Source organism: Trematomus bernacchii, unplaced genomic scaffold, assembly GCF_902827165.1.
Source record: "Trematomus bernacchii unplaced genomic scaffold, fTreBer1.1, whole genome shotgun sequence".
In the NCBI taxonomy this organism is placed as follows: domain Eukaryota; kingdom Metazoa; phylum Chordata; class Actinopteri; order Perciformes; family Nototheniidae; genus Trematomus; species Trematomus bernacchii.
Genome location: NW_022987899.1, coordinates 3053212 through 3125300, shown reverse-complemented (window position 1 = coordinate 3125300; position 72089 = coordinate 3053212). Strand labels below are relative to the sequence as shown.

The 72089-nt window shown below is 37.5% G+C and overlaps 4 protein-coding genes across 8 annotated transcripts in view; all 4 read right to left on the bottom strand.

Annotated features, from left to right (window-relative positions):
• The window catches only part of LOC117469953 (myb/SANT-like DNA-binding domain-containing protein 4), a 3761-nt gene extending 3267 nt beyond the window's left edge, over positions 1-494 (bottom strand). For all 4 annotated transcript variants that reach the window (XM_034114447.1, XM_034114448.1, XM_034114449.1 and 1 more), the window contains exons 1-2: positions 254-494; positions 36-107 (exon numbers count right to left, since the gene is read on the bottom strand). In XM_034114447.1, the coding sequence (XP_033970338.1) occupies positions 36-107; positions 254-491 (310 nt within the window). In that variant the 5' untranslated portion in view covers positions 492-494. The remainder of the gene's footprint in view (positions 1-35; positions 108-253) is intronic.
• Positions 495-4765: 4271 nt separating this feature from the next.
• Positions 4766-8012, bottom strand: LOC117469965. The gene is made up of 7 exons (XM_034114464.1): positions 7757-8012; positions 7538-7609; positions 6103-6186; positions 5817-5900; positions 5294-5425; positions 5071-5180; positions 4766-4774 (listed from the first exon to the last, which is right to left on the bottom strand). Exons 1-7 carry the CDS (start codon positions 7992-7994, stop codon positions 4766-4768), a joined length of 729 nt encoding a protein of 242 aa, XP_033970355.1. The 5' UTR covers positions 7995-8012.
• Positions 8013-15121: 7109 nt separating this feature from the next.
• LOC117469947 (complement C1q-like protein 2) lies at positions 15122-18534 on the bottom strand. Of its 2 annotated transcripts, XM_034114438.1 has the most exons (6): positions 18271-18534; positions 18054-18125; positions 16578-16703; positions 16242-16325; positions 15736-15867; positions 15122-15622 (listed from the first exon to the last, which is right to left on the bottom strand). In XM_034114438.1, exons 1-6 carry the CDS (start codon positions 18506-18508, stop codon positions 15339-15341), a joined length of 936 nt encoding a protein of 311 aa, XP_033970329.1. In that variant the 5' UTR covers positions 18509-18534; the 3' UTR covers positions 15122-15338. The 2 variants fall into 2 exon arrangements, with proteins under 2 accessions (XP_033970329.1, XP_033970330.1); XM_034114439.1 differs by lacking the exon at positions 16578-16703.
• A 17770-nt stretch (positions 18535-36304) lies between these two features.
• On the bottom strand, positions 36305-44158 carry LOC117469964 (complement C1q tumor necrosis factor-related protein 3-like). The gene is made up of 6 exons (XM_034114463.1): positions 44137-44158; positions 42134-42246; positions 41932-41965; positions 41596-41679; positions 36861-36992; positions 36305-36747 (listed from the first exon to the last, which is right to left on the bottom strand). The coding sequence occupies exons 1-6, from the start codon at positions 44156-44158 to the stop codon at positions 36464-36466; spliced, it is 669 nt and encodes a 222-aa protein (XP_033970354.1). The 3' UTR covers positions 36305-36463.
• Between the last annotated feature and the right edge of the window lie 27931 nt (positions 44159-72089).

The window sequence follows — 72089 nt, the reverse complement described above, 5'->3', positions numbered from 1 at the left end:
GTATTGTCTCCAATTTGACATATAATATCGTATACCTTGTTGCTGTAGCTTCAACATGTCCATCTCAGTCTTCTGTAACTCCAGTTCTCTCAGCTGAGCTGCCTGTGCTAAAAAGAAAGGTATAAAAAACGATTCTAAGGTAAAACCCATTCTTCACAAACAACAGCTCTGTAATTTGTGAATGAACAACAAATATGTTATTTTAAAAGTGGTTCCCATATGTCTTCCCTCCCCACCTTACACACTACAGTACCTTCATTCTCTCTCTGAAGGTGCCTCGTCTCCACCCTCTGTTCAGCCAAAGAGGCGCTCATCTCTCTCAGCACAGCGTGGATGTCTTGAGGACAGGTCTGTTGGTGCTCAGACACATTTGTTGGTTCTCCTCCCTGGGATTCAGCATGATGTGGAACAATTTTATTGTCAGACTGAAGCTGAGCCGTAGAGAGAGAGCAGATCAGCAGCAACAGAGGGAAACACATGGTCCTCTCCATTCTCAAAGCAGTCTGTTCAGATGTACTTTAGAGTTTCTGTGGTAATCCCAGCTGTATATAGTGTCTACTCCTGATCAATCATTACTGAAAATATTGACCATAAACATGTGGAAAAAAAACCTTTGAGCATGTTCTCAGGAAAACAACAGTAAAAACACAACACACCCGGGCGCTGTGCAATAGCTGGACTGCTCCTAGTACTATGATGGGTTAAATGCAGAGAACAAATGTCACTGTATGTGCTGTGTGCTCTGCATGTGTGACCATTAAAGAGGGTGTAATCCCTCCCAATATTATTGTTATATTATATTATATATTATTACACAAACATAAATTATCTACAATGACAGTGCCTGTATGATGGAGTTAGGCTCAAACTTAATAATCAGTTTACCAACATTCAAAAAGTATATTCAGTGTTCCTACAGCTTCTTAGGAATCAAGTTCCATGAAATGTCAAGGATTCAACAGAGCATATGACCTCCAATTCAAGGACCCAACACAGCCTCATAAATGTACAAAAATGACCTTCTGATAACATATTGGAGCATCTGGAAAATATCTTTGAAAACACAGCACACAATAGTAAACAAGCTTTTACTTTTGACTTATTGTTGAAACATCATTCTTGATTGTGTGTGTGTGTGTGTGTGGGTGTAGGAAATCTGTGTTTCAATTACAATTTAAAAACTACAATATGAATAGACAAACATTAAAATCACCTAGTGGCAGTTAACAGTGTCAGTAAGTCAATGTAAACAACCTAATTATCATCTGTACTTGTTTAAACATTAATTTCATAGTAAGATAAAGTGATCACACTGAGGTTGATCATTGTCTGAGATAAACAAGTACTTATCAGAAACCAAAGGTATGATTATAAAATACATGTCATTTTAGCAATAAAGGAACCTTCTTATCGTTGCTTCCTCAATAAATCCAGAAGGGTAAGTTTAAAGGTTAGCTATCTTAACTTTAAAAAGCAAACACTTTTATAAATATTAATATAAAATAAAATATGGGACAAAATCCCCCCCAAAAAGAGACGTGTTTTAATACACCTGATTTTGAGTGCATGTAGTTTTCAATTAATATGTGCTTTATTTCAATTTAATAATTTCCGTATGATTTACAAAAGGATTTTAGAATTGTTACAAAAAAGAGGTGTGTCCTACTGATCCAGTCCAAACAGAAAGTGCTGCATTGATTTGGAGGCTTTGGCTGACTTGACATGGAAGCTATAGAAAATAAATGACGCTTTTCAAATCAGAAACTGAACCACTTAGTACTTTGAGCAACGTATCAGGAAAACAACAATAAAAACACAGCACACAAACATAAATGATTTACTTGTTACTTGTTACTTGTTTACAATTACAATGAATGGTATTATTTTATGTTTCAATTAAACAATTACAAAAATATAATGTGGATTAGTAGTTATAGTGGGGGTGGAGTTAGGTAAAAAATAAATCCGTGCAAACTAGATAAAAAGCCAGTCATTTCCACTCACCAAGTCACCTAAACTTTCAAAAACGAAAATGGCAAAGAGACGCATCGATATGGGTTTAATCAGCGAGACGCCTGTGACAGTCGGGAGCGCCAGTCAAGAAACGGATGCAGTATCTGTGCCGGGTTCAGACCCTCTGCCTGAGGCTCTTCATGAAAAATGGAGTCTGGATTTGTGAGACTGTCTCCCCTCACACAACTTTAAAAGCCCCTATGAAGTTGTTGTTAACTAAGGATGTTCTTTTGAAAATGTATGGCTTGTGAACTGGATGTTCTCTTAAGTTGTATGGCTTGTGAACTAATGTTTAATTACTTTAACTACAACAACGTCTCTTTGAAGAGGGTAATAATAATTTAAAGATCTTAATGACCCCTTGATCTTGTCTTTTTATTGTTTAATTACTTTATTAACTATAAGGAAGATTTACTGCTTCCCTAGATGATGTAAATAGTCTAAGTGTCTTGTTAGGGGGACATTACGGAACTCAGGAGTCCGCCCTTGGAGGCTTGGAGAGCGGAGAAAGAGAGGTGTATTTACTGGTGTTGAGCCCTGGATGATGTAAATAGTCCAAGTGCCATGGTAGGGGGACATTACGGAACTCAGGAGTCCGCCCTTTGAGGCGTTGTTAACATTAATGCTTTTTGCTTTTGTTTTTGTTACTAAGATACTTTTTAGATACACTTTTGAAGTGAGCAACACTTTACAACTGGTAGAAAGTTAAGTACTGTGCATGGAATTGGGTTTTCTTTAGAGCTGTTTTCAGTGAGACAATGCAGTTTCTGATCATTTTAAGTTTCAAGTTTCAAGGCTTTATGGCATATGCCCATTAGCTACAGTGTAGATATGTCAATGAAAAACATAGGTCACAGGCTCCTCTAACAGTGCAACAAATATATATATATACACATATATATATATATATATATATATATATATATATATAGAGCACATAAAACAGATAAAATACTGCAATAGAATGTTTTGATATGACAGATTTGTGCGTAATTCTCTCACAAAGGAACTGCAAGATACACGTTTATGTATGGAAAACTTTATAACTTGGTAAAATATTCATTCATTTGTAATGAATTACTTGACTAACATTACTTTTTTTAAATATATGTTTTCAGATGCTTTACTTTGATTTCTTTCATGTTATTTTAACACAACATTACTTTTTTCATATTTTTCAACATATTGTGATATTTGTTTTTCTCTCCTTTTTCCATTATATTTTTGAATATACAGTGATTTTTATCAAAATACAATACACTTTTTGCGATATTTTCAACACAATATCCTGGTACCTTTTTTTACAAAGTAATGATGAACCTGTGAGTTGGATGTAGAAAAGTCAGAATCAATATAGATGTTTTTTATTTTAAAGAAAATTCAGATTTTACATAGTAAAAAACTGTAAATTATAGTGTCCGTCCAAATATTATTTTTTACTTATAGTGAAAACTACCCTTGGATGATGGGTTAGTAGACTAAAAGCTTTAGGAATCCAAAGTACAACATATAATAAGTACCCTGTATCACACACGCACGCACACACACACGCACGCACACACGCACACACACACACACACACACACACACACAAACACACACACACACACACACACACCACACACACACACACACACACACACACACACACACACACACACACACACACACCCATGGTGACTCATTGCTCTGTTGTTTTATATCGGGCGGTTTGTCTTTTACCAATAGGAGAAAGTGGAAATAGCAAAGCATTCAGATGCCATATGCGGAGGATGACATCGGCCTACAGTTACAGCTTTCATTATCAACAATGGATCACCTCACAGTAATACATTAGCACAATACTCTCTCTTCTGCATGTCCCTTCCTCTCCCTTTCTCCTTGTTGTCTTGATATTTTTGTTTCTTTTTATATATATGTTTATGTCTTTATTGTCTTTATCAATTGATTTTGTTGGTGGTAAATACTTTTTTTGTTTTGTAAATATGTTTGTATGCATTGTGAGAAATTATTGTGTGCTGTTTTGTTTTTGTATTATTACTGTGTTTATTAAATAAAATGGTAACACATTATATATATATATATGTGTGAACATTGGGGTTTCTGTTGTTCCATAAAAACAATAATATGTATTTCGATATATTTAAGACACTTCTATTTTATTATTGTTTTATTATTTATTATTATTTCGAACAATAACATGTTCTTTTATTTTCAAACCATCATTGTGAAGAAAATTCCTGAAGGAGTATTGCAGTGATTTGTTTGTGCTTTTATTCAAATGTATGAGAACATGAAAACAATATATTTAACTTTTTTTAGATGCCTGCTGCCTTGAAACTTGGTCGTTCACATTTCATGTACAGGACAAACTCTGTCAATGAGACTTTAATTTGCTGGTCCTGATACAGTTCTTGTGTATGTTGAGATGCAAAGCTATTAGATGGATTTGAAGCAACAAACGTAATTCCCCCCGTCACATTAACAGCACTCAGTTATTCACATTTCTATAAAACAAAGTAAAGAAACACAAAACGATCTGACAGGAAAAGTAAAGTTGTTTCGATGAATGCTGAGCTCTAACCAACATGTAGGTATAGATTCTCCTTGTCATCTTGATCGAGGCAAAAAAAAGAAATTCATGAAAAAAACACAATATTCTCATGAATTATTGCACCTCCTTTATTTTATGTTCAAAATCTGGTACGAGTTTTCTGTTTCTGTTTATCACTGTGTATTTCATGCAAATCCCTCAACAAAACTGAACAAAAAATGCACACATATTTTTGATTAAAAAGTGTATTGTACAGTGTTCATATTAAGGAAAAACAAATTACACCTTTTTCAACAAGGACTGACACAAAATAAAAACGGTTTCTTTTTTCACATGGTGAAAAGTAGATGACCACTAAAGGTGCTATGATGATGTGAATTGTCATATATCATGGAGTTTGCCCACAAACGCAAAAACACAACATCTCCGACCTCCAGAAGCAGCGTGGCACCATTAGAAGATTTTACCGAACCTGAAGTCTGATGTTCATATGCAATACAAACTCTCTCTCCGTTCTTGAACAACACAGCACCTGAAGGAAGTGTCGGATGACCGGGACCGTTTACGTAGAACTCAAAGTGGTAGGCTCCTCTCACTGGTGCAATGAAAAAACCTGTGGGACATTTTTTGTCAGTGAAGGTAACTATCGATTTGTTTGTTGATCATGTATTGTATTCAGCAAAGCCTAAAACCTAAAACTAATTTTAAATTATTGAGTTTGAGTACCTGTGTTTGGGTTGTAGGCATTCCCAATGTTTGAGAAGACGTATCTGAAGACCAGATTAGATTCAGTGTTAAATGGTCCGATTGTTCCTGAGCCTGAAGCCAACAGAGAGGCTGAGATAGCCACCTGTTTGACTGAGAGAGAGAGAAAAAGAGCGAGAGAGAGAGACTCTACTTCATGTGTCTTTCTTTTGTTTCTTTGTTTCTTTTTACATTTGATACTTGCGGTTTTGTAATAATATATTGTTGTAAAATGTTTAATGAATGCATTTTTTTTATCATCATATCACAATTGAATTGTATTATCCATGACGCTTTGGCAATATTGTTCACCTGACATTCATGCCAATAAAGCATATTGAATTGAATTGAGAGAGAGAGAGAGAGAGAGAGAGAGAGAGAGAGAGAGAGAGAGGGAGAGAGAGAGAGAGAGAGAGAGAGAGACATTTTATTTCCCTACTGTGAATTCATGCTTTAAAAATACGTACATATATTACAAATTCAACCTATTATTTAGATGTTTTACCTTCTCCGTCTCTCTTCAGAGCCTCCACCTGGTTTTCTGTGAGATTTGACCTGGCTTTCACAGTGATCGGCTCTGCTGCTTGTACTGTGAACAAAGTGACATCATTACATATTTGTGTCTGACAGAAATAGAGTTTGATAGTTTCAAGTATTTCATCATCACTGTCTTCATCAAGGTTAGCTTTGCCTATGGTACATTTATGTTTAAAAAATACATGTATAATATATTATAATATATGGGTCTGCTCAAACAGGGTTTGACAGCCACGATCTTGTCCACACACTACCTTGAAGTTGTTGCTTTAACTTGTCCCCCTCAGTCTTCTGCTTCTCCAGTTCAGTCTTCTGTAACTCCAGCTTAGCGGTTTGTGCTTTATTAAATAATAAAATAAATGTATAGCTATTTAATGAACAATAAAAAAAAGAAAATTCCTGCACTACTTTCGTTTATTTCACAGCTAAGTTGAATACTCGATTCTGATTGGTCAATTTTGAAATTGCAGAGGTTGTTAATACAAGATAACACACAGCTGCTTAGCGAAAATAATGACCATTGCTAAGGAGAATCAAGGGAGATAAGGAAAGAGCTTTCAAGACAGAGCGTTGGACGTCAGAGAAATCGACAGAAGATGGCAGACAGGAAGTACACACTAACAGGAACACGTTATGGGCTGTTCTGGCATTGTTTAAGGACTTGTTAGTGAAAAAGACAATGTGAATGTACTCGCACAGTAACAGTTAACCCCGATCAGTGCTGCCATTCATCTTAAGTTCAGACACTCCCCAGTTCCAGCCGTTGGTACGCAGTGGAACGGAGCATTTTTACAAGCAACACGATAAGTTTTAAGTCGATACAATTATTCTGAAATTAATATTGTGACTCAAGTCGTTGGTTTGTTGCAATCAAAATCCCTCCGCTTCACATTGGGCTCCATAATCACCCAGTGTTCTTTTTTCATTAACGATCGCCTCGCTGCACATTGTTTAGTTACTATTCAAGCCATGTTAACAGTATGACTCTGGATAGGCAAATGTTGGTTATTCAGTTGCTACAGACATTGTGATGTTACTGCCACCAGAAAGACATTTTGAGTGACAAACTGGGTTTCATTGGGCATGTTGGACACATCAAGTCGACATTGTAGTAAGTCCAATAGCTCGGTTTATAACTCAACTACAAATACTCCCAACAGCATAGGCTGTATGTTGCTGGGGTGCTGATTAGCATATGATAGCAGCATGCTAACATGCCACACTAGTCTTTTGATAACCTCCTTCCTTTAGAAATGAATTGTGTGACATATAAGACAATTAATGGGATTGTCGGACATGTTCTCTGCAACATCAGATTATTGTTGTTTTAAAATAAAAAGGTGAACAAGCATGTATCAATAGTTTTTCAGACTGAAAGTTGTCACATCTGTTAATACATGTATTCTGCAACGTAAAATAGTATAGTGAGACAACTTTATATACAAGAACGGTTTCCATATTTCCCCACCTTGGGCTAAAATAATGTGATACAGTAGCAATGTGAAATACATTTTGCAATGAAGACAATCTTTGACAGTTTAAAGAATTTCAACATCACTGCTTTCATTAGCAACTGAAAACTTGTTCTAGTAAATTAGTAAGATGTCATTAAATCATTAAAAAACGTTTTGAATATATTTAGGACAAATGTATTGTCTCCAATTTGACATATAACTATTCAACGTATACCTTGTTGCTGTAGCTTCAACATGTCCATCTCAGTCTTCTGTAACTCCAGTTCTCTCAGCTGAGCTGCCTGTGCTAAAAAGAAAGGTATACAAAAAGATTCTAAGGTAAAACCCATTCTTCACAAACAACAGCTCTGTAATTTGTGAATGAACAACAAATATGTTATTTTAAAAAGTGGTTCCCATATGTCTTCCCTCCCCACCTTACACACTACAGTACCTTCATTCTCTCTCTGAAGGTGCCTCATCTCCACCCTCTGTTCAGCCAAAGAGGCGCTCATCTCTCTCAGCACAGCGTGGATGTCTTGAGGACAGGTCTGTTGGTGCTCAGACACATTTGTTGGTTCTCCTCCCTGGGATTCAGCATGATGTGGAACAATTTCATTGTCAGACTGAAGCTGAGCCGTAGAGAGAGAGCAGATCAGCAGCAACAGAGGAAAACACATGGTCATCTCCATTCTCAAAGTGGCAGTCTGTTCAGATGTTCTTTAGAGTCTCTGTGGTAATCCCAGCTTTATATAGTGTCTTCTCCTGATCAATCATTACTGACCATATTGACCATAAACATGTGGAAAAAAACCCTTTGAGCATGTTCTCAGGAAAACAACAGTAAAAACACAACACACCTCGGGCGCTGTGCAATAGCTGGACTGCTCCTGGTACTATGATGGGTTAAATGCAGAGAACAAATGTCACTGTGTGTGCTGTGTGCTCTGCATGTGTGACCATTAAAGAGGGTTTCATCCCCCCCAATATTATTGTTATATTATATTATATATTATTACACAAACATAAATGTTCTACAATTACAGTGCCTGTATGATGGAGTTAGGCTCAAACTTAATAATCAGTTTACCAACATTCAAAAAGTATATTCAGTGTTCCTACAGCTTCTTAGGAATCACGTTCCATGAAATGTCAAGGATTCAACAGAGCATATGACCTCCAATTCAAGGACCCAACACAGCCTCATAAATGTACAAAAATGACCTTCTGATAACATATCGGAGCATCTGGAAAATATCTTTGAAAACACAGCACACAATAGTAAACAAGCTTTTACTTTTGACTTATTGTTGAAACGTCATTCTTGATTGTTGATGGTGTGTGTGTGTGTGTGTGTGTGTGTGTGTGTGTGTGTGTGTGTGTGTGTGTGTGTGTGTGTGGGAAATCTGTGATTCAACTACAATTTAAAAACTACAATATGAATAGACAAACATTAAAATCACCTAGTGACAGTGTCAGTAAGTCAAGGTAAACAACATAATTATCATCTGTACTTGTTTAAACATTAATGACATAGTAAGATAAAGTGATCTCACTGAGGTTGTTCATTGTCTGAGATAAACAAGTACTTATCAGAAACCAAAGGTATGATTATAAAATACATGTCATTTTAGCAATAAAGAAAGGTTTTTATCGTTGCTTCCTCAATAAATCCAGAAGGGTAAGTTTAAAGGTTATATAAGAAATAGAAAGGCTTACAGTGATGGCAGACGTTTCTCTAACACAACAAAACAATATGTAGGTTGAGCGACAGAGACATAGACTTATTTACAAGGTTCAAGAACAAATTCAATAACTGAAAGGTTCAACAATGTACAATATATATAAACTCAAACACATTTAATGGCCAATGTGCATTTTCATTAACTCTAAAGCAGGGGTGTCAAACTCAATGTCATCGTGGGCCACATCAGCATTATGGTTGCACTCAAAGGGCCGGTTGTAACTTTAAGACTATATAAAAATACATATATAAATATTGAAAAAAGAATGTATTATATTACATTATTGCCTCTGCATTGGATTATTATCGGATAGGGTAATAACTTCATAATTAACTACGTCTGAAAGCAGAAGTCTAGGGCAAATAATTGCAAGTCTCTTCAGTGAGAATGTCACAAAATGATTTAACCTGTTAAGCACCAAGCCTGTTTTTCATGTTTCAGGCTCGAAAATGACATGCCCAAAACAAATGACTACAACTGAACTTCTAAAAGGGTTATATGAATAATTTATTTTATCAAAGCAAGGTTACATCTGTGAGTTGGATGTAGAAGTGTCAGAATCAATATAGATGTTTTTTATTTTAAAGACAATTCAGATTTTACATAGTAAAAAACTGTAAATTATAGTGTCTGTCCAAATATTCTTTTTTACTTACAGTGAAAACTACCCTTGGATGATGGGTTAGTAGACTAAAAGCTTTATGAATCCAAAGTACAACATATAATAAGTACCCTGTATCAAGATTGATGCAAAACAAGTGACATTTGACCTTTTTAGAGAGGTTTAGCCAAAACCACCCCACCTCTGAGGTGATTTGGGTGAAAATGTTTTTTTTTCCATATCTCTGGCCCCCCTTGGTCGATTTGGATGGTTGACACCTCTTTCTGACCAATAGAGCCAATAGAATTGAAGGGGGAGGCCCCCACACACACGTTGTGAAGAGAAGAGGTGGGGGATTCGCGCATGTAATTTAGCATCAGAGTGGACCTATCTCTAGCTCTGACATTTGGAAATGAAAAAGCAGTTTTATTGCTTATGGATTATCAGAAATCATTTCAAAGAGGACACAGACACATTGGATTAACCTATGGATTAACTGCAGCATCGTTTTTTTATTGTTTTAATGCCATTGAAGACCAGTTTTGACCAAGGTAAGCCATGTTAGCGTTTCTAGCTACCTAGCTCCACATGTTCTGATGTACGCTTTCGTTTATAGCGTCGCAAATGTTTATCACTGAGTGTTGAGGTGGGCACCCCCAGATTCTGTGTCTCCAGGAGATGCTAATCGAGGGGTTGGCTGTGCATCTAGGATAAGTAATAAGGGAGTTATGAGTGAGTTTAGGTGCCGTTTTAGGTTACATTTTTTCGCTCGTGGTTAATTCAGAGGCTGAGTGTTAGCATTGTGTTTTTTTTTTGGAAAAAAAATTAAAAAGATCAGTTAGCTGAGTTTCTTCCCGTTACATGGATATAAAACATTCATAGTTTATTAAATATTAAGATTCCGTAGACGTTGTTTCCTGCAAATGACGCGTTTATCCGCCCGGTACCGGGGGGGCGGTGCGTAACAGGTTAAAAAGAAAAGCCACATTCTGGAAAAACAAAAAAATAGAAGTGACATTTTGAAAAAGAAATCTATATATATAGAAAAAGGCTAATTTTAAGAAAAAAGGCATATTTTGACAAAAAAAGTAAAATTCTGAGAAAAAGTGAAATTCTGAGATGCATTGTAGGACATGTCGTTTATGGGCAACGTGCTTCTGTAAAGTAGCATGTAACCGTATAATAAACATATTATATTCTTTGCAAGCTCTTGTGGGGCCACATAAAATGAAGTCGCGGGCCGGATTTGGCCCCCGGGCCTTGAGTTTGACACCCCTGCTCTAAAGGCATTGATTTTTACCCCCAAAAATTGTTTATTATAACAATTACAATGAATGGTGTGCATTGGTGTGAAGGAAATCTTATAGTATTATTTTATGTTTTAATGAAACAATTACAAAACTATAATGTGGATTATCGAATATTATAAAATGTTTATTAAAATCACCTCATGGCTGGTCAGTGAAAATAGGTCAATGTCAACAAAATAATGATCATCCACTTGTTCAAACATTAATGACAGTGAGATAAAGTGACCTCAATAAGGCAGTCCATCAGGTGATATGATAAAAGACTTACCAGAAACCAAATGAAGATGACTATAAAATGTATTTTCTCCGTTTGCTTCCTCAATAAATCCAGTATAGTTACAAAGTCTGACTTTTAAAGAACAACACAACGTTATAAAACATCTACAAGCAGGAAGTAGCAGAATTATGTGCGCTTTATCAGATTTTTAACACAACATTATTTGTTCTAACTGATATTAACCAGTCTCTCCCAAAACACAAGACAAGTGCTGAGTCAGAAAGTCAGAATATGACAAAGTGCAAAGCTTCTCAGCTGAAAATGGATCAGAGTGACTGTGTTCATAGAGCCTGAGATCTCACCAACATCTGAGACAACTATTAGTGATTATTGTATCTCTCAGAAACAGATAAGACACATCTTTTTGGGTTTCTACTAAGAGTATGATTATTTTATTTTTATAATCAACTTTGTGTGTTTACAAATAGTATTGCAGTGATATGTCTATAGTATTTAAATGTAAGAGAACATGAACAAACATATGTAATATTTATAAATGTGTGTTACTGTGAAGCTTGTCAGTCAGCTTTCATTTACAGGAGAAAAACAATGAGACTTTAATTTGCTGCTACTGATAGATTCCTTTTGGTTGTTGTGCAGCATTGTCGATAAAAAAGCAAAGCTGTAATACAAAATAAATAGATCATATAGCTGAAGAAAATGAGTTTCCCTTTCACATGGGGAAAAGCAGATGACCACTGAAAGTGCTAGAGTGATGTTCATTGTCATGTATTTGATTGTTTTGCCACAAACGCAAAAACACAACATCTCCGACCTCTAGAAGCAGTGTGGCACCATTAGAAGATGACCCAGCACCTGACGGCTGATGTTCATATGCAGCACAAACATTCTCTCCATTCTTGAACAACGCAGCACCTGAACCATGTGAAGGATGACCGAGATCATATACGTAGAACTCAAAGTGGTAGGCTCCTCTCACCGGTGCAATGAAAAAACCTGTGAGACATTTCTTGTCAGTGAAGGTAACTTGAGATTTGTTTGTTGATCATGTATTGTATTCAGCAAAGCCTAAAACCTAAAACTAATTTTAAATTATTGAGTTTGAGTACCTGTGTTTGGGTTGTAGGCATTCCCAATGTTTGAGAAGACGTTTCTGAAGACCAGATTAGTGTGCGTGTTAAATGGTTCGATAGTTCCTGAGCCTGAAGCCAATAGAGAGTCTGAAAAAAGCCACCTGTTTGACTGAGAGATTTTATTTACCTACTGTGAATTCAAGTTTTTAAATGTGCACATATTTGTGAATAAGCCTGTTCAAAACTTAATTAAATAATTTAGATCTATGTTTTACCTTCTCCGTCCCAGCTAGCGGGGAACGTTCTCACAACTTTGGCTAACATTACCTACAGGTTCTAATAAGGTTTTAAAGAAACGTTTTAATCTGATGTTCAAAGAACCTTTTTAGGATGTTTATTTTTTCAAATAATGTTCCTATAAGGTTTAAGGTTAACTAAGACATAACGTTTTAACTGCAACATTCAGAGGATGTTTTGAGGATGTTATTAAGGCCTGAGATGACAGAAAGTGTTTTATAAAACGTTCCTTTAATGTGATATGTTAACAAAGGTGGAAAGTTTTGCCTGCATCATTCTAAGGATGTGTTTTGGACGTTGTTGGGTAACACATTAAAGATGTTCTTTATAAAACGTTCCCTCAATGTTACATGATAACAAATGAAGAACATTTTCAAAGCAACATTCTGAAAATGTTTTCAGGATGTTATTCTTTTTTTTATAAAACGTTCCTGTTATGGCAAATATTAACACGGTCATGGTCAGATTTATTTCTAGAGCGCTTTAAAAAACAAACTTGTTGCATTTGTTTGAAAATAATGTTTTAAAAAAAATCTGATGTCACCATATTTTCCTTTTGAAAAAAACAAACAAGCACGTAATTCATGATAACCTGTAAGCAGATATTGCATGTTTGCGGTGGCATGTGTGAGTTCCCAGCTAGAAATGTTTGTTACCATTCGTTGTTCTAGGAATGTTTTCAGCGGGACGTTTTATTTTGGTTCCCAGAATGTTCTTCTGAAAGGTAGGATAACGTTCTTTAAAAACATTCTTGAAATGTTTGGTGATAGCCTTCTTAAGATGTTTTTGATAACCTTCTTAAGATGTTTTTGATAACCTTCTTAAGATGTTTTTGATAACATTGTTAGAACATTATGCCCTACTGTTCTTAAAAACGTTTTCAGCAGGACGTTTTATTTTGGTTCCCAGAATGTTCTTCTGAAAGGTAGGATAACGTTCTCTAAAAACATTCTTAACATTTTTGGTGATAACTTTCTTAACCTGTTAAGCTCTGAGCCTGTTTTTCAGGTCTCAGGCTCGAAAATGACATTCCCAGAACAAATGACCATATCTTCCCTTCTAAAAGGGTTACATTAATAATCTTTTTTCTCAAAGTAATGATAAACCTGTGAGTTGGATGTAGAAAAGTCAGAATCAATATAGATGTTTTTTATTTGAAAGAAAATTCAGATTTGACATAGTAAAAAACTGTAAATTATAGTGTCCGTCCAAATATTCTTTTTTACTTATAGTGAAAACTACCCTTGGATGATGGGTTAGTAGACTAAAAGCTTTAGGAATCCAAAGTACAACATATAATAAGTACCCTGTATCATACACGCACGCACACACACGCACGCACGCACGCACGCACGCACGCACGCACGCACGCACGCATACACACACACACACACACACACACACACACACACACACACACACACACACACACACACACACACACACGAAGTGAGAGAGAAAGAGAGCCATCCATCAGCAAACAAATAATAAGTGTTTAATGCAGTTTGAGACACTTCAGTTCATTTCCATAGAGGGAAAGCTTTTTAACTTTGGTGACTCATTGCTCTGTTGTTTTATATCGGGCGGTTTGTCTTTTACCAATAGGGGAAAGTGGAAATCACAAAGCATTCAGATGCCATATGTGGAGGATGGCATCGGCCTACAGTTACAGCTTTCATTATCAACAATGGATCACCTCACAGTAATACATTAGCACAATACTCTCTCTTCTGCATGTCCCTTCCTCTCCCTTTCTCCTTGTTGTCTTGACATTTTTGTTTATTTTTATATATATGTTTATGTCTTTATTGTCTTTATCAATTGATTTTGTTGGTGGTAAATACTTGTTTTGTTTTGTAAATATGTTTGTATGGATTGTGAGAAATTATTGTGTGCTGTTTTGTTTTTGTATTATTACTGTGTTTATTAAATAAAATGGTAACACATTATATATATATATATATATATATATGTGTGAACATTGGGGTTTCTGTTGTTCCATAAAAACAATAATATGTATTTCGATATATTTAAGACACTTCTATTTTATTATTGTTTTATTATTTATTATTATTTTGAACAATAACATGTCCTTTTATTTTCAAACCATCATTGTGAAGAAAATTCCTGAAGGAGTATTGCAGTGATTTGTTTGTGCTTTTATTCAAATGTATGAGAACATGAAAACAATATATTTAACTTTTTTTAGATGCCTGCTGCCTTGAAACTTGGTCGTTCATGTTTCATGTACAGGACAAACTCTGTCAATGAGACTTTAATTTGCTGGTCCTGATACAGTTCTTGTGTATGTTGAGATGCAAAGCTATGTTAGATGGATTTGAAGCAACAAACGTAATTCCCCCTGTCACATTAACAGCACTCAGTTATTCACATTTCTATAAAACAAAGTAAAGAAACACAAAAAGATCTGACAGGAAAAGTAAAGTTGTTTCGATGAATGCTGAGCTCTAACCAACATGTAGGTATAGATTCTCCTTGTCATCTTGATCGAGGCAAAAAAAAGAAATTCATGAAAAAACCACAATATTCTCATGAATTATTGCACTTCCTTTATTTTATGTTCAAAATCTGGTACGAGTTTTCTGTTTCTGTTTATCACTGTGTATTTCATGCAAATCCCTCAACAAAACTGAACAAAAAATGCACACATATTTTTGATTAAAAAGTGTATTGTACAGTGTTCATATTAAGGAAAAACAAATTACACCTTTTTCAACAAGTACTGACACACAACAAAAACGGTTTCTTTTTTCACATGGTGAAAAGTAGATGACCACTAAAGGTGCTATGATGATTTCCATTGTCAAATATCTTGGAGTTTGCCCACAAACGCAAAAACACAACATCTCCGACCTCTAGAAGCAGCGTGGCACCATTAGAAGATGTTAACGCACCTGAAGTCTGATGTTCAGATGCAATACAAACTCTCTCTCCATTCTTGAACAACACAGCACCTGAATTATGTGACGGATCACCGTGACCGTATACGTAGAACTCAAAGTGGTAGGCTCCTCTCACCGGTGCAATGAAAAAACCTGTGGGACATTTTTTGTCAGTGAAGGTAACTCTCGATTTGTTTGCTGATCATGTATTGTATTCAGCAAAGCCTAAAACCTAAAACTAATTTTAAATGTTTGAGTTTGAGTACCTGTGTTTGGGTTGTAGGCATTCCCAATGTTTGAGATGACGTATCTGAAGACCAGATTAGATTCAGTGTTAAATGGTCCGATTGTTTCTGTGCCTGAAGCCCACAGAGAGGCTGAGAAAGCCACCTGTTTGACTGAGAGAGAGAGAAAGGTAGAGAGAGAGAGACTCCACTTCATGTGTCTTTCTTTTGTTTCTTTGTTTCTTTTTACATTTGATACTTGCGGTTTTGTAATAATATATTGCTGTAAAATGTTTAATGAATGCATTTTTTTTATCATCATATCACAATTGAATTGTATTATCCATGACGCTTTGGCAATATTGTTCACCTGACATTCATGCCAATAAATGCATATTGAATTGAATTGAATTGAATTTAATTTAATTGAGAGAGAGAGAGAGAGAGAGAGAGAGAGAGAGAGAGACATTTTATTTCCCTTCTTTGAATTCATGCTTTAAAAATACGTACATATATTACAAATTCAACCTATTATTTAGATGTTTTACCTTCTCCGTCTCTCTTCAGAGCCTCCACCTGGTTTTCTGTGACATTTGACCTGGCTTTCACAGTGATCAGCTCTGCTGCTTGTACTGTGACAAAAGTGACATCATTACATATTTGTGTCTGACAGAAATAGAGTTTGATAGTTTCAAGTATTTCATCATCACTGTCTTCATCAAGGTTAGCTTTGCCTATGGTACATTTATGTTTAAAGAAATACATGTATAATATATTATAATATATGTGTCTGCTCAAACAGGGTTTTCTCCTTGCTTAAGATACACTATCATAAATCATTTTCACTATAAATTGTCAGAGCCACGATCTTGTCCACACACTATCTTGAAGTTGTTGCTTTAAATTGTCCCCCTCAGTCTTCTGCTTCTCCAGTTCAGTCTTCTGCTTCTCCAGTTCAGTCTTCTGCTTCTCCAGTTCAGTCTTCTGCTTCTCTAGCTTAGCGGTTTGTGCTTTATTAAATAATAAAATAAATGTATAGCTATTTATTGAATAATAAAAAAAAAAAAAATTCCTTTCGTTTATTTCACAGCTACTGTAAGTTGAATACTCGATTCTGATTGGTCAATTTTGAAATTGCAGAGGTTGTTAATACAAGATAACACACAGCTGCTTAGCAAACATAATGACCGTTGCTAAGGAGAATCAAGGGAGATAAGGAAAGAGCTTTAAAGACAGAGCGTTGGACGTCAGAGAAATCAACAGAAGATGGCAGACAGGAAGAAAACACTAACAGGAACACGTTATGGGCTGTTATGGCATTGTTTAAGGACTTGTTAGTGAAAAAGAAAATTGTGAACGTACTCGCACAGTAAAAGTTAACCCCGATCAGTGCTGCCATTCATCTTAAGTTCAGACACTCCCCAGTTCCAGCCGTTGGTACGCATTGGAACGGAGCATTTTTTACAAGCAATACGATATGTTTTAAGTCGATACAATTATTCTGAAATTAATATTGTGACTCAAGTCGTTGGTTTGTTGCGATCAAAATCCCTCCGCTTCACATTGGGCTCCATGATCACCCAGCGTTCTTTTTTCATTAACGATCGCCTCGCTGCACATTGTTTAGTTACTATTTAAGCTATGTTAACAGTATGACTCTGGATAGGCAAATGTGGGTTATTCAGTTGCTACATACATTGTGATGTTACTGCCACCAGAAAGACATTTTGAGTGACAAACTGGGTTTCATTGGGCATGTTGGACACATCAAGTCGACATTGTAGTAAGTCCAATAGCTCGGTTTATAACTCAACTACAGATACTCCCGACAGCATATGCTGTATGTTGCTGGGGTGCTGATTAGCATATGATAGCAGCATGCTAACATGCCAAACTAGTCTTTTGATAACCTCCTTCCTTTAGAAATGAATTGTGTGACATATAAGACAATTAATGGGATTGTCGGACATGTTCTCTGCAACATCAGATTATTGTTGTTTTAAAATAAAAAGGTGAACAAGCATGTATCAATAGTTTTTCAGACTGAAAGTTGTTACATCTGTTAATACATGTATTCTGCAACGTAAAATAGTATAGTGAAACAACTTCATATACAAGAACGGTTTCCATATTTCCCCACCTTGGGCTAAAATTATGTGATACAGTAGCAATGTGAAATAAATTCTGCAATGAAGACAATCTTTGACAGTTTAAAGAATTTCAACATCACTGCTTTCATTAGCAACTAAAAACTTGTTCTAGTAAATTAGTAACATGTCATTAAATAATTAAAAAAGTTTTGAATATATTTAGGACAAATGTATTGCCTCCAATTTGACATATAACTATTAATTGTATACCTTGTTGCTGTAGCTTCAACATGTCCATCTCAGTCTTCTGTAACTCCAGTTCTCTCAGCTGAGCTGCCTGTGCTAAAAAGAAAGGTATAAAAAACGATTCTAAGGTAAAACCCATTCTTCACAAACAACAGCTCTGTAATTTGTGAATGAACAACAAATATGTTATTTTAAAGTGGTTCCCATATGTCTTCCCTCCCCACCTTACACACTACAGTACCTTCATTCTCTCTCTGAAGGTGCCTCGTCTCCACCCTCTGTTCAGCCAAAGAGGCGCTCATCTCTCTCAGCACAGCATGGATGTCTTGAGGACAGGTCTGTTGGTGCTCAGACACATTTGTTGGTTCTCCTCCCTGGGATTCAGCATGATGTGGAACAATTTTATTGTCAGACTGAAGCTGAGCCGTAGAGAGAGAGCAGATCAGCAGCAACAGAGGAAAACACATGGTCATCTCCATTCTCAAAGTGGCAGTCTGTTCAGATGTACTTTAGAGTTTCTGTGGTAATCCCAGCTTTATATAGTGTCTACTCCTGATCAATCATTAATGAAAATATTGACCATAAACATGTGGAAAAAAAACCTTTGAGCATGTTCTCAGGAAAACAACAGTAAAAACACAACACACCCCGGGCACTGTGCAATAGCTGGACTGCTCCTAGTACTACGATGGGTTAAATGCAGAGAACAAATGTCACTGTGTGTGCTGTGTGCTCTGCATGTGTGACCATTAAAGAGGGTTTAATCCCTCCCAATATTATTGATATATAATATTATATATTATTACACAAACATAAATTATCTACAATGACAGTGCCTGTATGATGGAGTTAGGCTCAAACTTAATAATCAGTTTACCAACATTCAAATAGTATATTCAGTGTTCCTACAGCTTCTTAGGAATCAAGTTCCATGAAATGTCAAGGATTCAACAGAGCATATGACCTCCAATTCAAGGACCCAACACAGCCTCATACATGTACAAAAATGACCTTCTGATAACATATTGGAGCATCTGGAAAATATCTTTGAAAACACAGCACACAATAGTAAACAAGCTTTTACTTTTGACTTATTGTTGAAACATCATTCTTGAATGTGTGTGTGTGTGTGTGTAGGAAATCTGTGTTTCAATTACAATTTAAAAACTACAATATGAATAGACAAACATTAAAATCACCTAGTGGCAGTTAACAGTGTCAGTAAGTCAATGTAAACAACCTAATTATCATCTGTACTTGTTTAAACATTAATTTCATAGTAAGATAAAGTGATCACACTGAGGTTGTTCATTGTCTGAGATAAACAAGTACTTATCAGAAACCAAAGGTATGATTATAAAATACATGTCATTTTAGCAATAAAGGAACCTTCTTATCGTTGCTTCCTCAATAAATCCAGAAGGGTAAGTTTAAAGGTTAGCTATCTTAACTTTAAAAAGCAAACACTTTTATAAATATTAATATAAAATAAAATATGGGACAAAATCCCCCCCAAAAAGAGATGTGTTTTAATACACCTGATTTTGAGTGCATGTAGTTTTCAATTAATATGTGCATTATTTCAATTTAATAATTTCCGTATGATTTACAAAAGGATTTTAGAATTGTTACAAAAAAGAGGTGTGTCCTACTGATCCAGTCCAAACAGACAGTGCTGCATTGATTTGGAGGCTTTGGCTGACATGACATGGAAGTTATAGAAAATAAATGACGCTTTTCAAATCAGAAACTGAACCACTTAGTACTTTGAGCAACGTATCAGGAATACAACAATAAAAACACAGCACACAAACATAAATGATTTACTTGTTACTTGTTACTTGTTTACAATTACAATGAATGGTATTATTTTATGTTTTAATGAAACAATTACAAAAATATAATGTGGATTAGTAGTTATACTGATCCCGCTTCCATCACATTTGTATGCATAAAAAGTGACAGGTGCTGTGACAGGTCACACCTACTACTACTTATGCTAATGAGACCCTTTGATATGCTAATGAGCCCCTTTGTTCGAGGTGTTATCGCGTATAGGTGTGCTATCACAGATAGGTGTGATATCCTTTGATATGAGGGGTGAGGTGTTGTAACATGTAGGTGTGATATTCCCCATTGTAGTAGATCCTTTGTTGTCTAATCTAATTAGCCTTTGATGTCTGCCCTTTGTTGTCTAATCTAATTAGCCCTTAGATGTCTGTCCTTTGATTTAAGGGGGTGAGGTGTTGTAACATGTAGGTGTGATATCACACCGGAGTGTTATAAGCCTTTGATGTCAATCTAATTAGCCCTTTGATGTCAGTCCTTTGATGTAAGGGGGGTGAGGGTGAGTCTCTTTGAATTTGTGTGAGACCCCCGTCCTCCTCCCACCCCTTCTGTCACCTTTCCTTTTGCTGTGATGTCAGAAGATAGAGGTGGGGGTGGAGTTAGGTAAAACAGAAATCCGTGCAAACTAGATAAAAAGCCAGTCATTTCCACTCACCAAGTCACCTAAACTTTCAAAAATGAAAATGGCAAAGAGACACATCGATATGGGTTTAATCAGCGAGACGCCTGTGACAGTCGGGAGCGCCAGTCAAGAAACGGATGCAGTATCTGTGCCGGGTTCAGACCCTCTGCCTGAGGCTCTTCATGAAAAATGGAGTCTGGATGTGTGAGAGTGTCTCCCCTCACACCCCCTCCCACCCCTCCCCTCCCCCTGCCTGTCACCTCCTGATTTTGCTATCAGCCATTAATTCTCATTCACTAAGTCACCTAAAAAATTAGATTAGTTTTTAATATGATTTGTGTTAACTATGGATGTTCTCTTAAGTTGTATGGCTTGTGAACTAATGTTTAATTACTTTACTAGCTACAAGGGACTCTCTTTTTTGAAAAGTGGGTAATACTAATTAAAAAAGATGTTAATGACCCCCTGATATTGTATTTGTAATGTTTACTTACTTCACACAACTTTAAAAGCCCCTATGAAGTTGTTGTTAACTAAGGATGTTCTCTTAAGTTGTATGGCTTGTGAACTAATGTTTAATTACTTTAACTACAACGAAGTCTCTTTGAAGAGGGTAATAATAATTTAAAGATCTTAATGACCCCTTGATCTTGTCTTTTTATTGTTTAATTACTTTATTAACTATAAGGAAGATTTACTGGTGTGCTTCCCTAGATGATGTAAATAGTCTAAGTGTCTTGTTAGGGGGACATTACGGAACTCAGGAGTCCGCCCTTGGAGGCTTGGAGAGCGGATAAATAGAGGTGTATTTACTGGTGTTGAGCCCTGGATGATGTAAATAGTCCAAGTGCCATGGTAGGGGGACATTACGGAACTCAGGAGTCCGCCCTTTGAGGCGTTGTTAACATTAATGCTTTTTGCTTTTGTTTTTGTTACTAAGATACTTTTTAGATACACTTTTGAAGTGAGCAACACTTTACAACTGGTAGAAAGTTAAGTACTGTGTATGGAATTGGGTTTTCTTTAGAGCTGTTTTCAGTGAGACAATGCAGTTTCTGATCATTTTCAAGTTTCAAGGCTTTATGGCATATGCCACAGTGTAGATATGTCAATGAAAAACATAGGTCACAGGCTCCTCCAACAGTGCAACAAATATATATATATATATATATATATATATATATATATTTTTACTTGGTAAAATATTCATTCATTTGTAATGAATTACTTGACTAACATTACTTTTTTTAAATATATGTTTTCAGATGCTTTACTTTGATTTCTTTCATGTTATTTTAACACAACATTACTTTTTTCATATTTTTCAACATATTGTGATATTTGTTTTTCTCTCCTTTTTCCATTATATTTTTGAATATACAGTGATTTTTATCAAAATACAATACACTTTTTGCGATATTTTCAACACAATATCCTGGTACCTTTTTTTACACTGAAACACCGACACACAGAAACACCGAAAACTATTAAACAGCCCTGCTATATACTATGACCATTCTTTACTTATTTATAATATGGTTCAAATGGAGTAATTTGAGTTGTCTGATGCACTTGATACAATTTTACTTTTTAAAATACTGATGTGTTTATTCAAAACCATTTCAACACACAATGTCATGACTTTTTCAGGATCTTTTTGTCAAACTATACTATGACTTTCTCTCATTTTTTTTTTTAGAGATCCTATACTGACATTGCAGACAAACTATATAATATAATTCTTAACTACATACTATACTTGGACTTTTTTCAAGATACTTTTAACATACTATACTAGTACTTTTAAAATAAATGTTCAGACATTCTACACTGTGACTCTTTTTTAAAATGATATGTAGGAAATACTATACTATGATTTGAAGACAACAGTTTTTTAAAATGTAAAAAACACTTTTTTTATTTGCAGAATTTCATATTTACAATTTATTGTTTTCACCCCATAGGAATCATTAATACATTTATACTGATTGCAACATCCCCTGGATCTTCTCCAGCACAGAATCCCCCAGATGAAGGGAAATATTATAATGGAGTTTTTGCACCTCGGCCAAAGTATTCATGTGTATGCTGTTTTTGACACAAAGATGCATTACCTCTACAAACAGAGCATACAATGCGAGCACATGATACACTTTTGGTGTTTGTTTCATTTCTTCGGTAATGTTACAGAATGTTTCGGAAAATGAAGATTCCAGTACCACTTTAAATGTTTCGTTTACAATCGTTTCCCAATCACCCAGAATAGTACTGCCAGAATGAACGATATCCAAAATGTCTTCTAGTTTACAAACTTCAGCCGTTCTGTTTACACGGGGATCACTATTCATTCTGTTTTCAATCGTCATCAACAACACACTTATTAAACAGGTATTGACTGCATTCTGATAGATATATACAGATTGTTTTCCATAGTAGTTACCTATTTTTATTTTACTTTAAAGAAAAGTCAAAGTATCGAATAAAAAAATCCCTGGCTTCAATCAACCGCTGGTTATTAGTCTTCTTCCTCTCCATCCAGCTCGGCATGGATCTTTTCAAGTCTCTCCTTGAGGCGTCTGCAGTTTTTGAGATTGTGCAGAAAAGCCTCCGAAGCGCCTTGGATCCTCCATTCAGCCGTGTAAATGTTTTTATCATTAAGACTCTGGTCAATCGCAGTAATGAAGTCGGCGAGCCAAAGTCTTTTCATTAACGCGTTGTAATTGTTTCTGAAGAAATATTCTGGAATGTCATTCAGACAATCGTGTTGCCTCTGGCCGGGGTGACCGACTCGGCATCCATTGCAGATTTCTTCTCTGTACCGATGCAGCACCCTCTCTAGATTATCAACCAACTCCGATTTCACTATGTTCAAAAACAGAGACGTCTTGGCCCAAGGAGTAACATCAGCAGCAGTAGTACTGCAAGATTTGGGTGTCCACAATGGTGGTGACGATAGTAGTCCAGGAGTTTGTTCCTGGCTGCAACTCTCGGGGGGAGACTTGGTTTTTCTCAGATCCCTGGCTAGTTTTCAACGGTCGTCTGAGTGGGGTCCTTCGTTTTAGATGATTTGCTGAGTGGCGGGTGGACTTATTGCGTTGAGTGAGGGGAGTCCTCTGTAGAATTGAGAGTTTTTAGAAAGTTCTTTAACCTGTTAAGCACCAAGCCTGTTTTTCATGTTTCAGGCTCGAAAATGACATGCCCAAAACAAATGACTACAACCTAACTTTTAAAAGGGTTATATGAATAATTTCTTTTATCAAAGCAAGGTTACATCTGTGAGTTGGATGTAGAAGTGTCAGAATCAATATAAATGTTTTTTATTTTAAAGAAAATTCAGATTTTACATAGTAAAAAACTGTAAATTATAGTGTCCGTCCAAAGATTATTTTTTACAGATAGTGAAAACTACCCTTGGATGATGGGTTAGTAGACTAAAAGCTTTAGGAATCCAAAGTACAACATATAATAAGTACCCTGTATCAAGATTGATGCAAAACAAGTGACATTTGACCTTTTTAGAGAGGTTTAGCCAAAACCACCCCACCTCTGAGGTGATTTGGGTGAAAATGTTTTTTTTTTCATATCCCCCTTGGTCGATTTGGATGGTTGACACCTCTTTCTGACCGTTAGAGCCAATAGAATCGAAGGGGGGGGGGGCCACATACACACTCATCGTAAAGAGAAAAGGTGGGGGCTGCGCGCATGTAATTTTGCATCAGAGTGGACCGATCTCTCCCTCTGACATTTGGAAACTAAAAAGCAGTTTTATTGCTTATGGATTATCAGAAATAATTTCAAAGAGAACACAGATACATTGGATGAACCTATGGATTAACTGCAGCATCGTTTTTTTATCGTTTTAATGCCATTGAAGACCAGTTTTGACCAAGGTAAGCCATGTTAGCGTTTCTAGCTACTTAGCTCCACATGTTATGATGTACGCTTTCGTTTATAGCGTCGCAAATGTTTATCACTGAATGTTGAGGTTTTTTACACAGATTCAGTGTCTCCAGGACACCAAAAACGAGTGGTTGGCTGTGCATCAAGGATAAGTAATAAGGGAGTTATTGTGAGTTTAAGTGCCGTTTTAGGTTACATTTTTTCGCTCGTGGATAATTCAGAGGCTGAGTGCTAGCATTGTGGGTTTTTTTTGGAAAAAAAAATTAAAAAGATCAGTTAGCTGAGTTTCTTCCCGTTACATGGATATAAAACATTCATAGTTTTATTAAATATTAAAATTCCTTAGACGTTGTTTCCTGCAAATGACGCGTTAATCCGCCCGGTACCGGGGGGGCCGTGCGTAACAGGTTAAGTTTTGTAGCTTTTTCATCTATCATTTCCAACCAAGCAGCAAGAGGTCAAATTTAAGAATAAGTAATAATTTGTCACGATTTTACAGAAAAAGTCAAAGTATAGTTTGTCAGAAAAAAAAATATATATATGGAAAAGTCATTGTGTACAATAGTATGTTGAAAAACAAAAACAAAAAAGAAAACTCAATTCATTACAAAATAATGAATATTTTACCAAGTTATCAAGTTTTGCATCCATTAAAGTGTAACTATAAGTATCTTTGTAGGAGAAAAAACAAAAATAATTTAAGTTACTTCCATAAAACTGGATTGTCTTACCTTTAAGAGTCACAGTCTTAAAGAAAATCTGTTCAGAAAAAGTACTTAACTTTCTACCAGTTGTAAAGTTGTCATACATAAAACTGTATCCAAAAAGTAAGTGAAAGACAACGGGAGAAAAAATAAAAGTGTTAAAATCACCACCTTCCCTTTTAGAGTCACTGTCTTTAAGAAAATACATTTGTTACAAAATAATTGACATTCTACCAGTTGTCAAATGTTCCTACATAAAAGTGTATCAAAAAAGTATCTTGGTAGCTGAAAATAACTAAAATATCAGAGAAAACCTACATTATTTAACTGAACAAGTGTTTTAAAAAAAAACGGGGTATTAAAGAAACCCCCATTCCTTACAAAGGACTTCATATTATACCCTTTTGTTAAGTGTTGCATACATCAAAGTGTATCTAAAAGTATCTTGGTAACACAAGAAAAGAGAACAAAGTCAAAATCTGCCTTGTGTCAGTAAATAAGTGTTAAAAATCACAAACTTGCCTTTTAGAGAAACAGTCTTTAAGAAAAAATCTAATCAGACAATGTACTTCATTTTCTAGTTTTAAGGTTTTGCATACCTCAAAGTGTGTCTAAAAGTATCTTGGCAAGAGAAAAAAGCCAAAATCTGCCTTGTGTCATTGAATAAGTGTTAAAATCACAAACTTGCCTTTTAGAGTCACAGTCTTTAAGAAAATAAATGTGTTACAAAGTGATTGACATTCTACCAGTTGTAGAGTTTTCAGACAACAAACTGTATCTAAAAGTATCTTGGTAGCAGAAAAAAAGCAAAAATCAGTAAAGTCATCAACAACGACATTGTTTAGCTGGATTGTCTTACTTAAATCAAAAAGCTGCCATTAAGAGTCACATTCTTAAATAACAAGTATTTGATTTTTCTAGTTTTAACTTTTTACATACCTCAAAGTGTATCTAAAAGTATCTTGGCAAGAGAAAAAAGCCTAAATCTGTCGAGTGTCAGTAGAAAAGTGTTAAAATCACAAAACTTGCTTTTTAGGCGCCGTTTACACGAGGACAAAACTGCTTGTATCTGCATAGTTTCGCGTGCGTATAGCCCTATTATTTACACGAGGCCGATAGAAACGGACCCCACAAACGATAACGGGTCCCAAGGTGGATAGATTTGCAAACGAAACGCTCTGGGGGGTCAACCGAGTCGTGTAATCACCTCTATACGAATATTTCTTGAAAAAATAACGATTGCCCCACCTCTCCCCACCTCTCCCCACCTCTCCTGCTCACTGCTGTAGCATGGCCAGTAGCCATCTGTAACAATCAACTATCAAAAATAGCTGTGTTAATTAAACGCACAAGGGGTTCTTGAATGAAATAATATTATAAAAGGCAAACCAGAATTGTTAACGCCCAATATACTCCTTAAACAAAATAAACAGAGTCAGATTTCATGCATTGATCCATTATATTGACAATTTTCCAGCCAAACAACACAAACACAATTAAACAGTCCGCTCTGCGATACATCAAAATTGTCTTTACTGCCTAATCCAGGCCATTATTGTTCATTGCTCCTGCGCCCGTCGGCGGCAAAAAGAGAAATGTTTGTTGGCCTATTCAGGCTATAATCCACACAAAAAAAGGAAACACGCGTGTCCCAGAGGAGCGATCTCACCCGGTGTTTGTAGAGAATATCTCTCTTTCTGAGCGCGTCCTCTCCACGGAGACGTGCTTCTTGGTCGGTCGATGCAATATCCACAGATTCGGTTTCTTTCAGTTAACTTCCCTGTTGCATTTATCCATATATTTACATGCTGAGGAAATTACTATATCCCGCTGAATACCAGCAATCGCCACACACACTTCCTCCTGTCAGTAGCTACTGCTAGTGCTACTGCTACTGACCATGCTACAGATATTAGTGCAAAATCTACAGCTCCTCTACCACAACCATCAGCAACAAGTGGACATGGAGAATTACATGAACTACATGTTGCTAAATCCACCGCGGGGCATAAACAGAAGGGTAGCCATGGCAACATTGCTGCGGGGCTGCTCCGGAGTCTTCTTCGCTGCTTTTGGTGTATTTTGTGGCGGAAGTTACAGCGCCACTTACAGTCCCGGCATATGTACTACAGCGTTTCCAGCGGTCTCGTTTGAACAGACACGTTAAATGAAACGAATGCATGTGAACGGAAGACTTTTTTGAGTACGCATACTGTGCATAAACGCAAACGTTCCCGTGTGCACAACGCCTTAGAGTCACAGTCTTTAACCTGTACGCACGGCCCGCCCGGTACCGGGCGGATAAACGCGTCATTTGCAGGAATCAACGTCTAAGGAATCTTAATATTGAATAAAACTATGAATGTTTTATATCCATGTAACGGGAAGATACTCAGCTAACTGATCTTTTTAATTTTTTTTCCAAAAAAAACCCACAATGCTAGCACTCAGCCTCTGAATTAGCCAGGAGCGGAAAAAATTAACCTAAAACGGCACTTAAACTCACTCATAACTCCCTTATTACTTATCCTAGATGCACAGCCAACCACTCGTTTTTGGTGTCCTGGAGACACTGAATCTAGTGGTGCCCTCCTCAACACTCAGTGATAAACATTTGCGACACTATAAATGAAAGCGTACATCATAACATGTGGAGCTAAGTAGCTAGAAACGCTAACATGGCTTACCTTGGTCAAAACTGGTCTTCAATGGCATTAAAACGATAAGAAAACGATGCTGCAGTTAATCCATAGGTTAATCCTATGTATCTGTGCCTTCTTTGAAATTATTTCTGATAATCCATAAGCAATAAAACTGCTTTTTAGTTTCCAAATTGCAGAAGGAGAGATTCTTCCACTCTGCTTTAGATTTCCAGACGCGCAGCCCCCACCTTTTCTCTTTACAATGAGTGTGTATGTGGGCCTTCCCCTTCGATTCTATTGGCTCTAACGGTCAGAAAGGTGTGTCAACGATCAAAATCGAGCAAGAGGGGCCAGAGATATAGAAAAAAAAACATTTTCACCTAAATCACCTCAGAGGTGGGGTGGTTTTGGCTAAACCTCTCTAAAAAGGTCAAATGTCACTTGTTTTGCATCAATCTTGATACAGGGTACTTATTATATGTTGTACTTTGGATTCGTAAAGCTTTTAGTCTACTAACCCATCATCCAAGGGTAGTTTTCACTATCTGTAAAAAATAATTTTTGGACGGACACTATAATTTACAGTTTTTTACTATGTAAAATCTGAATTTTCTTTAAAATAAAAAACATTTATATTGATTCTGACACTTCTACATCCAACTCACAGATGTAACCTTGCTTTGATAAAAGAAATTATTCATATAACCCTTTTAGAAGTTAAGTTGTAGTCATTTGTTTTGGGCATGTCATTTTCGAGCCTGAAACATGAAAAACAGGCTAGGTGCTTAACCTGTTCCACTCTGAGCCTGTTTTTCAGGTCTCAGGCTCGAAAATGACATTCCCAGAACAAATGACCATATCTTCCCTTCTAAAAGGGTTAAATTAATAATCTTTTCTCAAAGTAATGATAAACCTGTGAGTTGGATGTAGAAGTGTTAGAATCAATATAAATGTTTTTTATTTTAAAGAAAATTCAGATTTTACATAGTAAAAAACTGTAAATTATAGTGTCCGTCCAAAAATTATTTTTTACAGATAGTGAAAACTACCCTTGGATGATGGGTTAGTAGACTAAAAGCTTTAGGAATCCAAAGTACAACATATAATAAGTACCCTGTATCAAGATTGATGCAAAACAAGTGAAATTTGACCTTTTTAGAGAGATTTAGCCAAAAACTGGGCCATCTGGGGTCATTTGGGTGGATTTGACCTATCTCTGGCCCCCCTTGCTCGATCTGGTTGGTTGACATACCCTTGTGACCGTTAGAGCCAATAGAATCGAAGGAGGAGACTCACATACACATACATTATAAAGAAAAAATGTTGCCGCTTCGCGTGTGGAAAGCGAAACTAAACTGGAGGAATGTCTCCTTCTGGAGTTTGGAAACTAAAACGCAGTTGTATTGCTTATGGATTATCAGAAATAATTTCAAAGAAGGCACAGACACATAGGATGAACCTATGGATTAACTGCAGCATCGTTTTTTTTATCGTTTTAATGCCATTGAAGACCACTTTTGACCAAGGTGAGCCATATTTACATGTTTAGCTTCTTGGCTCCACATGTGATGATGTACGCTTTCGTTGATAGCGTCGCGAATGTTTATCACTGAGTGTTGAGGTGGGCACCGTTAGATTCAGTGTCTCCAGGACACCAAAAAATAGTGTTTGGTTGTGCATCTAGGATAAGTAATAAGGGAGTTATGAGTGAGTTTAAGTGCCTTAGTAGGTCCCGTTTTTTCGATCGAGGCTAATTCAGAGGCTGAGTGCTAGCATTGTGGGTTTTTTTTTAATTTTTTTTTTAAAAAGATCAGTTAGCTGAGTTTCTTCCCGTTACATGGATATAACACATTCATAGTTTTATTCAATATTAAGATTCCTTAGACGTTGTTTCCTGCAAATGACGCGTTTATCCGCCCGGTACCGGGGGGAAGGCGTGAAACAGGTTAACAGGTTAAGAAAATAAATGTGTTACATCAAAGGCTAATTAGATTAGACAACAAAGGATCGACTACAGGGGGGAATATCACACCTGCACGTGATAACACCTCACCTCACCCCAAATACTATGACCAAGTATGCCTGTATTCACCCTCTGACCTACAAGCTAATTCTGCCTAGTGTCAGTAGAAAAGTGTTAAAATCACAAACTTGCCTTTGAGAGTCACATTCTTAAATAACATCTATTTAGACAAAGTATTTCATTTTTTCTAGTTTTAACTTTTTGCATACATAAACGTGTATCTTACAGTTCCTTTGTGAGAGAATTACGCACAAATCTGTCATATCAAAACATTCTATTGCAGTATTTTATCTGTTTTATGTGCTCTATATATATATATATATATATATATATATATATATATATATATATATTTGTTGCACTGTTGGAGCAGCCTGTGACCTATGTTTTTCATTGACATATCTACACTATAGCTAATGGGCATATGCCATAAAGCCTTGAAACTTGGTGATTGACAAAAGAAACTCAATGCATTACAAATTAATGAATATTTTACCAAGTTATAAAGTTTTGCATCCATTAAAGTGTAACTATAAGTATCTTTGTAGGAGAAAAAAACTAAAATAATTTAAGTTATTTCCAGAAAACTGGAATGTCTTACTAAAATCCCAAAGTGCCTTTAAGAGTCACAGTCTTAAAGAAAATCTGTTCGTCTTAGTGGGGTCATTAGTTTTGGATGATTTGCTGAGTGGGGTGGGACTTATTGCATTGAGTGGGGGGGGAGTCATCTGTAGAAATGAGAGTTTCTTTGTCCCTCGCTGTTTGACTCTTTTTAAAAAGTTATTTTTCATCTATCATTTTCAACCAAGCAGCATGAGGTCAAATGTAATAATAAGTAATAGTTTGTCACGATTTTACGGGAAAAAGTCAGAGCGCGATGTCACATCTTAAAGACAGCTTGAACTGGATAGATGGTTAGTCTTTTTCAAACATACCATACGTTCTGCATGTTAGTATATTTGGCCAATCGGGTTAGGCCCTACTGCCCTACCCCCTCAATAGGGAAGTCACGCTTTGGGAAGAGGTGTTTAATTTGACAGATCTGACTTGATTGTTGTTGTGATGGCTGAAGGAAGAGGGACGGGGAGGAAAATTCAGAGGGTGAAGAAGCAGAAAAATAACTTGTTTGTAAAACGGACAGCACGTCAGTTTCAGGAAAGATGACACCGGTTTTATGCATGACATGCCAAATATCCTGAAGCCCTACAAAAAAAAAAGAGGGTACAAGTATATTGTGTTGAAAATATCGCAAAAAGTCGTAATGTTGTATAATGTATTAGTTGCATGTTGTATTTTGATAAAAATCACTGTATATTCAAAAATATAATGGAAAAAGGAGAGAAAAACAAATATCACAGTATGTTGAAAAATATGAAAAAAGTAATGTTGTGTTAAAATAACATGAAAGAAATCAAAGTAAAGCATCTGAAAACATATATTTAAAAAAAGTAATGTTAGTCAAGTAATTCATTACAAATGAATGAATATTTTACCAAGTTATAAAGTTTTCCATACATAAACGTGTATCTTGCAGTTCCTTTGTGAGAGAATTACGCACAAATCTGTCATATCAAAACATTCTATTGCAATATTTTATCTGTTTTATGTGCTCTATATATATATATATATATTTGTTGCACTGTTGGAGGAGCCTGTGACCTATGTTTTTCATTGACATATCTACACTGTAGCTAATGGGCATATGCCATAAAGCCTTGAAACTTGAAACTTAAAATGATCAGAAACTGCATTGTCTCACTGAAAACAGCTCTAAAGAAAACCCAATTCCATACACAGTACTTAACTTTCTACCAGTTGTAAAGTGTTGCTCACTTCAAAAGTGTATCTAAAAAGTATCTTAGTAACAAAAACAAAAGCAAAAAGCATTAATGTTAACAACGCCTAAAAGGGCGGACTCCTGAGTTCCGTAATGTCCCCCTACCATGGCACTTGGACTATTTACATCATCCAGGGCTCAACACCAGTAAATACACCTCTCTTTATCCGCTCTCCAAGCCTCCAAGGGCGGACTCCTGAGTTCCGTAATGTCCCCCTAACATGACACTTAGATTATTTACATCATCTAGGGAAGCACACCAGTAAATCTTCCTTATAGTTAATAAAGTAATTAAACAATAAAAAGACAAGATCAAGGGGTCATTAAGATCTTTAAATTATTATTACCCTCTTCAAAGAGACTTCGTTGTAGTTAAAGTAATTAAACATTAGTTCACAAGCCATACAACTTAAGAGAACATCCAGTTCACAAGCCATACATTTTCAAAAGAACAACCTTAGTTAACAACAACTTCATAGGGACTTTTAAAGTTGTGTGAAGTAAGTAAACATTACAAATACAATATCAGGGGGTCATTAACATCTTTTTTAATTAGTATTACCCACTTTTCAAAAAAGAGAGTCCCTTGTAGCTAGTAAAGTAATTAAACATTAGTTCACAAGCCATACAACTTAAGAGAACATCCATAGTTAACACAAATCATATTAAAAACTAATCTAATTTTTTAGGTGACTTAGTGAATGAGAATTAATGGCTGATAGCAAAATCAGGAGGTGACAGGCAGGGGGAGGGGAGGGGTGGGAGGGGGTGTGAGGGGAGACACTCTCACACATCCAGACTCCATTTTTCATGAAGAGCCTCAGACGGAGGGTCTGAACCCGGCACAGATACTGCATCCGTTTCTTGACTGGCGCTCCCGACTGTCACAGGCGTCTCGCTGATTAAACCCATATCGATGCGTCTCTTTGCCATTTTCGTTTTTGAAAGTTTAGGTGACTTGGTGAGTGGAAATGACTGGCTTTTTATCTAGTTTGCACGGATTTCTTTTTTGCCTAACTCCACCCCCACCTCTATCTTCTGACATCACAGCAAAAGGAAGGGTGACAGAAGGGGTGGGAGGAGGACGGGGGTGCGAGACAGTCTCACACAACTTCAAAGAGACTACCTTAACACTAGTTACAAACACTGATCAAAGGACATACATCATAGGGCTAATTAGATTGACATCAAAGGCTTATAACACTCCGGTGTGATATCACACCTACATGTTACAACACCTCACCCCCTTACATCAAAGGACAGACATCAAAGGGCTAATTAGATTAGACAACAAAGCGCAGACATCAAAGGCTAATTAGATTAGACAACAAAGGATCTACTACAAGGGGGAATATCACACCTACATGTTACAACACCTCACCCCTTTACATCAACGGATATCACACCTATCTGTGATATCACACCTATACGCGATAACACCTCGACCAAATGGGCTCATTAGCGTATCAAATGGGCTCATTAGCATAAGTAGTAGTAGGTGTGACCTGTCACAGCACCTGTCACTTTTTATGCATACTAATGTGATGGAGGCGGGATCAGTATAACTACTTGGATTATCGAATATTATAAAATGTTTATTAAAATCACTTCATGGCTGGTCAGTGAAAATAGGTCAATGTCAACAAAATAATGATCATCCACTTGTTCAAACATTAATGACAGTGAGATAAAGTGACCTCAATGAGGCAGTCCATCAGGTGATATGATAAAAGACTTACCAGAAACCAAATGAAGATGACTATAAAATGTATTTTCTCCCTTTGCTTCCTCAATAAATCCAGTATAGTTACAAAGTCTGACTTTTAAAGAACAACACAACGTTATAAAGCATCTACAAGCAGGAAGTAGCAGAATTATGTGCGCTTTATCTGATTTTTAACACAACATTATTTGTTCTAACTGATATTAACCAGTCTCTCCCAAAACACAAGACAAGTGCTGAGTCAGAAAGTCAGAATATGACAAAGTGCAAAGCTTCTCAGCTGAAAATAGATCAGAGTGACTATGTTCATAGAGCCTGAGATCTCACCAACATCTGAGACAACTATTGGTGATTATTGTATCTCTCAGAAACAGATAAGACACATCTTTTGGTTTTCTACTAACAGTATGATTTTTTTTTTTTATAATCAACTTTGTGTATTTACAAATAGTATTGCAGTGATAAGTCTATAGTATTTAAATGTCAGAGAACATGAAAAAACATATGTAATATTTGTAAATGGCTGTTACTGTGAAGCTTGTCAGTAAGCTTTCATTTACAGGAGAAAAACAATGAGACTTCAATTTGCTGCTACTGATAGATTCCTTTTGGTTGTTGTGCAGCATTGTCGATAAAACAGCAAAGCTGTAATACAAAAAAAATATATCATATAGCGGAAGAAAATGAGTTTCCCTTTCACATGGTGAAAAGCAGATGACCACTGAAAGTGCTAGAGTGATGTTCATTGTCATGTATTTGATTGTTTTGCCGCAAACGCAAAAATACAACATCTCCGACCTCGAGAAGCAGTGTGGCACCATTAGAAGATGACCCAGCACCTGACGGCTGATGTTCATATGTAGCACAAACATTCTCTCCATTCTTGAACAACACAGCACCTGAACCATGTGAAGGATTACCGAGATCATATACGTAGAACTCAAAGTGGTAGGCTCCTTTCACCGGTGCAATGAAAAAACCTGTGGGACATTTCTTGTCAGTGAAGGTAACTTGAGATGTGTTTGTTGATCATGAATTTGAATTCAGCAAAGCCTAAAACCTGCTACTGTTTTTAAATTGTATAAGTTTGAGTACCTGTGTTTGGGTTGTGGGCAACGTTTCTGAAGACCAGATTAGTGTGCATGTTAAATGGTCCGATAGTTCCTGAGCCTGAAGCCAATAGAGAGGCTGAGAAAGCCACCTGTTTGACTGAGAGATTTTATTTACTATTTTGCGGTGGCATGTGTGAGTTCCCAGCTAGAAATGTTTGTTACCATTCGTTGTTCTTGGAATGTTTTCAGCGGGACGTTTTATTTTGGTTCCCAGAATGTTCTTCTGAAAGGTAGGATAACCTGTTTTTCAGGTCTCATGCTCGAACATGACATTCCCAGAACACATGACCATATCTTCCCTTCTAAAAGGATTAAATTAATAATCTTTTTTCTCAAAGTAATGATAAACCTGTGAGTTGGATGTAGAAAAGTCAGAATCAATATAGATGTTTTTTATTTTAAAGAAAATTCTGATTTTACATAGTAAAAAACTGTAAATTATAGTGTCCGTCCAAATATTCTTTTTTACTTATAGTGAAAACTACCCTTGGATGATGGGTTAGTAGACTAAAAGCTTTAGGAATCCAAAGTACAACATATAATAAGTACCCTGTACCACACACGCACGCACACACACACACGCACGCACACACACACACACACACACACACACACACACACACACACACACACACACACACACACACACACACACACACACACACACACACACACACACACACACACACACACACACACACACATGAAGTGAGAGAGAAAGAGAGCCATCCATCAGCAAACAATTAATAAGTGTTTATTGCAAATTGAGACACTTCAGTTCATTTCCATAGAGGGAAAGCTTTTTAACTTTGGTGACTCATTGCTCTGTTGTTTTATATCGGGCGGTTTGTCTTTTACCAATGGGGGAAAGTGGAAATCGCAAAGCATTCAGATGCCATATGTGGAGGATGACATCGGCCTACAGTTACAGCTTTCATTATCAACAATGGATCACCTCACAGTAATACATTAGCACAATACTCTCTCTTCTGCATGTCCCTTCCTCTCCCTTTCTCCTTGTTGTCTTGATATTTTTGTTTCTTTTTATATATATGTTTATGTCTTTATTGTCTTTATCAATTGATTTTGTTGGTGGTAAATACTTTTTTTGTTTTGTAAATATGTTTGTATGCATTGTGAGAAATTATTGTGTGCTGTTTTGTTTTTGTATTATTACTGTGTTTATTAAATAAAATGGTAACACATTATATATATATATATATATATATATGTGTGAACATTGGGGTTTCTGTTGTTCCATAAAAACAATAATATGTATTTCGATATATTTAAGACACTTCTATTTTATTATTGTTTTATCATTTATTATTATTTTGAACAATAACATGTTCTTTTATTTTCAAACCATCATTGTGAGGAAAATTCCTGAAGGAGTATTGCAGTGATTTGTTTGTGCTTTTATTCAAATGTATGAGAACATGAAAACAATATATTTAACTTTTTTTAGATGCCTGCTGCCTTGAAACTTGGTCGTTCATGTTTCATGTACAGGACAAACTCTGTCAATGAGACTTTAATTTGCTGGTCCTGATACAGTTATTGTGTATGTTGAGATGCAAAGCTATTAGATGGATTTGAAGCAACAAACGTAATTCCCCCTGTCACATTAACAGCACTCAGTTATTCACATTTCTATAAAACAAAGTAAAGAAACACAAAAAGATCTGACAGGAAAAGTAAAGTTGTTTCGATGAATGCTGAGCTCTAACCAACATGTAGGTATAGATTCTCCTTGTCATCTTGATCGAGGCAAAAACAAGAAATTCATGAAAAAACCACAATATTCTCATGAATTCTTGCACCTCCTTTATTTTATGTTCAAAATCTGGTACGAGTTTTCTGTTTATCACTGTGTATTTCATGCAAATCCCTCAACAAAACTGAACAAAAAATGCACACATATTTTTGATTAAAAAGTGTATTGTACAGTGTTCATATTAAGGAAAAACAAATTACACCTTTTTCAACAAGTACTGACACAAAATAAAAACGGTTTCTTTTTTCACATGGTGAAAAGTAGATGACCACTAAAGGTGCTATGACGATGTACATTGTCATATATCTTGCAGTCTCCCCACAAACGCAAAAACACAACATCTCTGACCTCCAGAAGCAGCGTGGCACCATTAGAAGATTTTACCGTACCTGAAGTCTGATGTTCATATGCAATACAAACTCTCTCTCCGTTCTTGAACAACGTAGCACCTGAAGCATGTGTCGGATGACCGTGACCGTATACGTAGAACTCAAAGTGGTAGGCTCCTCTCACTGGTGCAATGAAAAAACCTGTGGGACATTTTTTGTCAGTGAAGGTAACTTGAGATTTGTTTGCTGATCATGTATTGTATTCAGCAAAGCCTACAACCTAAAACTAATTTTAAATGATTGAGTTTGAGTACCTGTGTTTGGGTTGTAGGCATTCCCAATGTTTGAGAAGACGTATCTGAAGACCAGATTAGATTCAGTGTTAAATGGTCCGATTGTTTCTGTGCCTGAAGCCAACAGAGAGGCTGAGAAAGCCACCTGTTTGACTGAGAGAGAGAGAAAGAGAGAGAGAGAGAGACTCTACTTCATGTGTCTTTCTTTTGTTTCTTTTTACATTTGATACTTGCGGTTTTGTAATAATATATTGCTTTAAAATGTTTAATGAATGCATTTTCTTTTTATCATCATATCACAATTGAATTGTATTATCCATGACGCTTTGGCAATATTGTTCATTGAGAGAGAGAGAGAGAGAGAGAGAGAGAGAGAGAGAGAGAGAGAGAGAGAGAGAGAGAGAGAGAGAGAGAGAGAGAGAGAGAGAGAGAGAGAGAGATACATTTTTGACACATATTTGTGTCTGACAGAAATAGAGTTTGATAGTTTCAAGTATTTGATCATCACTGTCTTCATCAAGGTTAGCTTTGCCTATGGTACATTTATGTTTAAAGAATTACATGTATAATATATTATAATATATGTGTCTGCTCAAACAGGGTTTTCTCCTTGCTTAAGATACACTATCATAAATCATTTTCACTATAAATTGTCAGAGCCACGATCTTGTCCACACACTACCTTGAAGTTGTTGCTTTAACTTGTCCCCCTCAGTCTTCTGCTTCTCCAGTTCAGTCTTCTGCTTCTCCAGTTCAGTCTTCTGTATCTCCCCCTCGATCTTCTGCTTCTCCAGTTCAGTCTTCTGCTTCTCCAGTTCAGTCTTCTGTATCTCCCCCTCGATCTTCTGCTTCTCCAGTTCAGTCTTCTGTAACTCCAGCTTAGCGTTTTGTGCTTTATTAAATAATAAAATAAATGTATAGCTATTTATTGAACAATAAAAAAAAAAAAAATACCTGCACTACTTTCGTTTATTTCACAGCTACTGTAAGTTGAATACTCGATTCTGATTGGTCAATTTTGAAATTGCAGAGGTTGTTAATACAAGATAACACACAGCTGCTTAGCAAACATAATGACCGTTGCTAAGGAGAATCAAGGGAGATAAGGAAAGAGCTTTAAAGACAGAGCGTTGGACGTTAGAGAAATCGACAGAAGATGGCAGACAGGAAGTACACACTAACAGGAACACGTTATGGGCTGTTCTGGCATTGTTTAAGGACTTGTTAGTGAAAAAGAAAATGAGAACGTACTCGCACAGTAACAGTTAACCCCGATCAGTGCTGCCATTCATCTTAAGTTCAGACACTCCCCAGTTCCAGCCGTTGGTACGCATTGGAACGGAGCATTTTTTACAAGCAATACGATACGTTTTAAGTCGATACAATTATTCTGAAATTAATATTGTGACTCAAGTCGTTGGTTTGTTGCGATCAAAATCCCTCTGCTTCACATTGGGCTCCATGATCACCCAGTGTTCTTTTTTCATTAACGATCGCCTCGCTGCACATTGTTTAGTTACTATTTAAGCAATGTTAACAGTATGACTCTGGATAGGCAAATGTTGGTTATTCAGTTGCTACAGAGATTGTGATGTTACTGCCACCAGAAAGACATTTTGAGTGACAAACTGGATTTCATTGGGCATGTTGGACACATCAAGTCGACATTGTAGTAAGTCCAATAGCTCGGTTTATAACTCAACTACAAATACTCCCAACAGCATAGGCTGTATGTTGCTGGGGTGCTGATAAGCATATGATAGCAGCATGCTAACATGCCAAACTAGTCTTTTGATAACCTCCTTCCTTTAGAAATGAATTGTGTGACATAATTAATGACAATTAATGGGATTGTCGGACATGTTCTCTGCAACATCAGATTATTGTTGTTTTAAAATAAAAAGGTGAACAAGCATGTATCAATAGTTTTTCAGACTGAAAGTTGTTACATCTGTTAATACATGTATTCTGCAACGTAAAATAGTATAGTGAAACAACTTTATATACAAGAACGGTTTCCATATTTCCCGACCGTGGGCTAAAATAATGTGATACAGTATGTGAAATACATTCTGCAATGAAGACAATCTTTGACAGTTTAAAGAATTTCAACATCACTGCTTTCATTAGCAACTGAAAACTTGTTCTAGTAAATTAGTAACATGTCATTAAATCATTAAAAAACGTTTTGAATATATTTAGGACAAATGTATTGTCTCCAATTTGATATATAACTATTCATTGTATACCTTGTTGCTGTAGCTTCAACATGTCCATCTCAGTCTTCTGTAACTCCAGTTCTCTCAGCTTAGCTGCCTGTGCTAAAAAGAAAGGTATAAAAAACGATTCTAAGGTAAAACCCATTCTTCACAAACAACAGCTCTGTAATTCCCCACCTTGGGCTAAAATAATGTGATACAGTAGCAATGTGAAATAAATTCTGCAATGAAGAAGGATGACCGAGATCATATACGTAGAACTCAAAGTGGTAGGCTCCTCTCACTGGTGCAATGAAAAAACCTGTGGGACATTTCTTGTCAGTGAAGGTAACTTGAGATTTGTTTGTTGATCATGTATTTGAATTCAGCAAAGCCTAAAACCTGCTACTATTTTTAAATTGTATAAGTTTGAGTACCTGTGTTTGGGTTGTGGGCAACGTTTCTGAAGACCAGATTAGTGTGCGTGTTAAATGGTCCGATAGTTCCTGAGCCTGAAGCCAATAGAGAGGCTGAGAAAGCCACCTGTTTGACTGAGAGATTTTATTTACCTACTGTGAATTCAAGTTTTTAAATGTGCACATATTTGTGAATAAGCCTGTTCAAAACTTAATTAAATAATTTAGATCTATGTTTTACCTTCTCCGTCCCAGCTAGCGGGGAACGTTCTCACAACTTTGGCTAACATTACCTACAGGTTCTAATAAGGTTTTAAAGAAACGTTTTAATCTGATTTTCAAAGAACCTTTTTAGGATGTTTATTTTTTCAAATAATGTTCCTATAAGGTTCAAGGTTAACTAAGACATAACGTTTTAACTGCAACATTCAGAGGATGTTTTGAGGATGTTATTGAGGCCTGAGATGACAGAAAGTTTTTTATAAAACGTTCCTTTAATGTGATATGTTAACAAAGGTGGAACGTTTTGCCTGCAACATTCTAAGGATGTGTTTTGGACGTTGTTGGGTAACACATTAAAGATGTTCTTTATAAAACAAATGAAGAACATTTTCAAAGCAACATTCTGAAAATGTTTTCAGGATGTTATTCTTTTTTTTATAAAACGTTCCTGTTATGGTAAATATTAACACGGTCATGGTCAGATTTATTTTTAGAGCGCTTTAAAAAACAAACTTGTTGCATTTGTTTGAAAATAATGTTTTAAAAAAAATCTGATGTCACCATATTTTCCATTTGAAAAAAACAAACAAGCACGTAATTCATGATAAGCTGTAAGCAGATATTGCATGTTTGCAGTGGCATTTGTGAGTTCCCAGCTAGAAATGTTTGTTACCATTCGTTGTTCTAGGAATGTTTTCAGCGGGACGTTTTATTTTGGTTCCCAGAATGTTCTTCTGAAAGGTAGGATAACGTTCTTTAAAAACATTCTTGAAATGTTTGGTGATAACCTTCTTAAGATGTTTTTGATAACCTTCTTAAGATGTTTTTGATAACATTGTTATCACATTATGCCCTACTGTTCTTAAAAACGTTTTCAGCAGGACGTTTTATTTTGGTTCCCAGAATGTTCTTCTGAAAGGTAGGATAACGTTCTCTAAAAACATTCTTAACATTTTTGGTGATAACTTTCTTAACCTGTTAAGCTCTGAGCCTGTTTTTCAGGTCTCAGGCTCGAAAATGACATTCCCAGAACAAATGACCATATCTTCCCTTCTAAAAGGGTTAAATTAATAATCTTTTTTCTCAAAGTAATGATAAACCTGTGAGTTGGATGTAGAAAAGTCAGAATCAATATTGATGTTTTTTATTTTAAAGAAAATTCAGATTTTACATAGTAAAAAACTGTAAATTATAGTGTCCGTCCAAAAATTATTTTTTACTTATAGTGAAAACTACCCTTGGATGATGGGTTAGTAGACTAAAAGCTTTAGTGGTAGGCTCCTCTCACCGGTGCAATGAAAAAACCTGTGGGACATTTTTTGTCAGTGAAGGTAACTATCGATTTGTTTGTTGATCATGTATTGTATTCAGCAAAGCCGAAAACCTAAAACTAATTTTAAATGATTGAGTTTGAGTACCTGTGTTTGGGTTGTAGGCATTCCCAATGTTTGAGAAGACGTATCTGAAGACCAGATTAATGTGCGTGTTAAATGGTCCGATAGTTCCTGAGCCTGAAGCCAACAGAGAGGCTGAGAAAGCCACCTGTTTGACTGAGAGAGAAAGAGAGAGAGAGAGAGTCTACTTCATGTGTCTTTCTTTTGTTTCTTTGTTTCTTTTTTACATTTGATACTTGCAGTTTTGTAATAATATATTGTTGTAAAATGTTTAATGAATGCATTTTTTTTATCATCATATCACAATTGAATTGTATTATCCATGACGCTTTGGCAATATTGTTCACCTGACATTCATGCCAATAAAGCATATTGAATTGAATTGAGAGAGAGAGAGAGAGAGAGAGAGAGAGAGAGAGAGAGAGAGAGAGAGAGAGAGAGAGACATTTTATTTCCCTACTGTGAATTCATGCTTTAAAAATACGTACATATATTACAAATTCAATCTATTATTTAGATGTTTTACCTTCTCCGTCTCTCTTCAGAGCCTCCACCTGGTTTTCTGTGACATTTGACCTGGCTTTCACAGTGATCAGCTCTGCTGCTTGTACTGTGAACAAAGTGACATCATTACATATTTGTGTCTGACAGAAATAGAGTTTGATAGTTTCAAGTATTTCATCATCACTGTCTTCATCAAGGTTAGCTTTGCCTATGGTACATTTATGTTTAAAGAAATACATGTATAATATATTATAATATATGTGTCTGCTCAAACAGGGTTTTCTCCTTGCTTAAGATACACTATCATAAATCATTTTCACTATAAATTTTCAGAGCCACGATCTTGTCCACACACTACCTTGAAGTTGTTGCTTTAACTTGTCCCCCTCAGTCTTCTGCTTCTCCAGTGCAGTCTTCTGTATGTCCCCCTCGATCTTCTGCTTCTCCAGTTCAGTCTTCTGCTTCTCCAGTTCAGTCTTCTGCTTCTCCCCCTCGATCTTCTGCTTCTCCCCCTCGATCTTCTGCTTCTCCCCCTCGATCTTCTGCTTCTCCCCCTCGATCTTCTGCTTCTCCAGTTCAGTCTTCTGCTTCTCCAGTTCAGTCTTCTGTATCTCCCCCTCGATCTTCTGCTTCTCCTGTTCAGTCTTCTGTAACTCCAGCTTAGCGGTTTGTGCTTTATTAAATAATAAAATAAATGTATAGCTATTTAATGAACAATAAAAAAAAGAAAATTCCTGCACTACTTTCGTTTATTTCACAGCTAAGTAGAATACTCGATTCTGATTGGTCAATTTTGAAATTGCAGAGGTTGTTAATACAAGTTAACACACAGCTGCTTAGCGAAAATAATGACCGTTGCTAAGGAAAATCAAGGGAGATAAGGAAAGAGCTTTAAAGACAAAGCGTTGGACGTCAGAGAAATCGACAGAAGATGGCAGACAGGAAGTAAACACTAACAGGAACACGTTATGGGCTGTTCTGGTATTGTTTAAATACAAATACAAAATATTTGAGATTATGCAAGGGAAGGCCATGTGGCAAGACCAACCTGGTCTCACCAGAATGCGTGACTCCACCACGACTCCTTAACACCGCAGTGCGTGGTGGAGTCACGAACTTTGCTACATTTACGTGTCTGCACCACGCAAACAACCCCAATGTAAAGTGAATGAGGCTCCTTTGTCCTTAACCCTAGCCCTGAACAGCTCTACGCCAATTATGGGATGTCATCATATGTCAACGGCCCAAAACTTCACAGGTTTGATACCGATGCAGCCCTCAACACATCTAGGCGTATTATGGGGTGTCATCAAATTATGTTGCCATGGCGACAGATCCCTCGCCATGAAACACAGTGTTGTCATAACTCGATGGAAAATGGTCCAAACTGCACCACACTTCAGATGACAGTTAATGGTCCGGCCCTCAACACCTCAATATGACAATAGTGAGTTTTCCTCAAAAGCTGTTGCCATGGCAACGCATCCCTCGCCGTTAAGCACGATATTGCTCTAACTCCTCTGTAAATGGTGAAAAAAAGGGTTCAGATTTCACATGTGTGCTAACCGTCAAGCCCTCGACACATATATGTGTCAGTTTTTAGATTTCGTCAAATGTCGTTGCTATGGTAACAAAATGGTCGCCGTGAAACACGGTTTTCTCATAACTCCAGTCAACATGCTCCAAACGGCACACAACTTTACAGGTTTGATAACGATGCAGGCCTCAACACATCTAAGCGTATTATGGGGTGTCATCAAATGCCGTTGCCATGGTGATAGATCACTCGCCATCAAACACAATGTTTATGATACTGCTGTAACTCCTAAATACGTTGTCCGATCGGCCTGAAACTTCCCACGTTTGCCAACGGCCGAGTCCTCGAGACACCTACACACCTCGACGTGTGGACAACAGCCTGCGGAGCGTCGAAGACCCGCTCAACGCTGCTTGCAGCTTTAATTGTTATTATTATTATTATTAGGCGCCGCTTTCCACCTTCTTCTCCAGTAGGACTCAGATGAGGGTGTACTCTTATGTGTGGCTGTGAAAAAAAAATGTTATTATGAAGGGCAGACCATCTATTTGTATTTTTTTTTTTTTTTTTTTTTTAGAAAGGGGCAGGTCATATACGATTTTATTCTTCTCCCTGCTCCTTTTCGCTCAATGGTGTGTAGAGACATGTTTTGTTGGCAATTATTGTACATTTGGCTATGCGTACCATGAGCGGGACAAATAATAATGAAATGAAATATCCCAACCAATCAGCTACTGTGGTGACTTGCACAGTGGAGCTTATCATGTTTGTTAGATAATGGGCCCTGCAGTCCCGCCACTTTGGATCAACAGGGACAGTGAGGGGGCTTAAAGCCTCTTGATACAATCTTGGCCCCCATTCCCTGTTCAATAAAGCACTATAAACAAGATTGGATAACACTGTGGTCATCATCTAGAAGTTAATAATGAAAAATAATCAAACTGAGTTCTTAGAAGTCCATTCAAACACATTCAACAGCTGTAGTCGATACTGTATCAGGTCACCATTGTCTTTAAATGCTTTCACACCTCAGGGGCAGATACGCCATGATTGTATCACAATATCATAGCTAATCACATCTCTGTGGTCTTGTATCTCATAGCATCTCTAGCTCTGATGTTTAGATCTAACTTTGAAAAGGGTGATGTTAGTTTCCCCTTTTTATGTTTGCATACAGCACACAAAAACAAACAGGTTTTGGACCAAACTTCTACACAAAGACAGAAAAAAACATTTATGTACATAAAAGATTTGGATATAAAAAGAGATTCAAGTAGAAACACAACACATATTCTGTAGTACCACCAAGGTACAAGACAGCATATGATACTTTATGAAGACTCCTGTACTTTTACTTAAGTAGGATTTTGAACACAGGAAATAATTGCTCATATTACTCATTAAAAAAAGTATCTTTGCATTGATGTTTGATACTTTTAATCACAGTAAGTCAAGGATCTGAGTACTATAACTACACAAACCATCTTAATTTAATTATTTATTTACTTTTTGTTCAATGGCAACTTTCTTTGGACATGCAGCTATCTGCAGTATTGTGATGGCTCATTTTTCTCCTTGACCTTTTTCAATATTTGAACACAAGCTTTCCCTACCTTTCCTTAGCAAAGAGTTTTCAATTGTTTAGGATTAAGACTAAAGATTTAAGAAATACTTTATAAATCCACAAGGGGAAATTACATTTGTCCCAACCCTGACCCTTTTCACTCTGTTGTTATTGACATGACATCACACACATACTTTAACCACACTCTATTCATGTTTTGGTAGCCAAGTGCATATACTGGTATGATAATTATATTCTGATTCTGATTCTGATAACTATTTTTTTTTTTTTTTTTAAATCACATGACTGAATGTTAACCAGGGTTTTCAGTCATTAACACTTTGGTTTAAAGCATCATACTCATTCTAAACAACTTTTTAAACTATGTATTGGAAGCTGTGGGGAATTAAAGCAGAAGACATGAGCGGAGAAGTATTTTGCGTTGGCTCTTTCCTGAACTTCAGTTTTTGGTGCTCCCATATCAACTGCTGAACTGGATGGTTAACTTTCTGCTGAGAAACATTTGATATTTGTTATAACAAAATAAACAATCCATGGAATCACACGGCTAAAAATCGATAGTTCTCTTGCAGCTGCTGTGTTGCAATAATCAGATACACTTACACAAGATACAGAATTGTTGGGACACTAACACCCATACCATACATGTCAATCTGAATTAAAAGCTTGAAATAACACAAGATAAAGATTACACAAGATGATAAGTGAAAAACAAGTTAAGGTTTAGCAGCCGAAAGAAGTGAAACTTACTTACAGAACTTTGTGTTCCAAACCAGAAGTCATCATGCCAATGGCAATGATCTTGTTTTTGACTGATTCAACATGATGTTTTGTGTCAGAGAACAACAAACATGACATGGTTCTGTTACACGTTGGTAGCTTAAATACAAATACAAAATATTTGAGATTATGCAAGGGAAGGCCATGTGGCAAGACCAACCTGGTCTCACCAGAATGCGTGACTCCACCACGACTCCTTAACACCGCAGTGCGTGGTGGAGTCACGAACTTTGCTACATTTACGTGTCTGCACCACGCAAACAACCCCAATGTAAAGTGAATGAGGCTCCTTTGTCCTTAACCCTAGCCCTGAACAGCTCTACGCCAATTATGGGATGTCATCATATGCCGTTGCCATGGTGACAGATCCCTCGCCATGAAACACAGTGTTGTCATAACTCGATGGAAAATGGTCCAAACTGCACCAGACTTCAGATGACAGTTAATGGTCCGGCCCTCAACACATCAATATGACAATAGTGAGTTTTCCTCAAAAGCTGTTGCCATGGCAACGCATCCCTCGCCGTTAAGCACGATATTGCTATAACTCCTGTGTAAATGGTAAAAAGTGTTCAAATTTCCCATGTGTGCTAACCGTCAAGCCCTCGACACACATATATGTGTCAGTTTTGAGATTTCGTCAAATGTCGTTGCTATGGTAACAACATGGTCGCCGTGAAACACGGTTTTCTCATAACTCCAGTTAACATGCTCCAAACGGCCCAAAACGTCACAGGTTTGATAACAATGCAGCCCTCAACACATCTAGGCGTATTATGGGGTGTCATCAAATTCCGTTGCCATGGCGACTGATCACTTTCCATCAAACACAATGTTTATGATACTGCTGTAACTCCTAAATACATTGTCCGATCGGCCTAAAACTTCCCACGTTTGCCAACGGCCGAGTCCTCGAGACATCTGCCTGACGTCGACGTACGGACAACAGCCTGCGGAGCGTCGAAGACCCGCTCAACGCTGCTTGCAGCTTTAATTATTATTATTATTACAGTATGTAACAAGACATGAAACTATAAGTGTTAATTGTGTCTAAATAACTCAAAATTAGGTATTTATATCTAAGAATGCGTTTTGGGGTATTGACAGTTCAGCTACCAATAGCAAGGTGATATTGACCTGTATGTTTCATATTTGCACATTTATATATTTGTAAAATGTGTACTGAAGGTTAGACAGGAAACTGGGTACAGGAAGTAGGAGAAAGTGAACTGAATAGCATGGCAGTAGACATCCATGAGTAGACTGCTACTAATTTTCCCTATGCAACCTGAAGAGTAAAAGGGTCAAGTCCGTCAGAAAGCAATGACTGTAAATGTAATCCTTACACTTGCACTGTAAGGATTAGTAACATGTATTGTGTTTATGTGATGACATTTGGAGAAGTTTAAACACAATGAGAAAATGCGTAAGAAGCTTATTGCACTGTATATATATATACATATATATGTATACATATATATATATATATATATATATATATATATATACATACATATACATGTATGTATATGTATGCTTTTCAACAGTTAAATCGAACGGACTTCTTTGTGCAGATGTGAACGGTCAATAAATCCTTGACAGCGGTCTGTCTGTTCTGGATTACCAACGTGTCACGTGTTCTGAATTGACCAATCAGAATCGAGTATTCAACTAAGCCATGTAATAATTGTAGATAATTTATGTTTGTGTGTTGTGTTTTTACTGTTGTTTTCCTGAGAATATGCTCAAAGGTTTTTTTTCCACATGTTTATGGTCAATATTTTCCTTAATGATTGATCAGGAGTATACACTATATAAAGCTGGGATTACCACAGAAACTCTAAAGTAGATCTGAACAGACTGCCACTTTGAGAATGGAGATGACCATGTGTTTTCCTCTGTTGCTGCTGATCTGCTCTCTCTCTACGGCTCAGCTTCAGTCTGACAATGACATTGTTCCACATCATGCTGAATCCCAGGGAGGAGAACCAACAAATGTGTCTGAGCACCAACAGACCTGTCCTCAAGACATCCACGCTGTGCTGAGAGAGATGAGCGCCTCTTTGGCTGAACAGAGGGTGGAGATGAGGCACCTTCAGAGAGAGAATGAAGGTACTGTAGTACCTATTAGACTCTATTTTCTGAGGAAGCTGAGATCCTTCAACGTATGCAGTAAGATGCTGGAGATCTTCTATCAGTCTGTTGTGGCTAGTGCACTCTTCTTTGCTGCGGTCTGCTGGGGGGGCAGCATCAGAGCCGGTGACACCAGCAGGATCAATAAACTGATCAGGAAAGCTGGGTCAGTCATCGGCATCAAGCTGGAACCCTTTGAAGCTGTGGTGGAGAGGAGGACACTGAACAGGCTGTTGTCCATCATGGATAACCCCACCCATCCTCTCCACCTGCAGCTGGACAGTCAACCGAGCTCCTTCTCCAACAGACTGCTGCAGCTCCCCTGCCACAAGGACAGATACTGGAAAACATTCCTGCCCACTGCAATAACACTGTACAACAAATCACCTCTGGCTGGAAGAGAACTCTCTGCTCCATAGTTTCTCTAGAAATAAAACCACCTTGTACATTTTACTCACACATAATCTGTTTCATATTTAATACTCCATAATTCCATATATTTTGAATATATATATATTTGTATATATATATATATATATATAATATCTGTATGTATATTTTCTATTTTGTATTTTGACATGTATATTTTATATTTTATTTTATATTTTATTTTATTTTATTTCTATTCTTGTATATTTTGTTTTATTGTAAAATGCCTTTTATGCTGCTGTAACAAAAACAATTTCCCAATTTGGGATCAATAAAGTACGATCTATCTATCTACAGATGGAGCCTCTTATTTTGGACCCCAGCATACAGCTTCCTGCCGACTGCCAGCCAGTTGCCAGCCAGTTGCCTGCCAAAGACCAGTATTCAGGAATGTTAGGCCCTCCCACTATTCTCCAATTTCAGGGTTTAACCAGGAGATGGCGCTATATATTAAATAACTAAGACTTAGTTTTTCACAATAGAAAATGCAGATATTATATAAAAAACTAAAGTTAAAATCTTGTTTTTAATGCCCCAAGAGCAATAACATCTTGTCACAAGCTTTTTGGAAGAAAAAGACTGACTCAAGAGACCTGTAGTTGACTAATTACAGGCCTCAATAAAGTTCTGCCATTGGTTGTGAAAAACAACGGTGGACATAGTGGAAAGTGAAATTGACATTGTCGAATTTAATAAAAATACAAAATAATGTATCTGTGTACGTGTTTTACTATGTGATCTGCACTTATCAAACATCTAATTAAGGCGAGACACCCCAGGTGAATAGGGTATTTTTAACTTAAAGATATCAGCTAAATATTTCTCCAGTTAATTACTTACAATAAGGCAATTGTTTTTTGTATTACAAGTTTTCTGAAATAGCATGTTTAAATATCCAAATGAACCATTATCTCATGAAATATGCGCATATTTTAACACATTTCAGGAACCGAAATCTGAACTTTGGATAAAGCCAGGATCAAAATTATTGTTTCATTTTGTAGTCATATTAGTATCTAAGGCTTTTACAGAAGGGATTTTGGATATCTCTTTTTATCACTCCATAAATCAGAAAATACTGTCAACAGCCCTAAAATATCAATTTTCACCATGTTTTTAGGTATAAAATGTTATATAATTCAGGCTATGAATTATATATGACCAAACCCTTCTGTAAAAGCCTTCATAATATTGATAGGAATATAACTGGAAGGTTTGGTGTATGTAACTGCTGAGTGATTCTACAATTTAGGGTACATTCCATGTCCATTGATGTCCATTGATGATAATTATAATTATTCTAACTATTTTCTTCAAAAATATCATATTTTGCCTATTATTGGAAAGCATGTTATAATATCACACAAACATTATGTGCATCCTATGCTTTATTTAGCTTGAAATGTGTCATGATGTTCTTAAATTGTCAGTTTTTGCTATGTCCGTTTTTCAGTTGAGGGTGTCTTGGATTCAAAATAATGAATAAAAACCATTAAAGTAAATTTAAAAAATGATTCATTTATTTCAAAAGTCTAAATACTAAAGAATAATAACATATTTTTAATTGATTTCCCCCTTTAAATAATTTAAATATCTTAATATATGAATGTCCGCAAAAGTTCTGTCAACTATGTTACTAACAGAACTTCCCCCTTTAACTCAAAAATTGTTTGTCCCAATACCATGTCACCAGCATCACATGATGCCATGTTCCTCTTTGGCAGACATTTTGAACACACTGTGGTGATTGTCCTCTACATTTTTACAATATTTTATGTATAATAGCACATGGTCAATTAATATACTCATTGACAATCAACAATGTTACGTACATTGTTATGGTTTACAATTGTTTAATGATTTTAATTCAATTATATGTGCAAATGTGATGTTAACCTGTTCAAGAAAATGACATGTGGTCATCCAGGCAAGGCCTACCATTGAAATGATGGGTCAAAATAGGGAAATTGTCAACTAGGTTACCTGTCAACTAAGTTACCCAGTACTGTAATAACTGTAGTAACTTAGTTGACAGGTAACCTAGTTGACAATTTGTACGACATGTAGACGTCATTACACATCATTATCAATGGAATTTTGCACTTCTGCCTTGAAATTAACATAGTGCTGATGGTTAATAATGTGTCCAGTCAACTATGTTATTTGCGTCAAATGTTTGACTTTCATTGTCAACTATGTTGCACCTCATTTTTTCAAATTTAAAATATCTAAAATAGTGCTTCTGATATCCTTTATAGTATAATGTATATCTACACAGGTTGGAGTTTTACATGACATCTCTTAAAACTATCAAAATGACCTGTATGGTAGTTTTATAATACAAAATATCCCTAAACTTAATGACAGTGCTGAACATATCACATGAAAAAACAAAACTTTAATACAATTATTTTTTAAACTTTAAAAAATCTTTGGATATATGGTAGAATAGACTCAAGAGCCTTTCAAATTTGATTTTACTTGAAGTGCAGGACTTAATCAAATGATTGTAATGACATCAAGTTTGTCCGTAACATAGTTGACAAACTGAGTAGTGAAAACATCCTTTCCCTTAAAATAAAAAAATATATAAAAATGTTTAAGCTTTGCAACTAGTGGATATGTTACACTGAGGAATATACTAACTTGAACCACTGATTGTTCTATCTATACATTTTATTTGGCATTAGTAAATAATTATGCACATTTACAGATATTTTACATGATATGAGTGATAACACGTGTTATAAGGGCTATTTCGCACAATAGGTGTGCCTTGAGATTTTTACTTGTCCTTTGGTGTGCCTTGGGCACAAAAAGTTTGGGAACCACTGCTGTAGAGAAATGTAAACGTTCACCATCCCCCACCCGCCTACTGTATGTTGCTTTTTGACATGTAAATGGGTAACTACCCCCCTCTGAGTGAATACCTGTTGTACCTGTCCGGGGCTAAGCCCATAGGACGATGCTCTGATGTCATCACCCTCGCACATTGGTCATATGTTTACAAAAAACGATGTTAACACTTTCTCGTTCTTAATATATGCTATATTTAGGGTCGATATGTGTTGAATTTACTTTAAAATAGCAGATCACTGTGATTCACTTCTCCGCGGCTCCTCCGTGCAGAGAGACCCCCCCCCGTTGACAATTCACGAGCGTCTAACTCTCTCCCCCCTGTGAAGAGATATCACAGGGGGGGGTTGGGACACACACATTCCGATGGCCAATTCGTTTTAAACAAAGAGTGGGGTGGGGGCTGGTGAACGGTATGGTCAATGTTTGTAAACACTGTGACATTTTGACTTTATTTGATCATTTCAGTTAAAAACTAACGTTCATATTTCATATTACTGTTTTGCCTGGCTGGACCTGTAATTTACAGGAAAGGAGTGCACGCTACTAAAGAGACACGCTACCATGGAAACCAAACAATGGTGTTGCTGTATTGAAGTCCGAGTGGAAACAGTCATATTTGGAGCGTTATGTTAGAATGAAACAGCGAGGTCGTGACTCACAAAAAAAAAGTGTTACTTCACTAACTGTAAGCTTGTCACTCAGAGTAACCTACAGTTAACTTAACTGTTGGAAAAGAAAGATCAGAGTTAGGAGTGTGAACACACAGCTGAGAGCTGCCGTTTCATTCTGACTGTTTAAAAAACGGTAACAACGGACTATTTTTCTTAGCGGATGCATGTAAATTTAAATCAATACATAGAACTATGTTTTAAATCAATAAAAATATTTTCTAAATCCATAAAAGCATTTTAATTAATATTGGGAGTCATGTCGTTACTTTGTTGAGAATGTGGCCATGTAATAAGCGGGGTAATTTGCAGCGACTTGGTCATTATGGGGAAAAATAACACCCAGGGATCAAGATCCCTCCGCGACGCGGAGGGATCAGTAATATTTAGTGAATTACTGAGTTTAGGCACGTTAATAACATTTTAATGAAGTTGAATACAGTATATTCATATTTGTCAGTGATTTCATGTCAATTCGGCGAACATAAACGATTAAATTAGGATTAAAAATCGAGAGCCGGCTGCTGTTCGTTACGGTAACCCAACTAGGACACTTGACACAGTGGCTTTTGGCAAAGCACACAAAGAAAACAAAAAAAACCGAGAGAGATGAGTTATTGTTATTACAACGTGACTTCACTATTATTTAACAACTATTTTTATTGGGTTCTTTTATTTGGGGTTAAGTACATTGTCAGAATAAGTGAGAAATGGATTTAACTTCTGTTAGACAGCTATCATACTGAATAAATATTTATGCAAAAATGTATGGCATTAATAATGTATATCTAATTACATTTAAAAATGTATGGCATTAATAATGTATATCTAATTACATTAACTGTGAATGTCTTTCATTTTATTTAAAATGAAATAAAATTACATAAAACATTTTCCATAAAAAAGTTGATTCAAGAACAAATCAGTACTTTTCTTATATGACTATTATTGCTAAATTTGAAAGGTCTTTACCAGCTTTGGAATTATATATATATATATATATATAGCACCTTCTGCCATCCCATCTCTACTGACATATGGATCTTAACAAAGATCCGCTATACATTAGTACCAGATATACTGTACACGGACATTTTAGTGAACCAGACCAGCTGTTTCCGCCGGGTCTTCGCTTCCCGGGCATCACGTTGTTTACAAGTGTGTTCAGATGCTAAATGACAAGTGCAAGTGACAATTGTTGTCGTCTTCTCTGTGAACGTTTTTTTCTCCGTTATTTTGCCATTTTCAGATTTAAATTTCGAGCGGAAAGCTAACCAGGAAGTAATAATTACTTAAGCGGAGAACGGAGAAAGTAAACGTTACAGCAGGCATAACAACAGCCGGTGTTTATTTTATTATAATATATATCATTTGTTTTAAAGCTCAATATATAGTTCTATCCGTGACATATGGATCTTAACAAAGATCCGCTATACATTAGTACCAGATATACTGTACACGGACATTTTAGTGAACCAGACCAGCTGTTTCCGCCGGGTCTTCGCTTCCCGGGCATCACGTTGTTTACAAGTGTGTTCAGATGCTAAATGACAAGTGCAAGTGACAATTGTTGTCGTCTTCTCTGTGAACGTTTTTTTCTCCGTTATTTTGCCATTTTCAGATTTAAATTTCGAGCGGAAAGCTAACCAGGAAGTAATAATTACTTAAGCGGAGAACGGAGAAAGTAAACGTTACAGCAGGCATAACAACAGCCGGTGTTTATTTTATTATAATATATATCATTTGTTTTAAAGCTCAATATATAGTTCTATCCGTGACATATGGATCTTAACAAAGATCCGCTATACATTAGTACCAGATATACTGTACACGGACATTTTAGTGAACCAGACCAGCTGTTTCCGCCGGGTCTTCGCTTCCCGGGCATCACGTTGTTTACAAGTGTGTTCAGATGCTAAATAAAAGTTTAGCTTGTACTTTTGATACCCCGCCTCTCGGCACCACAACATCCAGTTTACTGTATTTCACATGAGCGATGTCGAACATTGAAAAGTCCTTATAAAATCTCTGTTATTAGATCAGTACTTTTCTTATATGACTATTATTGACTTGAACACTGAGAATGTATTTATTAACTTCAGACATTTGAAATATTTGAAATCAGATGAAAACAAACTGTAACGGACCCTGCCGTGTTATCTATGATTACTATGCCTTACTGTACATTCATAATTTCAGCCGGAGGGAGGTGGGCGGCGCTGCGGAGGAGCAGATTGCGAGTGAGGTGCCTGTTCTAAACGAACTATTCCAGCTGTTATAAAGCATTAAATAAAAAGTAAGCAAGGAATACAGAATGTTTCGTTACGTAACTTTGTTGAGAATGTGGCCATGTACATGTAATACATGGGATCATTTGCAGCGACTTGGTCATTGTGGGGAAAAATAACACCCATCCTGATCGTTTCAATGAAGTTGAATACAGAATATTCATATTTGTCAGTGATTTCATGTCAATTCGGCGAACATAAACATCAATGATGATGATTAAATTAGGATTAAAAATCGGGAGAGCCGGCTCGTTCGTTTTTTCCGACTAAACAACATCTATTATTTAGAAGTTGATTTCACATGACTCCAGTGTGGAACCCCACTGCACCCCCTGGTGGATCAATGATCCATTGCAGCTGGCTTCACAATAATTAAATGTATTTATCATGGGGGCGGTATCAAGTCTGACTGGGGGCCGGCCGGCCATCACGGAACGTGCACGAACCGATCACGACCCTCGCACTTTAAACTGTCCAAAATAAGACGCTTCATCTGTATCTAGTGTGTAAGGTGGGGAGGGAAGACATATGGGAACCACTTTTTAAAATAACATATTTGTTGTTCATTCACAAATTACAGAGCTGTTGTTTGTGAAGAATGGGTTTTACCTTAGAATCGTTTTTTATACCTTTCTTTTTAGCACAGGCAGCTCAGCTGAGAGAACTGGAGTTACAGAAGACTGAGATGGACATGTTGAAGCTACAGCAACAAGGTATACAATGAATGTCAAATTGGAGACAATACATTTGTCCTAAATATATTCAAAACGTTTTTTAATGATTTAATGACATGTTACTAATTTACTAGAACAAGTTTAATAGTAACACTAATAAGTAATATGAGCAATTATTTCCTGTGTTCAAAATCCTACTTAAGTAAAAGTACAGGAGTCTTCATAAAGTATCATATGCTGTCTTGTACCTTGGTGGTACTACAGAATATGTGTTGTGTTTCTACTTGAATCTCTTTTTATATCCAAATCTTCTATGTACATAAATGTTTTTTTCTGTCTTTGTGAAGAAGTTTGGTCCAAAACCTGTTTGTTTTTGTGTGCTCTATGCAAACATAAAAAGGGGAAACTAACATCACCCTTTTCAAAGTTAGATCTAAACATCAGAGCTAGAGATGCTATGAGATACAAGACCACAGAGACGTGATTAGCTATGATATTGTGATACAATCATGGCGTATATCTGCCCCTGAGGTGTGAAAGCATTTAAAGACAATGGTGACCTGATACAGTATCTACTACAGCTGTCGAATGTGTTTGAATGGACTTCTAAGAACTCAGTTTGATTATTTTTATTTTTCATTATTAACTTCAGTGTTATCCAATCTTGTTTATAGTGCTTTATTGAACAGGGAATGGGGGCCTAGATTGTATCAAGAGACTTTAAGCCCCCTCACTGTCCCTGTTGATCCAAAGTGGCGGGACTGCAGGGCCCATTATCTAACAAACATGATAAGCTCCACTGTGCAAGTCACCACAGTAGCTGATTGGTTGGGATATTTCATTTCATTTTTATTTGTCCCGCTCATGGTACGCATAGCCAAATGTACAATAATTGCCAACAAAACATGTCTCTACACACCATTGAGCGAAAAGGAGCAGGGAGAAGAATACAATCTTATATGACCTGCCCCTTTCTAAAAAAAACAAAAAAATAAATACAAATAGATGGTCTGCCCTTCATAATAAAAAAAAATGTTCACAGCCACACATAAGAGTACACCCTCATCTGAGTCCTACTGGAGAAGAAGGTGGAAAGCGGCGCCTAATAATAATAATAATAACAATTAAAGCTGCAAGCAGCGTTGAGCGGGTCTTCGACGCTCCGCAGGCTGTTGTCCGCACGTCGAGGTGTGTGTCTAGGTGTCTCGAGGACTCGAACGTTGGCAAACGTGGAAAGTTTCAGGCCGATCGGACAACGTACATGGGATTTACAGCAGTATCATAAACATTGTGTTTGATGGCGAGTGATCTGTCGCCATGGCAACGGCATTTGATGACACCCCATAATATGCCTAGATGTGTTGAGGGCTGCATCGTTATCAAACCTGTGAAGTTCTGGGCCGTTTGGACCATGTTAACTGGAGTTATGAGAAAACCGTGTTTCACGGCGACCATTTTGTTACCTTGGCAACGGCATTTGACGAAATCTCAAAACTGACACATATATGTCTTTAGGGCTGTACCGTTAGCACACATGTAAAGTTTGAACACTTTTTTACCATTTACACAGGAGTTATAGCAATATCGTGCTTAACGGCGAGGGATGCGTTGCCATGGCAACAGCTTTAGAGGAAAACTCACTATTGTCATATTGAGGTGTTGAGGGCCGGACTAGTAGCCATCATCTGAAGTCTGGTGCAGTTTGGATCATTTTCCATTGACTTAAGACCAGTGGCGTCGCCTGGCCTGGGCATCCGGGGCTTTAGCCTTTAGTCTTTAGCCTTTAGCCTTTAGCGCATTTAGTGTGAGAGAGAGAGAGAGAGGGAGAGAGGGGGAGGGAGGGACCGGTGCCAGCATGGACCGTGTTGTTAGCATCTGGTTTGCTAGCTGCACTAATGGACATAAGGAGCTGTTTCCACAAGAAGCTGGAGGAGAGTCCTCTCCTCTCAGACTGAGAGACTCAGATGAGCTAAAGGACTCTCTGAGTGTTTAGATACATAACTTTAGTCTAAGTTATCTCAGTGGGTCTCAAACGGTTTGGTCACAAATTATTCAAAAGATTATTTCCGCGGCACACCTTCATATGATCATTATAGTTATAAAAAAAATAAGAGAATAAAGGAAAAACAGTTATGAAATACTATATGGCAGTAAAACAAGAATAGAGTTTAAAAGGGGAGTGATTAGTAAAATATCCATAAAGAAAAAGTAAATCTGTTTACAGTTCTGCTTCATATGGGTGTTGAGAGAGGTATCCATAGATCTCTTCATTTTGCTCTCAAAGTGCACCAGATTGATGCATTTAACTTCAATATTTAAAAAAAAATCTTCCCGGGGGAGCGTCCCCCTGGTCCCCCCTAGAGGAGGTGAGCCCCCCACTCATAAAAAATACCACTTTACCCCTGCCTATATGCCGTGAGCTGATTATCGAGCCTTCATTGTAACAGTCGCGGGTGTACTGTGTGTGTGTGCGTGTGGGGAGTGTTGCAGTAGAATATTCCACTGTAGTGCCGCCGCCACTGTGGGCTAAGCCCCGAATGTTTTCAGGTCCAGGCGACGCCCCTGCTTAAGACAACATTGTGTTTTTTGGCGAGGGATGCGTTGCCATGGAAACGGCATATGATGACATCCCATAATTGGCGTAGAGCTGTTGAGGGCCGGACCATTAGCCATCATCTGATGTCTGGTGCCGTTTGGACGTTTTTCCAGTGAGTTAGGACAACACAGTGTTTCATGGCGAGGGATCTGTCACCATGGCTACGGCATATGATGACATCCCATAATTGGCGTAGAGCTGTTGAGGGCCGGACCATTAGCCATCATATGAAGTCTGGTGCAGTTTGGATCATTTTCCATTGACTTAAGATAACACTGTGTTTCATGGCGAGGGATGCGTTGCCATGGAAACGGCATACGGTGAGATCTCAGATTTCTCGTAGAGCTGTTGAGGGCCAGACCATTAGCCATCATCTGAAGTCTGGTGCAGTTTGGAACCTTTTCCATTGAGTTAAGACAACATTGTGGTTTTTGGCAAGGGATGCGTTGCCATGGCAACGGCATATGGTGACATCCCATAATTGGCGTAGAGCTGTTGAGGGCCGGACCATTAGCCATTATCTGTAGTCTGGTGCAGTTTGGATCATCTTCCATTGACTTAAGACAACATTGTGTTTTTTTGGCGAGGGATGCGTTGCCATGGATACGGCATATGATGACATCCCATAATTGGCGTAGAGCTGTTGAGGGCCAGACCATTAGCCATCATCTGAAGTCTGGTACAGTTTGGATTATTTTCCATTGATTTAAGACAACATTGTATTTTAATGGCGAGGGATACGTTGCCATGGCAACAGCTTTTGAGGACAACTCACTTTTGTCATATTGAGGTGTTAAGGGCTGGACCATTAACTGTCATCTGAAGTCTGGTGCAGTTTGGACCATTTTCCATTGACTTAAGACAACATTGTGTTTTGCGGCGAGGGATGCGTTGCCATGGAAACGGCATATTATGACATCCCATAATTGGCGTAGAGCTGTTGAGGGCTGGATCATTAGCCATCATCTGAAGTCTGGTGCAGTTTGGATCATTTTCCATTGACTTAAGACAACATTGTGTTTTATGGCGAGGGATCTGTCGCCATGGCAACGGCATATGATGACATCCCATAATTGGCGTAGAGCTGTTGAGGGCTGGATCATTAGCCATCATCTGAAGTCTGGTGCAGTTTGGATCATTTTCCATTGACTTAAGACAACATTGTGTTTTACGGCGAGGGATGCGTTGCCATGGAAACGGCATACGGTGAGATCTCAGATTTCACGTAGAGCTGTTGAGGCATGGACCGGTGATATAAAAGTGAAGATTGGTGGACGATGGGACCGTGTCCATTGGAGTTACAGCGACACCGTGTTTTATGGCGAGGGATTCGTTGCCATAGTAACGCCATATTAAGTAACATAACATTTGACGTAGAGCTGTTCAGGGCCGCAGTGTTAACCATCATGTGAAGTTTGGTGGCGTTGTGAGCATGTCAGTTTGAGTTATGACATCATCGTTTTCCATGGCGTTTGATGGGCCTAGCATCGAGCGAACGCGAACTTTGGCGCCAAATCACGGCTGCGCCGTGCGAAAGAAAAAAACTTCCGTGATAACTTTGAATTGCCCATGTCTGGAGATGCTACCCGACGAATTTCGAGTCGTACGGATAAAGTCCCTGGGAGAAGATAGATTTTGCGCAGAGGACGAGAAACGCGATAAATCGCGTTTTTTCTACGCCAAATTCAAAATGGCCGACTTCCTGTACGTTATTTTTTACCCCTCCAAGAGGCTTTTTTGTTCGTCTCCGCACCCTAGATATGCGTAGCGAGTTTCGTTCGTTTACGTGAAAGTTAAAGTGGGGAGAGTTTACGTTAAAAACGGAAGTGGGCGTGGCCTACGCAATATTTTACGCAAAGTTCCGGAACCATTTACATATCGCAAGTTGCACCACTTCTGACGCGAGTGCAACATTTGGTGAGTTTTCACATGTGTTGCGGGGGTCAAAGGTTTATCGGTCGCGCCGACCTAGGTCTCAGACCCTAATAAATTCAATTTATAAAGCACCTTTCATTGCTAGCAGCAATCCCAAGGTACTGTGAGAATAGATCATATTTGTTAAAGGTAGGGTAGGTAAGTTTGAGAAACCGGCTCGAGATACACTTTTTGTTATATTCCATGGAATGCTCTTAACATCCCGATAGCAATGAATATCTTAAGTGCTTTGACAAAAAATCCATAAAATAATTTCATCTGTGGAAGCCGTAGTACTGTAAAAAGCACGACTAATCATTTTAGCCGGCCCGGCTAAAATAACTGGATGGCCTACCTGCCTGTCAGCCTTCCATCTGTGCACAAACTTATCTCGTGCCCTCATTGGTCATGTGCGCGTTCGTGTGTGTTGGAGGAGGGGCTCTGTAAGGAAGTGGCAGATTTTCTCCGGTTGTGTATTTTCAAATTCTAGCGATCTCGAGCCGGTTTCTCAAACTTACCTACCCTACCTTTAAGTGTTATTATGGGAGAATTACTATTCTTGTGGTATTGCCCATATTGAGCAGAGCATATTAAGACCAAAACTCATGTACAACAACTTCCTTATTTGCAATAAATAAGCACTAATTAGAGGGTTATTGAGGAAAAACTCTCAACTAATGGCCTATTACTTGTAGAATATGGTCATGTAGAATAAGGCATTAATAAGTGTTTTATAATGACTAATAAAGAGCCAATATACTGCTAATATGCATGTTAATTAACAACTATTTGATGGTTAATTTGTGTACCTTAATATAAAGTGTTACCTTATTTATTTTAATTAGCTTCAGTATACGTGTCTTTATTTACCAGGACTTTATGTTATCCCTAATAATTTATTCCCAGTTTAAATCACATTATGTTTCAGGGCTGTTAATGTTTTATTGACACAAAAGAAAACGCAAATGAATCACATAACAGTTTGACCCAAATTTGTTTCATACTCCTTAGCTTCTTAACAGTGATGCTTCAATGCAAAATGTGTCCTTTGATTTGAGGACCTATTTCTGACTCTTTTTGGGAACGTTAAGTTGAGTGATTAGGAACATTTTGCTAATTTAAGCTGCTTCTTTACTTTTACTTAAACCTACATTTGGTTTATTGATGCTAATGTATGGTCACTTAAAAGAAAGTAAAACAACCTGCAAACACAACATTGACAAATCACCACTGTAATATTTTAGCAAGCATTGGCTTACTTACAGTTCCAGCCGTCACTGAGCGACATTAGCTTTACTTTGGTATCATGTTTCTGTCCTCCTGATGAATGTAAGTCCAATATCAGCGCTGATTCTGGTTTCCACCAACTCCTTAGGGAAACATATGTCTCCTTAGCTGCTGTTTGGCGCGGGGGAAGGTGGTGTACAGTAGATTTATAAGACATTTAGCTGGTGAACTGAGCTGCCTGCTTTTGCTGTAAATGCAAATGCTGGGAGCTTGGGCCACATAGTTATGTTGCTGTGAGGAAGAAAAAAAAGCAATGAGCTGAATGAAGCTAAAACACTCTGTAGAGCAGAGTGATAATTCTCTGTGGATGTGTGACTCCGACCAACAATTGTCATTAAAGCCATTGGCTGTGTTAGAATAATGATTGGTTTAGCTTTAAAGGTCCCCTATTATACTGTTTTTCATCAATATATTATAGGCCTCAGATATATATTTGGCTCGAAATACCAAACAGATCATTGCAGCATCCCATAATCCCCTCTGTTTCAGCCCTGTTTCATGTCTGTCTCTTACTTTAGATGAAAATAAGGAGCCACTCCACGCCCCTCTGAGAGATATTTGGTTAGAAAGAACACAATGGTGCTCTAGGAGGAGATTCAGGTGATAAGGTGGGGAGGGTTAATGGTTACACAAGCCAACAAATCGTTATGTCAGTGGCAAAAATCTGATCAGCTCATTTTCAAACAGGTTTTTATATAAATGGATCAGGACAAAAAGAGAGCGAATCTTTTTTCCTGAAACTTTCAGAATCTCTTTACACAGAGGGGAACCATGTTTATGTAGAAAACACATGAATAAGTGGATTTTGCATAATAGGTGACCTTTAAACCAAATAATGAATGCTGGACATTCACCTCGAGTGGAGGTTATTGACATCAGGTTGCAATTTTCCATTCCTCCATTGTCCACCAGTCATCCAGAGTCGGGTCGTGGAGGAAGCGTTTCCAGCAGAGGGCCCCAAACTTCCCCATTCTCTGGCCACATCGACCAGGTCTGACTGGAGGATTATAGGGTGCTCCAAGGCCAGCGTGGAGATATAATCCCTGGTTATATCTCTATTATTTGTCCTTGGTTTGCCCCTCGGTCTTCTCCCATTGTCATGGCCTGAAACACCTCCCTAAGAAGGAGGCAACTGTCTCCTTTTCACGCAAAGGAGAAGGGGCTCTATTCCTAGTCTCTCATTGATGACTGAACTTCTCAATTTATCCCTAAGGGAGATGACAGCCACGATCCTGAGAATTTTGTTTTTAGTTATCTGTTCTTGGGTTCATATCCTTCATGACCATAGGTGAGTTAACGAAGGGAGGTAGAACGGTATATTGAGAGCTTTGCCTTCTGGCTCTCTTTGTCACAACAGTGCGAGTAAAGCTCCTATTGCTTTGATTCTCCGGGACATCTCATGCTCCATTGTCCCATCCCTCGAAAACAAGACCCCGATTTACTTGAACTCCTTCACTTTGGGTGAGGACTCATTCCCTACTGGAGTAGATGCAACCATCGGTTTCATGGTTCTCAGCAACAATTTTCAACAAACAAAATATCCTTTTACCACTGCACAGCAAACCAGCAAGAGCTTTTTTTTCCAGTTTTCTGTGATTTGACATGTCTTTGCCCAGCCAGATAAGATATAAAATATGCAAGACAGATTTTGAGTGGCAGAAAGATTTTCCCAAAGCATACTCCAGTGAGCAAGAATGAGCAATACGACATAATCTAACCCTCCCTCAACATATCAGCGCCTGTCATTTAAACGCTGTTACATTTGCATTGTAAGTGTTTTTTGTGGCTGTACAGTACCTGTGTTTATCTATAAAGTCTTCTGTAAAGTGCTTTATTTCTGTGACACACGCCTCCACAATGGCTTTCTTCACAGCCTGTTCCATACAATTAAACTTGAAAACACAACTTGGGCTTTAAGAGCGCTCTGGTGTTTTATTTGAAATATATGTCATCCCACGGCTATTGTAGGCTATTGTACTTGCGTACCATGCTGCGAATGGATCTGGCCCTTCCTACATCCAGGACATGGTTAAACCATACACCCCAGCACGTACACTCCGTTCTGCATCAGCCAAACGGCTCGCTGCACCAGCACTGCGAGGGGGACCCAAGTTCCCATCAGCAAAAACACGTCGGTTTGCTATCCTGGCTCCAAAATGGTGGAATGAGCTCCCCATTGAAATCAGGACAGCAGATAGCTTACACAACTTCCGGCGCAGACTGAAAACTCATCTCTTTCGACTCCACTTCAAGCGATAGAATTACGAACAAAGAATTGCTAACAAAGCACTTATATACTAATAAAGGACTGGCTTATCTAAAGCCAGTTGAGTGGCACTTGAAATGTTTTATATTTATGAAACCTGATGTACTTATATGATTCTGTTTTCTTCAAGTTTGTATCTTCCTGGTCGAATGCACTTGTTGTAAGTCGCTTTGGATAAAAGCGTCAGCTAAATGCAATGTAATGTAATGTAATGTAGTATGGTGAAACTGCCATTAAAAATCCCAAAGGAAATAAAAGACAGTGCAGATTGAAGTTCAGTGGACCCAAAATGAACTCCAATAATTGAGAGGGCAGAAGTCATGTCTGCACCATATTGCTGTCACAGGTCAGGTCAGGAGAAAGAGAAGAACTACCTTACACTAAGGTTGTATTCACTCACATTTCTTTCAGATGTATGCAACCATACGTGTCTGTACCTGCTTCCCATGCTGTTTTCATTCTTTGTCTTTTTTCTGTTCTTTTGTTAATTTCCCTCTCGTTCCTTGTATTGCTTCTCTTAAGCCTCACAGGGGGTTAAACAAGCTCACAATGAAGCACAATTATGCAAAAATGTTCCTACGCTGATAACCCTCGTTCTGTTTTTCTACATCACACCTATATTTACTCGTATTCCTCTATTTTCCATCCTGCTCAGATACATTTGTTATCCTCAAATACTCCTTTTCACATATTCCCACCTATTTTCCCTCGTCTCTCATGGCCTACATTCACATCTTTTTGTGTTGCTCTCTATCTCGCTGATTCTCCCTTGACCGTGCATTCTATTACAGCGCAGCCTCCATTGATTTGCTCTCTGGCTGAAGTGCTATTGATTACACTACATGCTCCAGTGCTACTGAGCTAAGGCACTGCCGCTGTGCAAAGATTGTACATATAAATACATGAGCCCAGACCCAAACACCTCTCTTCTTTTATTCTGCTTTTATTTATTTTTTCACTTCTATTATATACCCACTTCAAAACAAGAAGCAATGCACTAGATCCCTTTTTTATCTCCTGCTCATATCCATTGATGCTGCATCTTGATTTGTATTGGCATATTGATTAGTTCTGCACCACCAAAGACAGAACGTCTCCTTGTGCAATTCCTCAACCATTGTTTTGGAACTGATTGTTTTGAACTGAAAAGACTTGACATCGAGAGAAAAACAGCAACACTTGAGGTTTTCCCTGGAATGAATGCCTCAACCTTTTGAGATGTGTAGGCACGTGAGTTTGGTGTGTGTGTGTGTGTGTGTATGTTGAGAGCCAATCATCTAGCACCATGAATTTATGTTTATATGCCAACATGCTGAGTGTGAGTACTTTTTAATGAGAGAGAGAGAGAGACTGATGGAGGGGGGACAGGACATGATGAGGAAATGTCCGAGCCTTCGAGTCGCTGGAAGTGACGTATTCACATGCTATGAAGTAGGAGACAGAATTTGCTGATGTGGAAAACTGCTGACAGCTCACTGCCACATGGACAAATCCATACATCCGTGCTTATAAGTGCTTTTCAACAACCTTTCTTTACTCTCATACCCTCTTCTTGTTACATCTTTACTGCTTTTTATTAACGTTTCTATGAGTTATGTTTTCTTTTTCCTGAAAAGATACATTTGCATTCAATTAATGCATTTACATTATACGACATGCTCCTAAGTGATACCCAGAACCAGATACATGTGCTTTTGAGGTTGTACCTCCTAAACTTTTTTAAACTTTTACTTTGGATTTAAGATCTGGTGTTTGCATTTCATGTCAGTATTTTTTTCATGTGCAATTTAGATTTTAGTCGTGAAACATTCTGCAAGATCTGCTCTTGAAACTGAAACCCTACTTCCAGTTGAAAGGCTTATGTGTTAGTTATTCTGGTTTAGCACTTGCACCATTGTATACATTATATTTGGTATAATTTACAGCTAAACTGAGCCCATTTTATGGTTCTATAGTACGACATCCATCCTTTAGCCGAGTGTCATTAGAAAGCATGGCTCCTACAGTATGAGGAGTTACGAAGAGTACCGAAGCATTTTGGCCGGTCGGCCTCCATACTAAAGCTAATACTCAGGGTTTTTAATCTCACTGCCAATGTACAAAGGTCCCCAATGTTGAAATGTATAAAAAGAAGTTAACGTAGAGATTGAATTAAATCAACCTGTCAGTGTGCTAGCAAACCTTAGATATCTAGCTACTGAATATTAGCTATCTATCTAACCAGCTGCCTAGCGAACATTAGCTATATATGCACAGTATATATCCCATAGCATAGATCTATCTATCAAACAAGCTAGCAAATTAAGCCATCTCTTTTACAAGCTAGCTAACATTTGCTAGCTATCTATGAAGTTAGTTTAGCCAACATAAGCTAATAAGCTTGCTTGCTAATGTAAGCTTACTAGCTAGCTATCGCTGGTTCTTGTAATTTAAATAATAATTATTAAACACCCTATACTTGCAGTGCCTACTTGTCTACCGTTCTGGCAGTAAGAGTTATTGTAAAACCAATGTTGACATGTATTCTTTATAGCCAGTTTCAGCTAATGACAACACGTTTTGTTATTAAACTCCAACACCTCGCTTTCCCTTTGTGCTATGCTTTCATATACAGTATAGACTGTAGATATTATGTTCATTCATGCGTTTATCAGATGAATTAGCTCTCACAGCAGAATTATCATTGCTGTTGGGATTCTGTGAGATCACCCTAAAAAAGTAATATTATTTTTATCGCCAATACCAACTGTATACTTTTCGCCCCTTGATGTGCTGACTGATCTTCGATGAGTTGCTTATTTCTGTTTGACGGACAGAAGCAAAACGCAGCAAAAACACTGAAGTTATGGAGCAACTTTAAATCTTAGCTTGCAAACATTTTGAATTAATGAAATGCCATAGCTTCCTATAAGTGCAGAGCAATTGAGGGCAGATTTACTCAGTTCAGTGTTCGCATATGAAGTATCCACAACTAAATGCTCTGAAGTGAAGTATGCTGAATTCTTGTTTTACAGTTAAGAAGTGATGTTAGGCAGTTTGTTAATCCTTTTCATTAGTGCCTGATATGCAGTTGGGACCCCAACCTTCATAACAACAGGTGATCAATGACCAGTAAATGAGCTGCAATCTCTAGTGTGGCCGAGAATATGAAATCTATCACGTATAATAATGTGCAGGGCGGCGAGAGAGTGGACTGATCAGTAAGCGGAGATTAGTGTCCAGGCAGGGAGGATAGTCTATCTCAGGAATGATGCTGGAAATAAATGCTTTTTTGAAGATGTGAGCCATGTGCATCTGTCAGATATGAAAATAGCAAATGATAGAAAGCAGGGTATCAGCCTTCGGTGTATTTCTAACATCCGTATGACATACTATGTTGAATGAAAACTATTTAAAGAGTGCAGAGGTAGGAGCAAAAGGATTCACCATGTGTGTGTGTTATTCAGACGTGAACATTGTCTAACAATGAGGTTCAGAGACTGTGAATGTTACACAATAAATAGCTGGCAATAGATAATAGAAAAGATGTGCGTTCAGGATGGTTAGAAAGAATAATAAGTATGAGTATAGGACTTATCTTGTCCAATGGAGGCGTTTCAGGCAGGTGGGGAGTGTGTGGGAGAGGAACTCCCTCTGGAGGGAACACAGGGATTTTAGCCTCTGCAGACCATTTACATGCACAAAAAGCACAATAGGGCCTCTATAATATTTTCACCAAAGATGGGTTGCTGCAGTTAGATCATAAGAGGATATAGTACATTTGTAATACTTATTTTGTGCCGATAAAAGAAAAAATCTAACTTGAATGAATTCGGGGAATTAAAGCAATCACATAATTCCAGACGACAACCACGGACTGGGATTACAGAAATGAAAAACACAGAAAGGTCATTCACTACAATGTCTGCCAACATCCGTTTCTCGCAAATCTAATTATGCTTTCTTTCTGCTTTCATTTATGCTAAATGTATTTTTTCTTTTGCTTAAGTTAGGCCAGACAACATTTGTGCCCTTCAAGTTGAATTATGGTGTCCACCAAAATCAAGACAACCCCTCATTGCCTCCAGCAGCATGCATATCCCCGCCACTCTGACCAATACACACACATACAGGCTTATCGCAGGGCAATCAATAGCAGAGGTGATGGATGACGCACGCTGATGTGCCCACTGCCCTCTGACCTGTAATTGAATGTGCAAGGATCAGACACTTTATCATGATAGGGGCCATTCCCTGCGCAGGTCATCGGCTGCTAAATGGTTGATAAGCCTGCACACTCTGTGTCTGCTGCTCATATGTCTGCTGTCAACGCAATGGGCTTTTGCTGACTGATTTCCACAGAGTGTGAGAAAGCAGGAGTTTGTGCGGGAGATTTCAGCGAGAGTGGGTGCACCTGGGCGACTGTGTATGAACATAGCCGTGCGTGTGGAGTGTGTAGGAGTGAGAGCATAAGTGAAGAGAGTCCTCAAATCGATTCCTAATGCCTTTCCGCGTCGTTCATTTCTCATCGGAGACGACTCTGATAGTTGTGGAAAGTAACGAGTTGGAATATTGGATCAGCGTCACCATCAGCATTCTGCCCCGTCCATGAACCATTCAATGGCCTCTCAGTTTTAACACCCGACACCAACATTTGACTCTTCGCTAGACATACTCCTTTTCTGGCTCAAGAAGTGTTTTTCAACTTTTGTTTGTGGACTTTAACATCCTCAGAAAACTTTCTGGAAAACGTTACAATAAATGTATTCCATATGGGATACAATTCATAAACAGAAAACACAGCGTAATTGATATCATTAAAGTCCAATTTCATGTTTACACTCACTTTTTCTGCCTTGGTTGAGGAATCCCATTCAGTAAACTCACAAAGCGGCAATAACTTTGGTAATTGGCAATAAGTTCTCGTATTCTAAGCATTTCAAGTAATCATTTCAAAATCATTCAGCAGGAATGTCAGATAATCCAAACAGTAGGTGCAATGAAAACATGTAAATTGAAAAGGGAAATTAGAAACCAGGGACATCAATATATGTTTGCAAACTGAGTTTTTCTTCCATTTGCATCAGCAGTTAAATGTTGTGCTTACTATTATTGGAGTCAGCTTCATTGTCTGCTTTTTCATCCGAGGCATCCGACCTCTCAGCTAATAGCCTCACGTTCATAGCAATGTGGAGCAATTGTGATGAGGTACATATCAATTTTGTCTCTCTAATTTGTTGGTAATTGTTGTAGGTTTATCATTTTCCCTTGCCTTTTGACAAACATGGAGGAAATCCCATTCAGGAAAGGCTCCAAGCTGCTAACCCTAACCCTTATTTTATTCTAATATGGTAAACTGTCACACAACCTTATTTCCCCCTGGCATTGATAAAGTATTTCGATCGATGACCATATACCTACAAAGCAAAATACATTCCTATCAGCATCAGCTGTACTTTAGGTTTTGTGCCAACATTTTTCGCATTCAAACATGCTAAACTAATGATGAACATAGTAATCATTACACTTGTAAAACATATGCAAGTTAACATTGGCATTGTGAGCATTTTAGAATGCTAATTTTAGCATTTAGTTCCCAACACGAAGCCATTTGTATGGACACAGACGCTTTCTTTGTACCACAATCACCCTGACTGAATGTCATCACACTGACAGCTTATTTCAGTTATCTGACATCATTCAGCACACGATATTCCCTCTTACATCTTCAGGCAATTTTGAAAAAGGTTAAATCTTAATGTCTTTTAGGTTTGTCTTAATCTGCCAGGAGTGTCATTATCGTTTTGGTTAAATCACTCCTGTGGTTTCCGGTCTTTTCCTCTCTTGGTTAGGCGTCTAATTGATTCAAGTTCATAAACTGAAATATGTCCTCAGACATCAAGAAATATTATCAGCTAATACATGACTATCAACAAAGGGTTTTCTTTTGAGTTTGCTCCGGTATGAAGATATTTCTTCTGAACAAATAAAAAAAAAATACAGTCCTGGTATAGGTTACCAATATTCAAATGTGCATGAACAGTAAGGCCGAATCCCTGATGTATTCATGTCCCTTCAATCACATTGATTGCCTGTTTTAGCTTGTCTGCAAGACCGACTGGCTGGTCTGAGGGATGATCTGATTGGTTCCATTGTGCCAGACAAGATAGATACTATACTTACAGTAATGGTAGCCTTTACAGGACAACTTTCTTCTCAACTAATGCTATAGAAAGGGATTGCAGGTGATATAACGTTACACACATTGGTGGATATCTCTGCACCTTTTGGCACATTCAAAGAGAACTTTCTCTGATGTGGATTGGACCTGATATCCTTGGCAAAGGAACTAAACTTGAAGGAAATAGTATCCTTGATGTATTATTCTGGAAAAACATAAATTATCAGTCTAGCCTGGGTTTCAATGAGGCTATGCGTCCTTGATATATTTACAGGGGAAACAGCCAATAGGACGAAAGAACGTATTAATCATGTCATCCTTGTGTTTGTTTGTGTTTATATGTGTTAGTCTAAATGTTGTTCTGCCCTAGGTAGCGGCCTTCGCTACGTTGTGTTATTTTAGGATCCACTCTCTATACACACACACACACACACACACACACACACACGCTGGATTTAGCAGGACATTTGGAGGAGAGTAAACAGAGAATATTTCATCAGCTGTGTGAGCTGGCAATATTTGGGCCTGCGGTAACAGCATTACAGTCTATTTGTTTGAGGTAGTGATTCTGTGTGTGTGTGTGTGTGCGTGTGTGTGTGCGTGCAAGTGTGCATCAGTAGTACCAGAGCCTGTGGTGGTGTGGGAGGAAGGCTCACCTGAGTTGTTTGGAAAAATAAGCCTTCATACAGCATCTCAGATTCAGAAAAATACACAATGGGTGCAGGACAAATAGCCATCTGCTCTCCATGAAGCAGAATCAGGTGTTTTTATGGACCACGCTTCCTTAAATCCAGTTAAAAGTGTCAGGTTGTGTTTATTCTAAATACATAATCCAATATTAAACAATACATTGCCTTGAGGGGCTTTACAATTTGTAATGCATACAACCCCCCTCTGTCCTTTGACTGGCTTTGGAAGGAGGCTTGAAGAAAGTTGGCAATTTTCTGCTAGATTTAGCGAGATTCGGAGTTAGTGCTTCATGGAAAATAGTTGGAGTTTGAAGTTTTATGGATGTCAGATTAATCTCCAATTAATAGAAGGACCAGTAATGTAGGCTTTGCATTAGCTAGACGCAATGGTGGTTAGATTTTTCTAAAAGAGGATAATTGCGACTCAAGTGTCTTATCATGTTATGGGTTTTTCCTAGGCTACCTTTTATTAATCGGTGTGAGAACGAGACTAGTTAAAGGGGACCTATCATGCAAAATGCACTTTTGTACGTCTTTTATACATGAATATGTGTCCCCGGTGTTCCAGGGAACTCACCAAGTGTCAGAAAACACAACCCTCTCTATTTTCCTCCATACCCAAATCTCTAAAAAAGGGGCTGCAACGGATCTGATAAAAACTGATCCAGATTTGAACACTTTCCTGACGTCAGGAAAGTGGCGCTACGGCTATTGGGCCAACTCCACCAATCAGGAGGAGACAACCACGGCATTGCCGTTCGAAAGCGCTGGAGACGCTGTAGTACATATGCCAGGCCTCTAGATGGTGCTGTTGCTCACAGAATCAACCCTTGCTAAAACAGATCTAAAAAATGTCAAATTGAGCAAAATGAGGCATGGCTAAAATGCATGATCTGTTTGGTATTTAGAAAAAAAAAAAGTATAAATATTCCTTATATAGGTATGGTCCGACACTATATTATTCAAATATAGCATGATAGGTCCACTTTAAGTGCCACTGTGTCCAATGTAAATAATTCATTACATCATGTTTTAGTCCCATTAATTATTTTAAAACATGGGCTGGATGCATGTAGGCCTGTTGTGTTTCTACAGTAGGCTTATACATCGCATTATATTACAGAACAACATTTGGATTGGAAAAGTATTGGGCAATGTCATTACAAGCATGTGAACATTCTTTTGTGCACCAGTCAATCCTAAAAAGTTAATTCCCAGGTCAAATGTACAGTAAAGGGTCTTGAACATATTGTCCTCAGTGATTGTAAGAGCATGTTAATTGTCTGTTTCCTTGTTTCATGTCCTTATGTTTGTTCTTGTTGATGTTGCAAATGGAGCTGTGGTAACGCAAGAAAAATGTCGTACTTTATTTGAAAATAAAGTATTATTGTATCGAATCGTATTGGATCGTACTGTATGGAATTTTATCATATGTTGTCTTGTAATCTTACATTGTATCGTATCGTAACGTCTTGTATGGTGTTGTATCGTGTATCATCGTGTTGTATCACATCGTCTTGTATCGTATTGTGTCATCTTGAATCAGATCGAATCGTATTGTCTTGTATGGTATCGTATGGTATCGTATTGAATCCTATCATATCATGGGGCTCAGGCTATAGGCACCACATACATGTATCTACCCCTATGTTACCACTATACAGCAGACTGGCTAACCTCCTAATAGGTGATGTTTTGGTGTGGACATCCCATTTAACATGGACGGTATACAAGTTAAGTTTTGAAGGCATCTCCTCCGAGAAGCATCTCCTTTGTATTCATCCTTTGACTTCTTCCACTTCTGCGTTGTCCCTTCCCTCACCCTCATGTTACACCTCACACTCTTTGTCATTCTTGCTAGTAATTAGCTCCCCTGACACTTTCCTCGCTGTCCAGCTGTGAGGGTGTGTGTGTGTATCCTTGTGCTTGTCACGTTGAATAGGAACACATACTCCATTTATCATATCAGAGGTATGAGTCCCTGCGGGATTGAGAGTTTAGTGTGACTGTGTCTCCTCGGGTGTGAGGCTTTTTTGTGTATGACTATGTGTGTTGCACAGTAATTCTGCCGGTGTGTGTGTGTGTGTGTGTGTGTGTGTGTGTGTAGGTATGTGTTTTATAGGCATGTGTTTGAGACGCAGACAGTAAGGTGTAGCAAAGAAAGAGTTGAAGGACAGTCCATGTTCTTGAAAAATACCTCTGCATCATACCCAACAGATTTAAAAAGCACTTTTCTTTTCTCACATGTTGCTTCCTCCCCAGCCTGTGGGGGGCAGTATGATCCCAATCCTCCCGATGACACTTGAAAATGAAAAATTCCAAATTATTTAGTTGAAAATATTTTAGTAAGAGCTGTATGTAATCCTTGTGACTGCATTTTGGTCAAACACAAGTGCGTAGCTTTGTGTTTTTACCATTCTCCGAAGGGTTGACAACACCCTCCGACCCAACATCCGATAAAGGTATGACACAAAATGGGAGAGACATCCAATCATCTTTATACTGTAGCACTTCGATTAAAATGATATTTTTCCACTTGAAGAACACAAAGCAGTGAGTCGGTTAGGGCAGCTCAGTGGATAAACTCTCGCAGTGATTGTAAAATCCCAGACAATTTGTTTGTTGTTTCTTTCCGAAAATGACGTGCTGAA

Coding starts and splice junctions, on each gene's coding strand:
- LOC117469965 (XM_034114464.1), bottom strand. CDS start 7,994: ATGGAGATGACCATGTGTTTTCCTCTGTTGCTGCTGATCTGCTCTCTC. Junction 5,901..6,102: donor GTTAAAGCAACAACTTCAAG/GTAGTGTGTGGA, acceptor CTTTGTTCACAG/TACAAGCAGCAGAGCCGATC. Junction 5,181..5,293: donor TGCCTACAACCCAAACACAG/GTACTCAAACTC, acceptor AATGTCCCACAG/GTTTTTTCATTGCACCAGTG.
- LOC117469947 (XM_034114438.1), bottom strand. CDS start 18,508: ATGGAGATGACCATGTGTTTTCCTCTGTTGCTGCTGATCTGCTCTCTC. Junction 16,704..18,053: donor GTTGAAGCTACAGCAACAAG/GTATACAATTAA, acceptor TATTTAATAAAG/CACAAACCGCTAAGCTAGAG. Junction 15,623..15,735: donor TGCCTACAACCCAAACACAG/GTACTCAAACTC, acceptor AATGTCCCACAG/GTTTTTTCATTGCACCGGTG.
- LOC117469964 (XM_034114463.1), bottom strand. CDS start 44,158: ATGGCGTATCTGCCCCTGAGGT. Junction 41,680..41,931: donor GTTAAAGCAACAACTTCAAG/GTAGTGTGTGGA, acceptor CTTTGTTCACAG/TACAAGCAGCAGAGCTGATC. Junction 36,993..41,595: donor TCTGAAGAGAGACGGAGAAG/GTAAAACATCTA, acceptor TCTCTCTCTCAG/TCAAACAGGTGGCTTTCTCA.